Genomic DNA, 72089 nt, shown 5'->3' with positions numbered 1-72089 from the left:
ATGTCAAAGAAAGAAAAAGATGGACGTCTTCCACGACCCTTTTTATGATTTTTACCATGCTTCTCTGCTCCATGATACCTACATAACCCATAAGCACATTTAGACACATCAATGCAAATGTCTTCTATTTCTCTATTTATCTACAGTATATGTTTTTAAATACGCAGTAAGCAATTTTAGCTGTTTTGCTAAATTCAGCCATTTTGCCAACTTCAACCACACACCCTTCCAAAGACATGTCAGCTGACCCCATGTCAGCTGACCGCAAAAGAGCGCAACAGTGCCCGCCCACTTTTCAGCCATATTTGGGCCGCAAGCATTTTCCCCATTCATTTTTCCATAGGGATTTCATTAAATTCCTTCATAAATGAATTCTAAGCCATGAATCAAACCAACCAGCTGCGAGGTGCATCAGAACATTACACATTTTGATTTGAAGTATTTGAAAATTTGACAAAAAGACATAGGTACAAGACTACTTACCGAATGAAATACATTCCCATAAAGCATTGTGAATGATACAATCTAATAAAAAAGATTGATTTAAAGTTGTTGACAAAATTTAGAAGCAATATATATTACAAAATATTCAGATACATACAAATATATACTGTAAGTAGTTTTAGAGTGTAGGAAGAGCGACTCGATTACATCATTTGCAGCGCATCATGGGGCTGGATGGTTGCTGTATAGCTCTTTTGTCTTTGTGCTTTGCTTGGTGCAAATCTCTGATTGGTGGATATTTCTCTGCAGGATCATGGATAGTGTAGTTATTAACCACAAATTCAACTATTAAACACAAATGTTTTCAAAATAGTGTTGAAATAAGGCAGACTTATGGTTTTAAAAGAAGTATACCATCGATTAACAACTTCGGAGCTCATGGTAGGTCTGTCTGTAAAGTTTTATAAAAATACATTTCCCAATGAAAAAAACATTTATGGGATTTTAACTGCCGAGACCAGACTCATTTCTAATTGGCTTGTTTTCTGATTGGCTAGAAAAGCGTGGGCCACTCCCCTCCAGAGTGATTTTTCAGGACACCTGTTTCAGCTATATCTTTCAGGTAGTAGTAACATTTTATGCAAGGTATTCTAAAAAATGCTTACAGCACCTGTAATTATCCATCTCTATAAGAATTTGTGCCTTCAGACCTTTCCTCATAGTCCAAGCCAAAGTCGTCCCAGAACAGTGAGTGGCTATCTCTGGATCCTCGGCCCTTGTTTTTCTTTCTCTGTCTGGTTCTTCCTCTGCTTGAGCTAGTTGCTGGAGAAGGTGAGGACACGGGGCTTACGTACAGTCTTCCCAGCATTGCAGCATCCACAGGAGGTTTGATCCCAATCCAGTCTTTGGAGATGAAGCGTGGCCCTTTGTGATGTCCTTGAACTTGGTGAGGAGGTAACGATGACAGTTAAACAGTTATACAATAGCAGGTTTAGCAAGATTGGTATGACTGCTGCAAAATGAACATTTATAGAAGTCATTGCACAGACTTACAGCCTTGAAAGAGTAAGGTTAACATGTTATCTAAGTCACAGTACAGATCTGTATAATGTGTGAAGGCAACAGAGGGTGAAGACTTGGTCATGCGGTCACATTCTTCATGAGAAGGCTGGTGTTTGAACTCATATTGGTAGTACTGGTCACCTGTGGGAACAAACAGAGTTTTCTTTGTTTGTTTGTTTGTTTTTTTTGCATCTAATAGAGCTGTTCAGTTTGTTGTCCTAAAACCCCAAAGAGAATTAGCATGTTAACCACAGACCTTATTTTATATGCAAATCAAAAACTGCTATTCTAAAAACCCATTGGAAATTCCCACAGGAAAAGTCCTTGAGTCCTGAAAAAAGCGATGTGCTGAAATGTCTGCTCTTGTTAGTCTGGGTTTCAGTTCACTTGCACTTTGCACTTTTCTCCATGCAAATTAAATTCAAAACTAAATAAATAATATATATTTCTATGTATTGTGTCTGTTATGGTGCATAACCATATTTCTGAACTTCTGAGTCTTCAGTTTACTTTCACACACTTTTAAAGAAATACACTTTTTCCTTCCCATGATGGCCTGGAGCAGGAATTGCAAATGCAGCATCAATATAATCTGGAATCTTCTCAAATCCCACGGAAATGTCTCTTGGGTAATCTTCATCCAAGACATCACCATCAAAACGCCAGTACTTGTTGCCCTGAGATTAAGCACATAAAGAGGGAAATAAAGAGAAAAACCTTCTACTCTAAATATTTTTGCCAAGAAAAAAGGCACAATATGGCTTGGCATTATTGCCATACAGAGACAAAACACAGTGACTACTGGAACGCTGAAACTGAAAAAAAAAAAAAAAAAAAAAAAAAGAAGTGTAGATTTAGTTACTGTAATTTTTATACTCCATTTTCTCTGAATCTGAGTATAGTTGAGCAGTTGAGCTAAACCCATCAGTCAATAGACAGATCATAACCTAAGAGGACCAATTAAAGCCATAACTCAATAAAAAAAAAAAATTTGATACTGTGTTTTTTTGCTTCGCACAGCAGAGGAAAATGCTTAGAGTTGCCTGGACCCCTAGTCCTGAATGTGGTATTAATGACATGTCCAACATGATTACATGGGAAATCGACATGTTCATGTATCCTGAAATCTACCTCATTCTGCAAAACTACTGACAAGTGCCACCCCCCATTTCCCGAATTACTCCATTAATAAATCCCCCAACAGACATTTTCGTATTAATTCAAATGTGATAGTTTTTCCTTGTAAGCACTTTGAGAGAGCAATCTCCCATTGAAACCAGGAAGAAAGAGCATTCACATAAACAATGGTAAGTGCGATTTAGTGATTGCATTTTTGCTCTAAAATTGCATTTTTACTCTACTGACAGTTAGATTTATGGTTTGGGTTTGGGGGAAGAGTTAATAAATTACTAATTCCTGTAGACTGTATTACATAATTTACAGTTGAAAATAGAACTCGCTTTTGGTGCCCCTCTTTGGACATGTAACCTCAACAACACTTCCAACTTAGGCCACTGGGGGCCACGGTTTCAAATTTCAGTATGCACAGACCAATTTCAGTAGCAAAATTTGACCTACTGTCACCAAATTCACAGTGTGATCTGTCTGATTTGTCAGTCTGACTACAGTTTTACACCTAAAGTCGTGGTCACATTTACCTTTGCATGACAAAATTCCAAGGGCGAAATACTGAGAACAAAATACAGTCATCTCAATGGGAATCTGCCCAATTGTTAATTTTGCATGATGGACTTCCGGTGGCAATGAATTTTTCCTGTCGGATTGGTCTTGAGTTCAAGTTTAGTGAACTTTGACAGCTGAATTCGACGCAATAACCAATAAGAAGTTACTTGGTTTGGCAGTGACCTCCATGTCGGCGGTGCTTTGTACACAGCTACACTAAATATTTACAGTGGACAAGGATATCATTTTAGCGGCAAGTTTCTTTTAAACTTGACTCTCCCAGAGTATAAATGTCAGCATTAAAAATAGGCTGCTTGACAATTAGTTTTTTGCTGGTTTCACACACACTCAACATCCGCCCACATCTTCTTCGCCGGTGGAATTTCCAAGTGTAAAGGTACAGTGAGAACATTTTCTTTCTCAAAACTTTACAAAGGTTTATGGCAACTTAGTTTATTCTTATCCATGCATTAACAAACCTTGAATATGTAAGTCTTTCCCTGGCAGTTGATGCGAGTGAATGCAGCATCAATGGGACCAGAGATACCCCACACATCCTTAATGAGTTTGGGATAACCAGGCATGACAGATTGGTCATCCAACTCAAAGAAATAATCCCCTGGAACACAAGTTGCAAGTGGGGGCTGTGAAGTCAGGCTGTTTGAGTGAAATTCTGCTTATAGTAACCAAGAGAAAGGCAAAATGGTTGCGTTCAATTTTATACTCACCTCTGAAAGCATAGATTGAACCGTTCTTTAATTGCATGAAGGCATCAAAGGTGCGGCCACTACAAGTGACAGCTTTTGGATCGGGAGGAAGTGTAGGTGTGGAAACTGCTGTGGTTTGGGGCAGAACGGTGGTGGTTGCCACCACTGATTCTTCTGTCGTTGTTAAGGTCAGATCCTTCTCAGGCTCTTCAAATGTGTCACCACGGGCAACTGTGGATGAAGTTAAAGGAATATTGCGGGTTTAATAAAAGTTGAGCTCAGTTGACAGCATTTATGGCATAATGTTGATTACTACAAAAAATTATTCAAGTTTTCCCTCTTCTTAAAAAAAAAAACAGGCTAAAATCTTGGTTACATTGTGGCACTTGGAAGTGATTGGGTCCAATTCGTGAACATTAAAATTCTCACTGTTCAAAAGTATAGCCACAAGACGTAAACAATATGTGTGTTAACATGATTTTAATGTGATAAAATCACTTGCTAACCTTTTCTGTGTAAAGTTATAGCTTCGATTTTACAACTTTGTTGCCATGATGACGTGACGCTGTGAACTCTTAAACGACCATAAAAACAACAATTTAAACAACTTTACAGCTAAAATAATGCATGAGTTTTAACAGAAGAATTAATGCAAGTGCTTTTATAAAATAATAAGCTTGACATTTCTGCCTTTAAATCTTCCAAAGATGGGCCCCATTCACATCCATTGTAAGTGCCTCACTGTAACCTCGATTTTGCTTATTTAAATAAAATGGCAGGACGAGTCGAAAGATTGTTTTGTGATAATCAACATTACAGTATGCTGCAAATGCTGTTGATTAAGCTTAACTTGTATTGAACCCACAATATTCCTTTAATACATGAAAACAGTACAGTAGCATTTCCACAACACTTGGTAACCGGTGATAATAACTTTTACTTGTAAGTTATTAAAGTGTTCGTGTGCCTTCAAAAGACTTGAAATATGACACACAAATTGCATGGACTACTTTCATGACACTTTTGGGTGCTTTTTAATCTTTAAAGGGAGCCACTAGTCAACTGCTATAGTATGGAAATATTATAGCATTGCATACACAACATTCTGTAAAATACATCCCTTGTGTTTCACATAAAAGTCATTGGGGTTTGGAAATGGGACTAAAAACAGTTCAACGAACGAAAACTGAAAACGTAAAAAAACAAATTCAGAATTTAACCGGAACAAAGTGTTTTTCAATTGTTCCAGAGTGAAAACATTATTTTTAAATGCTGGTAACCGGTTATAACCGGCAAATTTTGTTCCGATAATTCTTTCATGAAACCAAAGGCCAAAGGGGTTATCTCTGTAAAGTTTTGGAATGACACCAATTCATGTTGCCCGAAAAAATGAAACATATGCTTTGATCCAGAAGGAAACTGCTGCATCACACATTTCTTTGCGTAATTGCACGTTGTGGATGTCGCATTCTGTGAATGAAGGCATTTTTAACAACTAGGTATAATTACTACATATACATGCATGGCTAATCCAGCTACAAGGAAAACATCATTAAAGGTAAAAAGTGCATTTCTCAGATGTTTCCAAGTCTTCACTGAATTACTGTAAGATATGATGCTTTATAAAGATTTGATGCTGCTGGGTTTTGACTGAGAAGCAGATCTGTAAATACAATTATACTTAACTGTTAATTAACTGTATGCTTGTTATGATTTCTATGCTAATATATCCACCACACAGGAATTTTTTTGTGTGCTTATTTTCACTTATTTTTGTGAGGCAAGTGGCTTATTTTGGGCTTGTTTTTCCAGACCAGGTCTCTTGTTTCTCTTGTGAGATCTTGAGAGAATACTGCAACTGGTATTTCACCCATCCCTAGCACAGAGTACTGTCATTTTAAAAAGAATGCTATTAACCGTTCTTTTATTTTGTTCTAACTGGTTACCATTTGGATAGGAGGCTGCGGATCTTCTGAACCAGAATGAAAAAATACAGTTTTTGCTCAGAACGAACAGAAATGAAAAATATTGTGTTTTTAGTCCCTGGTTTGGAACACAAGAGGGTGAGTAAATAATGACAAATATTATATAATTCAAAACACATCAGGAGTTTATGTAAATTCAAATATGAATATATCGGGGAGTCCAAAAGTCTGAGACCACATTGCAAATCTGGGATTTTTTTCCCCCCTAGGAAACATGGAAACTAACAAAATGTTAAGTTATTATGCAAAGTGAAAAAGAAATATTGTAAGATTATGCACTATTAATAGGTCAGTAATCAAATAAGCACATGACTAACTACAGTACATACTTTATACCAAAGGTCTGTTTTTCTTGCTTCAATTAAAGCGCACATGGTGTTCTTTGGAGCATTTTCAAATCATGCTTGAATAACATGGATCATCAGGTTTTGCCATGCCAGCTCAAATGTATTATGTCATTAAAGCAGAAGTGGGTCATTAAGGATGCTAAGAAATTTTGAAATTGATCAGTTTAATTCAACTTTTCACTCAAATTGTTATGCTGATAATATAATATGAAATGACATTTTGTGATAAATGACGATGTGGAATTTGTATTAGCAAAATAGAATAATTTTCACTTGATGTCTAACGTTTGGACCCCACTGTATACGAAAATTCATGAATCAAAGTTTAATGGCACATCTGAATGTACATTAACTGATATTTGTTTTTAATTTCTCAATTAAACATAAAGACTCAGGAGTCACCAAAAACATTGGAAAAGTTGATCTGTTCCTACTTTTCTTTCGACAAGTGGTGTCAAAATCCTCACAGCAGCTTCCATAGTACTTGCACATGGTATCACACTGGCATTTCTTTGTAGGATCAAAGCCACTTTGACATCGTCCCAAACATGTTTCTGCATGAAATACAACCAAAATGTGCATATAAAAACAAACAAAAAAACCCCAATGAAAATATATCAGCAAAATATTACCAACAAAGTGGTTCATGGTGTACTTACCCTCTGCAGCGAAAGACGTTGCTATTACAAGAAATGATAAAATCACATTTCTCATTTTTAATGGCACAACTGTCGGCAACGAGTGCCTAAACTAAATGTCTCTCCAACAACAGTGTGATGCAGTTATGGAGGACAGCTCTGGGGATCGATGGTTCCAAAAGTCACCCTTGCTTGTTTGTTTTGCTCTGAAATAATCAATGATCACCAAAAAGTTGTTCTGTTACTTGTCTCTACTGTGATAAAAGCATCCGAGTTGATTCTAATGTAAGAGGGCTTAACACAGATTTAACCAAATAGGTCTGAAATTAATTAGGTTTAATGAGGGCGACTATATCAGTGACCTGAATAAAGTATTGAACTGTGAGCTAAAGCACATAACAGCTGGCTACCAATGACCTTACTGTCTGAGTAACTCGATCCTTGCACTTAGTTTATATTAAAATAGTTGATGGTCAATCTTTAAATAACTGACTTAAATGGGTCATCCACAACAAATGAGCAAACAGAGAGCAAAAAGTGAGATTAGTAATTATTGCTACACTAAACTTTCACTACACCATTTTAGTATCTGTGAGAGGTATTTGCATCAAAAGGAGTTGACTGATGCCTATTCAGATTCCAATGACAAGTGTGCTGGCCAAGGTGCTGAAATAATTGAAGTCATTAGCAATATAACACACAGCCATAGATTTGCCAACAAATACCATTATCCATTAAAGTGAAATGGTCAGAAAACAAAACTTTTTAAAAATTATTTCTCACAGAATTGCAAAATTCCGGTAGCATGGTAAAATTAAATAAAAACAGTAAATCGTTGAGAATTGTTAATATGTTCTATTTGTATAATTTAACAGATGCATAACTTTTTTCTTTTCTTTTTTCTTTCTTTTAATACCCCTGAATATTGATTTTTTTAAATGTGTATTCTGTTTGTATTGAGCCTTGTATGTTAAATATGCCTGTTGTGAATAAAAAAAGATAGAAATGTCTTCTTTCTTTCTTTCTTCATTTATTTTGTAGCCAAGTGGAGAAATTTCATATAATTTAACTCTGGTCATGAATTGGATGTGGCCCCTTTGGGAGCCGGAGGCATGGGAACATGTGTTATGCGGGAGAGCTCCCGGTTTTGTTCATCGGTTGATAATTCTTTGGGTGGATGCCAAATTTTGTACAAAATGCTTATGGGTTGCATTGAATGTGTGTTCAGAAAAGTTGTATGCTGGAGTTGATAGTTTGTTGAGGATCATTTTTGGGGGATGCGTGTGGATTGCATGTGTGAGTTTGACCACGTTTTTGCACATGCAGGACTGGATATGTAAATTTGGTATTGGTCATGTCTCATTTGATGATTTATAGCCCAGAATGTTTTCCTAATGAGTATAATACATGTTATATGTGAAAATAGGGGAGTTCTATTGTTTGAACTGTTGTGCATGTCCTTAAGGCCTGGTTAGAAGTGTATAAAGTGCTTTGGGTGATTTGGGCATGTGTTGAATGCGTGAAGTACTGTGAGTGTTTGGGCATGTGTTGAATGCATAGGATGCTTTGGGTGATTTGAGGAAGTGCATTAATCTATGGAGAACTGTGAATGGTGTGAGCGGGGGCGGATTAAGGCATGGGCGGCATGAGGCACCCTGAAGTCCACCAGCCATCTCATGGGGGCTGAAGGGAGTTTCGCCCAGGGCGCCATACAAGCTAGAACCACTACTGGATTTGAGCATGTACTGGGGTGATGTGCGCTGAAGCATGGGTGGGCTAGTGAACTGTTTGTGTTTTCGTTTGGCATTGGCCTCTACCGTATTTCATTGTACCATATTTTTTTTCTACTGAGTTTCATTGTGCTGAAATTAACTGAATCATTTTTGCTCTCATTTGGGACATTGTTATTTTTGAGTCACATTTAGTCAGAAAAATCCTGGATTGTAATCAAATTTTTCATGATTTCATAAGCACAATGATACAGTTTTTGTATTTTCTTTCTTCTTCTTTTTTTAAATACAATACGGCCCCATCGATCACTGTCCTTTTTCTGAGACAGCAGTCAGAATAAAAACCCCAAAATATATTTTTGTTTCCTGTGGTGATTATTTTCAACCCACCGGCTACACTGTCTTTCTTTCTTTCTTTTCTAAAACGGAACTATTTGAACAAAAATAATGACTAAGAGAAACAGAAATGGCTGAGAGAAACAGATGTCAAGCATCACTTGACTAAAGTTGTTTTCTTATTAATAATATCAACTTTAATTTTGTGAAATTTGGAATAGGTTACTAATTATTTTTGTTAGAAAGTGATATGTAAAAGGAAACGTTTTCACAGTGACCTGTGTATTTAGATAACTCTCAAATCATTTTTGTGCCATGATATTTCCTTTAAGCCAGAAACTTGATGTCCTGCCAGATGCTATTATTCAGAAATTGCATGAATTGCTATATGTAAATCAGATGATCATATGCAGAATTAATGGACTTTGTCTTTTATTGAGGTCAAAAGCCAAATCATTGAGAAAAAGATTAAAGTCCTAATTCAAGAACAAGGAAGGTCTGACTGTGGCAGAATTACAACCCAGAAATATTATCTTTCTTGAAAGAAAGGCACAACAGCCCTAACTAGAGTAAAACTTTTGGCTTTCACCTATAGAGTATTTCAGTAAGTAATAAATATCACAAGTTTCACATAATTTATTTTTTTATTTTCAGGAAGTCATGGTTGTTTAAAGGGAGCAGCACGGTGGCTTAGCGGGTAGCATTGCCGCTTTACATTAAGAAGGTCATGGTTCAAGTACTGGCTCAACCTGGACTTTTCTGTGTAGAGTTTGCATGTTCTCCCAGTGTGTGCACAGGTATCCTCCAGGTGCTCTGTTGTCCCCTACAGTCCAAAAACATTCAGGTCAAGTGAACTGGAGACACTAGGTGTGAGTAAGAGTGTAAAATTGTTTGCCTGTGATGGCCTGGCCACTTGTCCAGACTGTTTTCACTGCTTCAGCCCAAGACAGCCAGGATAGGCATCAGCACTCCTTGCAACCCTACAAAGATAAGTGGCTATAGAAACTGATGGATGGATGGTTGAAAAGTATATTTTACCCAAAAAGGACATTTATGTCATCATTTCTTTACCCTCATGTTGTTCCAAACCTGTATGAATTTTATTTTATGGAGAAAAACAAATGTAATAAAAGTGAATGTACCACGGAGGAAAGTCATATGGGTTTGGAACAACATGAGGGTGAGTAAATGTTTACAGAATTTTAATTTGTGGCAAACTATCCCATTAAGTGTTCAGAAACAATAGCGTGTGACCTTGGGATTATTTCCCAATCGATTGTGTTGGGACAACAGCCAAACATTGTGCAGTACATATAGTGTAAAATTAGGTTGTCTTGTGCCTGTTAGACAGCCATAAAGATGATTAATCCAATAGTCCAGTGCCGCAACAAAGGTCTATCAGCAATGCTCAGTATATTACCTAATAAAACAGCATCTATAATAATGCTTACAGCTCACACTGTCTATGAGTGAATAGCTCCATAAAGCTACTGCCATTATGATCTTGTAAAGTGCAATATGGATTTCTTCCCCAAGGCAAGGAAATAATTTTGCCGGCAATAGAACTTGACAGAGTAACACAAATGGGAATTACATTATTCCCCCAGATTAGCACAAGATCTTTGTGAAGGAGGTACTGTGAAAGTTTAAGCCAAAGTTACAGTAAGTGTTTTAATGAAACCTGTCCTTTCTGTACATACCGCAACACTCCAAAGGTTGTTTGGTGGGATTATGCAATGTGCAATAACAGAATCTATGGAGTGGTTAAGGAAGAACAAAGCTTTGGAGAAATGATATATATGTTGGACCTTTTACACATATTAGGGCAGTTACGGCCATAGTTGAAAGAGAAGCATTATGACTGTAGGAAAATGTTGGAGATGGAAATTTTCATTGCAATGGACAAGGGGCTTAAAAAATGACACAATGCTCCTTCTTAATGTGCCGAACTCAAATAGTGCAAAAAAGAGACTCAAGTGCAGTCACATGCTGCCTGTCAACACTATAATAATAGACATAACCTATTTCTGTCGTCCCTGACTGATGGTACTTTGACTTAGCTCCCATGATTAACTAAAAATAGAGGTTTACATTGGTTTAAACAAGGAAGATAATTTTTGTTTTCCAAATTAAATCTGTTTTAATGGTTACAAATGAAGAGTTCAATGTCTCTGGAGATTAGTAAGTAATGCTGATACAATTGAAAGTATAACGGAAGATTATCAGGTGTATCAAATATTGTTGATCTGTTCATCACTACTCTGAATTTTATTACAGTATTCAAGCTTAGCACATCATTGTTATACATGAATTGGGTATTATAAAAAAGTCAGAATTTTATGATTTTATTAGACATTCATTATCCCCTATCTTAGTTTTGTGAAATGTAAAATAATAACCACATTCCTCATACACAAGTTTACATAAAACTATGATTTTTTTAAAGAGAAGTAATGGAACTGTATAAGTTTAACTGCAAAGGCACCAAGCATTTTCTTGGCTGAAAGAAAGAAAGAAAAATAAATAGTTTTATAAATATAAATAGTCTTGAGAACTTCATTTGCCTCTTGTGGAAACCAACTTGTTAATTCACATCTGGTTTGTGACTAACCATACAGACTGATCTCACATAAAATTCGGCATGTGTGTGCCGATTTGTCTTTAGCTGAAATCTATTGCAGCAGCATAATCAGTTCACTATAATGAACAGGTGAAAAGTTATAAAATTATTCATTCAGTGTGTCTGATTTTCTATTATAATCACCTGGCAGTCTGTTCTAATAAACTCACTCATATTTCATTAAACACTTTTCATTTCTTAACAGCTCTCTTTTTTCATTTGGTGGTTGTGCAACAGAAGATAACAGTGTTTGTCCACTTCTTCAAACTGAATAGGGACTATACTTCTGAATGCAAAGAGTTTTTTCTCAAGAACTGGAATAAGGTGTCTTGAAATGTATTTTGCCATTTGTCTTCACTGATCTCTTTCCTGCTTTTAACTGTCACTGTTACATATTTCTTACATAGTATTTACCCAGTAGAGAACAGCTATAGGAAACATTCCATAGATAACAACACCAGTGGAAAATAAAGACACTTATCAGTGACACTTGCTCTTCCATGATGACATCAATGGTGTGAAAAGTCCACATATGCTTTTAATAATTCCATTAGTAACAACACAGAATGAGTTTGTGGCCTTTTTGTTTGCCGTCTTTTTTTTGCCCTCCCCTTTCATGCCCCTGTTTACCCTCCCCAAGTTCACACAGTTAATTTTTAATTTCTCTTATGTGACGAAGTCTATAAACACATTGATCATGCTCAGCCTCCTTTGCTCTACTCACATCATCAGCACTTTGATTTGTTTTCCATCCACATCACACCTGACATCTGAAGCTTAGGGCCAGAAGACATGGCAGGAGTTCTTCGATGGCTGTGGATTCACAGAAACTACCTGATCATCTTCATCACCCCCTTTCTGATACTGCCCCTACCTCTGGTTATCCCAACTCCGGTGAGTAAAAGTGTGTTTTATTTGTGTTGAAGTATTTTGAGAAAATGATCCACAGAGCACTTAAAGGAACACCCAAAAATGAGTTACGCACCTCATGTTGTTCCAGATCTTTTGTCTTTCTTTTTTCAATGGAACACAAAAGATGTCCGGCAGATTGAAAGCCTCAGTCACCATTCACTTTCATTACATCTGTTTTTAAAACAATAAAAGTAAATGGTGACTGGGGCTGTCATTCTGCTAATCTGTTAGGAACAACATGAGGTTTAGTTGAAATTATGACAGAATTTTCATTTTTGGGTGAACTGTCCCTTTAATTGCATGTTTACCAAAATGTTAACCAGAACCAAAAACTCTTTTTTGTTGCCAATGATTACAAAAGTGTCAAAGAGAGAATGTGAACATAGTGGTATAGTTCCGATTTCTGATTAATATAATATTCCCATAACGCAGGTAAACTTGATTTAAAAAAAAAAATAAGCCTCATGAACAGCTGAATATGCAGCAATAATAGCGAAAAACAAACTGTACTTATAAGTGGAACCCCGGGGACCATATTGACACAGCTTGCAGAGGTCTGCCAGAAACAGTTGAAGTTCAAAACAAAGAAAGTAAAGCAATGTGGCCTCTAGTTACTCCTGAGAACCCCAATTCAGCTGAAAAAAGAGGAGTAATTAGAAGTTTAAGATCCTTTAGATGTGTGAGTTTACAAGAAGCATATTATTATATACGTAAATTCAATTATTACTATAATCATCATTGTTTTCTTCACTTTTTTATTTTTTATTCCCTTACAAAAGTGAAAACATACATATGTTGAAATATTTGCTAATTAAAATGGTAATTACAAACAACAATACTTTGGAAAGTTTAAAAAGACTGTGATGGCTTTCCTCTAGTCATAAAACAAAATAGTGCCTCCATGCATTAAAAAAATGTAGTTTATGGTCATTTATGGTCAAGGTTGCTTTTATCAGTGTTCTGAGAGCGATAGATGTGTCTCAATAGTCTTGATGAGATTAGAGAACATAAGATATTATCCCCAGGTATCTTCACTGTGCAGAGAGACATAATAGAAAGACACGAATAAATAACCACATTGAATCCTGCCCTTTCCTCACCTTTGACAACATGAGATGAGAGAATCCCCACAGACATGAGATCACATTATCTTACAATATTCTCTGTGATATCTTATTCATGTCCAGCAATTCTCTCCATTAGAAATGCTTCTATTACTCAAACACCTGTTTGAAATGTGACAATTACTATTTTGCTTTTCAGGAAGCAAAATGTGGCTTTGCCATCATTCTGATGGCACTGTATTGGTGCACAGAGTGCATGCCACTGGCCATCACTGCCCTGCTGCCTGTTGTCCTCTTCCCTATGATGGGCATCATGCAGTCTGGACAGGTATTGTTAAAATTCTGCACCCCTACAGTTGGCTTTATGATACTGTAGTTTGAGTCATGTGAGAGGGTCTATGGTCATGAAACTATTTAAAAGTGACGACTGATGAAGGACTTCATCACATGCCCACAGAGCCCACCTATATCAGCATAAGTCCTCTAAAATCTAATTGGATGAGCAGCGTCTGATGCCATTGTGCTGATAAACATACTATGACCTAAACACAGACTGTATATTATGGTGATTCATGAAGTTTCTACATTGTAAATGTAAATATTAAATAAATGTAACTATTTATTTAACAGTAGTGTTTTTTTTTTTATTGTTTACGGTTTATAGTATGTATTATAACTATATACAATTTATGAAAGCAAGTGATGTAACTATACTGTTTTTTGGTTGTTTTTCTTTGTAAACATGCACTAGCCAGACGTTCTTGACTGTTGCGTCACGTGTTGCTGTTTTTGCGTGGCTAGCTTTTTTAGCACAAGAACATTTTCGGTCTAAAGTTGAAGAAAACATCCCTTTCCTGTGGTAAAATCTCTTTAATGCACAGACACGAGTAACTTATTGCTATAAAAGACACTCATTTTAATGGGTCTGTGCAGTTGATAACCCCAGTGGTTGTAAACTTGTGAACTGAAGAATGTCATCAATATGGAAGAAAAATGTCTGAAATTGTCCGCCTGTTGATTGGCTGGGAGAGGATGGGTTGAGCTTTTTATTTGTCAGTGGTATGTCAGTAACAGTGCCCACAGTTAAACATGGGATTGAATGTGTTTATTTGTATCTCAGGTATGTGTGCAGTATTTAAAGGACACCAATATGCTGTTCATTGGGGGGTTGCTGGTGGCTATAGCTGTTGAACACTGGAATCTCCATAAGCGCATCGCCCTACGGGTTCTCCTAATAGTGGGAGTTCGACCTGCTTTGTAAGACCACAATCACACTTCTCTTTCTCATCTCTTCAACTGACATAGTATTTAAAGGGATAGTTGAACAATTCTGTCCTCATTTACTCACCCTTGTGTCATTACAAACCTGTATGACCTTCTTTCTTCAATGGAACACAAAAGGAGATTTTAGGCAGAATGTTATGGACTGATAGCCTCAGTCACCATTCACTTTCATTGTGTAGAAAAAGATGCAGTGAAAGTGAATGGTGACTGATACTAACATTCTGCTTAACTTCTTTTGTGTTCCATGGAAGAAAGAAGGTCATATGGGTTTGGAACATCATATGGGTGAGTAAATTATGAAATAATTATCATTTTTGGTGAATTATCCCTTTAAATTATGCATTTTCTGCAGGCTGATGCTGGGCTTCATGATTGTGACAGCCTTCCTCTCCATGTGGATCAGCAATACAGCCACCACAGCCATGATGCTGCCCATTTCTCAGGCTGTTCTCGAGCAGCTCAGTGTCACAGAGGCTGAGGCTGATGAGAAAGAGCTCAGGGAAGGGCAGGATAACCAAGCTTTTGAGCTGGCCGAGGTCTCTGACACCAAACCTCCTTTGGATGACTATGTCACTGGAGACAAACTAAGTAGTATGTCTAACATCTAAACATTGTTGTTTACACTGCAAAAAAATGTCATTTTGTTTAATCAGTATTTTTGTCTTGTTTTCTGATTTAAAATATATCTAAACATCTTTAAAATATGTTTATAAAATGGATAGTTCTGACACTGAAGTCTGATTGGATAAGCCGTGTTTGAAGCCGTTTTAAAATGTTTATAACATTCCCTAATAATGCGGCAGGTGTTGCCTAGCAACCACAATATTATTATAAACTTATTATAAAATTATTATTGCTAAAAATAAAATACATTGAACTGCTTATTAAAAATGGATGTCTTTCATCATATTGCTGTTGCCGTCATTTTATAAATGCAATAAGCCACTTGAATCCGTGTGTTACAGTGATTTTAGCATGGGTAAGGGAGTTCTAGGCACTTCACATAAAATCACTGTAAAGCATGGCCTCTCATGGTTTATTACTTTAATTTAGTTGGAAACCAAATTAAACCCCCACTTAAAACAAGAAAAAAAAAATTGCCAATGTGTTTAAGAAAAATACATTTACTTCAAGATATTCTTTGAAAACATAAAATATTAAAATCCCAAATAAATGGATCTACTTTTAAGGATATATATATATATATATATATATATAAATTATATACAGTTGAAGTCAGAAGTTTACATACACTTAGGCTGAAATCATTAAAACTAATTTTTTAACCACTACACAGATTTCATATTAGCAAACTATAGATTTGGCAAGTAATTTAGGACATCTACTTTGTGCATGACACGAGTAATTGTTCCAACAATTGTTTACACACAGATTGTTTCACTTTTAACTGACTATATCACAATTCCAGTGGATCAGAAGTTTACATACACTAACTGTGCTTTTAAGCAGCTTGGAAAATTCCAGAAAATGATGACAAGCCTTTAGACAATTAGCCAATTAGCTTCTGATAGGCTACTTGGCTAATTGGAGTCAATTGGAGGTGTACCTTGTGGATGTATTTTTAAGGGTTACCTTCAAACTCAGTGCTTCTTCGTGTGACATCATGGGAAAATCAAAAGAAATCAGCCAAGACCTCAGAAACAAAAATTGTGGACCTCCACAAGTCTGGTTCATCCTTGGGAGCAATTTCCAAATGCCTGAAGGTACCAAGTTAATCTATACAAACAATAGTACGCAAGTATAAACACCTTGGGACCATGCAGCCATCATACCGCTCAGGAAGGAGATGTATTCTGTCTCCTAGAGATGAACGTAGTTTGGTGTGAAAGTGCAAATCAATCCCAGAACAACAGCAAAGGTCCTTGTGAAGATGCTGAAGGAAACAGGTAGACAAGTATCTATATCCACAGTAAAATGAGTCCTATATCGACATAACCTGAAAAGATGCTCAGCAAGGAAGAAGCCACTGCTCCAAAACCATCATAAAAAAGCCAGACTACAGTTTGCACATGCATATGGGGACAAAGAGCTAACTTTTTAGAGAAATGTCCTCTGGTCTGATGAAACAAAAATTGAACTTTTTGGCCATAATGACCATCGTTATGTTTGGAGGAAAAAGGGTGAGGCTTGCAAGCCGAAGAACACCATCCCAACCGTGAAGCATGGGGGTGGCAGCATCATGTTGTGGGGGTGCTTTGCTGCAGGAGGGACTGGTGCACTTCACAAAATAGATGGCATCATGAGGAAAGAAAATTATATGGATATATTGAATCAACATCTCAAGACATCAGCCAGGAAGTTAAAGCTCAGTAGCAAATGGGTCCTCCAAATGGACAATGACCCCAAGCATACCTCCAAAGTTGTGGCAAAATGGCTTAAGGACAACAAAGTCAAGGTATTGGAGTGGCCATCACAAAGCCCTGACCTCAGTCCAATAGAAAATTTGTGGGCAAAACTGAAAAAGCATGTGCGAGCAAGGAGGCCTACAAACCTGACTTAGTTTTACCAGTTCTTTCAGGATGAATGGGCCAAAATTCCAGCTACTTTCTGTGAGAAGCTTGTGGAAGGCTACCCAAAACATTTGACCCAAGTTAAACAATTTAAAGGCAATGCTACCAAATACTAACAAAGTGTATGTAAACTTCGGACCCACTGGGAATGTGATGAAAGAAATAAAATCTGAAATAAATCATTCTCTCTACTATTATTCTGATATTTTACGTTCTTAAAATAAAGTAGTGATCCTAACTGACCTAAGACAGGGAAAGTTTTCTACGATTAAATGTCAGGACTTGTGAAAAAACGAAAATAAATGTATTTGGCCAAGGTGTATGTAAACTTCTGACTTCAACTGTGTGTGTGTATATATATATATATATACTGGAAAATAAGACTTAAATACTGATTAAGAAATTTGTAGACAGTACAGGTCAGTATGTGTGTACAAGGTCTAATAAAGAAAAAAAGTTCTACATGCTGTTCAATAAACATCCTTCTTGTCTTATAGCTTATTACATTTATATCTTCACAGTCAGCTCAGATCCAGAGGCAGGAATCAATCCACTGTCTGAACGTAGGAGGAAGGAGCGTGAGGCGAAGTATCTTCGTCTTTCTAAAGGGATGAGTCTTTCTGTGTGTTACTCCGCCAGCATTGGAGGCACTGCCACCCTAACGGGCACAACACCAAATCTCATTCTCAAGGGCCAGATGGATGAGTAAGTTTGTCATATATCCTGTTATGTCTCTCACCACACCTTTTGAAATGTAAAAAAATTAATTAAAACTTAAAGAATTTAAGCAAGACATAATGTATTGTGTAATATTCATGATCTATTGGGTAACACCACAGACATTTACTCTTCTGACATATTGTAAGAAATATGTAAAAATATAAAAATATTTAATTTGGGTATTTAATATTATATATATATATATATATATATATATATATATATATATATATATATATATATATTATAATTTAATAGATAATTATTATTGAATTATATATTTATATATTATAAGAATTACTTTCAGTGTTTTTCTGCATTAAATTATTATTTTAATTTTTTTTATCTAAAATTACAATTTATGTGGTTAAATTGTCAAATGACTTAAAAAAAAAAAAGAAGAAGAAGAAAAGCTTTAGTATATTGAAAAACTATTATTTTTATTATTATTATTTCTAATGTCTGCTCTTAAAGGGAGTATTGAAATAATTTTTATTCATGTATAATCTTTTTTTACATATGGAATGTGGAATTGCTTGGACGTGGTTTGCAACACTTGCAACCTAAAATAACCCAAATATATTTGTCTCTTTAAACTGAAATTTATTTTTATTGTGTTGTGTTAAGGCAAAAGGTGACCAAATATTTTGCATAGGCCTACAGCATAAAAATGTGCATAACAGAATTGGGGCCAAATTATAAAATGCTGATCTGGTCTTCATCTCATGTTGCACTTTTTTATTTATTTATTTATTTTATTTTTTTACAGGATTTTTCCAGATAACGCTGACGTGATCAACTTTGCCAGCTGGTTTGGTTTTGCCTTCCCTAACATGGTGCTGATGCTGGTGCTCTCTTGGCTCTGGTTGCAGTGCATGTATTTGGGTTTTAAGTAAGTGGCTTTCCCTCTTTACACTAAATACAGTGTGACTAAAGGCAGCAAGAGTTATTAGATAGTTAGATTTGATGGCTGGTCCTGAAATTTTATCTCAAGGGAGGCCATTTGAAGTTACATTAAGATATTTGGATTACTTGGTTATTAATGTAAACAGAAATTATTTTAACATACACTTCATCTGTGGTATTATCTTTTTGAACAGCTTTAAAAAATCTTTTGGCTGTGGTACGAATAACGAGGGAGACAAAAACGCTTACAGAGTGATGAAGAATGAATATAAGAAGTTGGGCCGGATATCTTTTGCTGAGGGCGCCGTGCTGGCCATCTTTGTCTTGCTGGTGATTCTGTGGTTCACACGAGAACCGGGTTTCATGCCAGGCTGGGCCAGCGAGCTTTTCAACAAAAATGGACAGTGAGTCTGCTTCACCAGAAATCACTTCATGATTCCTTTTATCCACTTTTAAAATCAATGAGTGTCAACAAGTCACTCGACAAACTTTGTATGTGAATTATTTCCTCTTATTTGCTCTTTGTCTCTTCAAAGGTATGTCACAGATGGCACCGTGGCCATTTTAATGTCAACCCTGTTTTTCATTATTCCATCTCGTGTAGAGTGTTGCTCTTCATCCAAAGAGAACATTTATGAAGGTGAAGGAGTAGAGCAGGAAGGTAAGAGCATTTTACATTCATATTTGTGTTGGAGAGAATACTCCGCAATCAGTTAAAAACTGGATTGCAAACCAGAGGTCATGTTTTGTAAAACAGGAGAAACACAAGATAAAGAAGACAAACAGGAGAAGAAAGAATGCAAGAAGAAGCTCGAGGCTCCTCCAACTCTTCTAAACTGGAAGGTGGTGCATGAACGCATGCCCTGGAACATAGTTCTGCTGCTGGGGGGAGGATTTGCCTTGGCAAGTGGCAGTGAGGTAGGATGACTCAAAAACACATAACAGTCATAGTGAATGTACATGATGCACATTCATTAGTCTTGAACTTCAGGATTGAAATGGAATTATTTTTGATACTAGTTTTTACATTTTGTGAAAAAATTGTGAGTGGTGCTTGCCCTTGCAAAACACTGCACCTAGATGGTGTGGATGGTTTTAAACGTGTTGCTATGTGGCTGCTATGATGTTCTGGGTTGTTGCTAGGGCATTACAAGGCCCTCTTCAAAAATCCTATTAAATTTACAGTAAATACCAGGCAGCTGTTGTTGCCAGCAATTCACCATTAAAAATGCAGTGACCATGTTTTAGGCAATACAGTATGACATTTTGTTACCTGTATATTTTACAGTTAACTACCGTTTATGATAAAATATTAATATACCAACCCACTGGAACTTCAAAAATCTGCTTAAATTTTTTTACTGTTAACCACCATAGTAACACAGGTGGTAAAAGAAAAGGCCACATAATGACTTAAATTTCATTAAAAGTGGCCCTTCCAGGAGCATATAAATATGTAAAGACACTGTACAGTGTCACAATGTCACACGTTCCATTAAAATAATGCCATAAACATGAACTAAACAATATAAAATTTAAACAATATAACTTAAACATCCCAATGTATATAACTGATATTAAAAAAAGATGAAAAATCATAATAAAATGTGATGATACAAGGACATCTGGGAATGCCCAATTATCCTTTTCCACCAACATTTTAACAATAGTTTACAATAAAAGTACTTGTATAGTCTTGTTATATATACATAATAGAAATTTTAAAGTAAATCATACTTCTTATTTCTAAAAAAACTATTTTTTATTTATTTTACTGTAAAATTACTTGTATTTTACGAAAAAAATTATAACTTTTCACTGTGCATTGTTAACCAAATAACAGATTTTTTTACTGTAGCATTTTTACATTCTTTTTCCATTAAAATTATGAACATTGTTTTACAAAGGGTTATTGCTAGGGCATTGCTAGGGTTTTGCTTACTGGCTCAAGTTTCTACAATATTCTGATATGGCTTGGTTCAATGTAAGTCTATGGGTTTTGTTGCCCCTTTTCATTGTTTGCCTGGTGAAAATAATAAAATCAATTGTGTGAGAGTTGCCACCCACAATGTAAATAAAGTTGTGCTCTTCATGTAAATTAAGAACCCTAAAAGATACTGTATGGCCTGTATGTTAATGAGGCTCAGGCACCCCATTGCCTGAGATGGTTCTTGGTGGCCCATTCTATAACTGATTACCATTTGGCCGGCATGGGATACTCCAGTGGTGTAACAGCACCAAGTTGTAAGCATTTCATTGTTTTCTTAATAATCGAGCCATTTAGGTGATGCAGTCATTCTAAGACCAGGCCAAGTGGAATTCATATTGTTTATGATTGCAATCAGTCATTATAGCTGCTTCTTAATCTTTGTGAAAAGGCATCAGGATTGTCCCTTTGGTTGGGTAAAAGTCTGGCCCCTCTGAAGAATATCCCACCCTTTGCCATCTCCCTGATCCTCTGTCTGTTGGTGGGAACTTTCACAGAATGCTCCAGCAACACAGCCACCACCACTCTATTCCTGCCTATTCTTGCCTCTATGGTAAGTACTTGGCAGCTAAACAACAAACAAAACTAGCGTTGCCTGAATTAACCTATGCAATTAGCTGCTAAACACAGTTTAAATATAACAAAATACTACACCATATAGAATGTCTCGACGGTATTGCACAACATGTCACATACTGTATGTGTTGTCTCCATCTTCAGGCAACAACTATCGAGCTCCATCCTCTCTATGTCATGCTGCCCTGCACAATCAGCGCATCGCTAGCATTCATGCTTCCTGTAGCCACTCCACCAAATGCCATTGCCTTCTCCTATGGAAACCTCAAAGTACTAGACATGGTATGGTTGATCCCAATTTAAATGGGTGCCTTTCTCTTACATTTCTAGAAATCTTTTATCTTTGGATGATGTTGAAATCAAATGCAATTCAGTGGAATTTTGCTGAAAATTCATCCATCGCTTAGTAGAAGCTAGTCAAATTTGTTAACTGCCTAATTCTAACTCTAAATCTTGGTCTTGAAGCAAAACTATTTGAGAACCACTGAGCCACTAGAAGATAATGTAAGTCATAACAATTTTCTTTGTGCTCTCTCTGAAGGCAAGGGCAGGATTCATGCTCAACATCATCGGCATTCTGTGCATCAACCTCGGCATCAACACGTGGGGATGGGCCATGTTCAAACTAGACACTTTTCCTACATGGACCAATGTCACACATGGAACACCATGAATAACTTTCCAACCAACCCTTTGGTTTAGTGAGTGTACTGAAGTCACAGAGAGGGGAAGACGATTCAAAAAAGTACAATGAAAAGCAAAAAAGGGTCACAGCAGTTGTAGCATGCAGCACTTCTCCCCTCATCAATGCCCTCTGGAGCAAATGCTCAGTTTTGTCTCATACATCTGCTTTTCACTGTATCTTCTCAAGAACGCTTGGTCATTGTCTGAAGAGGTCAGTAAGATTTGATGGCCTCTGAACTTTTGTTTAAATCTTTAAAACATCACTTTCAACAGCACAGGGCAAGTATGAGGAGTTTGTTAATGTGAGTGCATGCCGCCCTGAAGTGGTAGAAGCAGAACTATACGTTCATCAGAGAGGGACTGTACATAAAGAGCTTTTTTTTCTACATTGTGGCTTTAGTTTTTACAAGTAGCTTTTCTGGTCTTCCATTTGTGCTGGTTCATGAAAATGTATTTAATTTATAGGATCTTGTTCAGACGTTTTATATTAGATCACTTTTCAGATCATTCAGTCTGTATTTACTTTTTAAAACACCGTTTAATATCTGTCAATTAACATGATTAACATGACATTTAAAATTTAAGTTAACATTTTAATTTTAAATGTAAACTTTTCTCAATGAGTGCCTTTTCTGAAATAAACAAATTGCATTTAATTTTACAGAACCTGCAACAACAGATGTTGATAAACGGGAATTAATTTTTCTGAAATAAAAACATCTTGAAAATGCCAGTTGTTTTACTGAAGGAAAAGAAAAACAATGGAGAAACTTTGCATTAAGTTCTTAATGTGTAAGAATGGGAGTTTTACAGATACTCTTCAAGAGTCACTTTTTCAGAAAATCAGAACAACTGATTATGGTATTCATGGCTCGCGTCTACTTTTTAAAAAACAATTCGCTTGCTGTTCCATCTCGCGCATGCTCAGCCTTTCATAGTATTGACCACGAGCGCATACGGACGCGTTTGACGCATGCACACTATAGACGCGTATGCTGTTCCATTAAAATCGGATGTGGGATATGTAAGGAATAATTGACAGCAGCCCACTGAATAATTGAAAAATAATGCCTTCCACGGATATTCTGTATCATTGCAACCAAAGCGCTCCCAGCTAGGCATTTTCAGCTAGCAAAAAATGCTTTGGTGGACACGGATACAGGCAACAGCAGGCGCATTCGCAGACAACACGCACCGTGTATATTATAAAATATACTGTGCACAAGATGTACCGGTACACAGAAACTGGAAATATACTTGGGCCTTTAACAAAGCTGTTGAGATTACCGGAAATAACTTTTTAAAATTATTTTAAAGGTGCACTCAGTAATTTTTTCCTCATTAAAACTTACTCCTAAAGAAATTAATAGTAATTTTGAAACATGAAAAAAATCATGAGCACTCCAGTCATATGAGTAACCTTAAAAAATATTTTTTTTTTCCTACATGGAGAGGGTCCCCATAGGGGCAGCCATGTTATAACACATGACCAGCTGGGTACACACTTTATCTCAGTAACCACCCTGTTATTGGACACTTACACTCGTGCATTTAATAAATCATGGCTGACTGTGAATAGTGAACTTCTTCAATTGCATCAGTAACTGAAAACTATTGTGTTTGAATGATGCTGAATCCATGCCCCTAAGTGCAAGATGACAAACAAAATGTTACTGAGTGCACCTTTAAAAAAGACTAATGGAAAACCCTGTCTATCTTTGTTAAAGCCAAACACACAAAAGTGAGACAAAAAACAAAACTTTTACAAAAAGTAACCAGCTGGAGGGAGGGGTGGAGGAGGAAAGACAACTTCAATAATTTCCAAAAGTTCAACATACATTTATTTCTGTTTTATTCCAGACTGGAATTTGAATTGTCCAAAACATTTTTTTCTTTTCTTTTTTCCCTCAAAATAATTTACAATAAATTACAGTCATAAATAAAGCTGTTACATCTTTGACTAGAAACATTTTTCCAGTTCATCCACACTTTGAGTCGAGTCCTGAAAGTGTCTCTTTAACCAAAGACTGACAGCATTTTCTGTCATCATTATCCTAAATGCACTTTTTGCACTATGAATAAAAAAAAAAAAAAATCAGACACATCCTTGGATGAAACATTAAATCTAACCTCTACTATATGTACTAAACATCCATGAGGGGCCCAACTCATTGGAATGTGTGAGAAAGAGAACACTAGATGTACAGATGAGAGAAGCCATCCCTTGATCACTGATGTACTTCAGAAAGCTGAAAACATATTTCTTTCCTTGTGTGTGTGTGTGTGTGTGTGTGTGTATATATATATATATATATATACATATACACACACACACACACACACACACACACACACACACATATACAAGAGAAACCACACAGACTAGACCTTTGAAAGGTCAAGGCTTGTAACATGTGCTATATTCCCATTTCTGTACTGTTGGATGTTTTTCACAAACAATTGATCTACACAGAACATCTTTCACAGCATATTTCCACGTGTCAAGAACTTTATGCAGACCTTTGAAAGCAAAGGTTTTTATTACGTTACCAAGCGAATCCCGTTGACCAAACTGCACACCACTGTAGATCCATGTCAGTTGTGCACCTTTAACTGATCTTCAACTGTTTCAAATTTTTTATTTTTTTTGCTGTTTTTTTATTTTAATACACACAAATATCAACATCTCAAAATTAAGCAAGTTTCAACTTTGTTCACGTATCAAAATATATCTAATGCAACACAAATCTATCAATTATTGTGTTTTACCATAAAATAATGTTCTATTTAGGTTGAAAAGTTCACAAGTATGAAATATGATATAAAGGTATGTAGCTTATTCTGATGGGGAAATAATTATTTTACATCAGCAATACATAATGATTTTTATCAGTCTTAAATTGTGAGCACTGTCCACAAACAAGCACACAAAATTACTGAAATCAAAATCCACATACACTCAAGAACCATTCACATCACAGTGCTTTGCCCATACAAAACATGTAACCTTATTTTAATTTGCTCACTTGAGGGCGTAAAAACAGACATTTAAATAGCTTTATTTGCTGATGTACTGTGAACAATGGCAGTGTGGAAATCAGAATAGGATATGTATGTATCAGACAAGACCTTGTGATAGTATGACTCTAGATCTTATGAAAACAGGCAATGAGCACTGTAGGCGGTGGTTTATGACATCGTATCAAGGAGGGCATGACTGGTGGAGAAAGACGTTTGATTGGTTCATAGGTCTGTTAGTCAAACTCTGTTTCTGGCTCCATCCCCTGGTGTCTTAAGGGCCTCCGCTGTAAGAGTAATCTGCTTTGTTGTGCATGACCAGCTTGTTGTCCACAAAGTAGAAACTGTCAGACTGAGTCTCGTAAGGATGTAGGATCATCTCACGTACTGAAAATAATAGAAAAGGGTGAATGAATGATCACAAAAAGTTTTTGGGTGAACTATCCCTTTAATGTTTTTTTGTAACTGACCAAGAGATAAAGTTTTTTTGCTGTGTTATACAAAATAATGAAGACTAATTAAAGATTAAAGTCTTTTACAGGTCCCAGCATCAAATTTGTATGTTTTCCCAACAACCAAGTTCTAAATTTTACATGTCTTCTAAAAACTAATTTAATTATCAACATGATTCCAAACTAAACTATTAAACAAAATAAAACTATTTAAATTAGTTTTCTTCTCACAATGTTCTTTTTATTATGGGACCTTTTGGACCTTTTGTATTTGGATATAAGCGGTGTCAAAAACCGCTCCCTATCCACTATATAGTGCACTATTTTGGGTGTCAGCCATTTTGTATTGGTGTCCAAATTCATTCTTTACATCTGTCCATTCATTCTTACCCACAATGCACTCTGAATTAGAGTGTGCAGCCAATGTACACTCGCCGACACTATTTTGCCCACAATCCATAACGGGGAGGACTGACATGCAGGGAGAGAGAGCGCAAGGGGGTAGCGAGAGAGACAAGGAGTGCGAGAGATGCCAGTTTACAGCTTCCTCAGTGCCAGCAATGTTTTATTTCAAGCTGGCCATAGTGTTTTACTTTTTGACATAATACTTGATAAAAAAAAAAAAATAATATAAAATATAGCGATCTAAAATAATACAGATAAATTGAACAACTTATGATTTATATAGAATATATTTGAAACGGTTCTATTTTTTGTTTTGCCATTAATGCCAAGTGATTTATTTCTTCAATTATTCATTATGATGACTGCACATGGTGCAAATTATTTAGATTTTCAGTTATCACATGTACGTATTCGTCTAACAATCAATGGATGTTGTTAATAACTTTAATGTATTACAGTCACATGAAGGTGCTATGCGCACATGCCCTCTCTTATCGCTGCTCAGAATGCTGCTGAGTTTGGATGGGAGAGTGTCAAGATGCTAAAAAAAAAAAAAATACAAATATATATATATATATTACACAATAATGTACGCTTGTACAAATGTTTTTATTCTTGTTGGCAGTTTTTAGCAGTATTATTTTAATCATTATGAAAATGTATATTAAACCTGACAAACAGAATGAAGATTTATTGTATATACACACACACACACACACACCATAAGAATAACAAGTGCTATTATTGTTGTTAATATGATTATTATTATCTTACATGTAAGATAAAAAGTATATGTGATGAAGTTGTTTCTGCATCATCTCCAGCGCTGCCCGGCATCTGCCAGTGGCACCCAGCTACAACTCCGGAGGTTGCTCAAATTTTTGCTGCGCCACGGAGCACTACTCACATATTTTCCATTAAATTCGACCCAAATCCTCATTATCAAAGGACATAGGTTATTTACTCTAGCATTATTCATTCTTGAAGCAGGGAAAAACCTTGGTAACTTTTGTGTGTACTGTCTGCCACCCGATGCGGTGCAGGTGGCAGGTGCAGTGCAGATACACACAAAAGTTACAAATGTTTTTGAACTTCAAGAATGAACAAAGAGATGTTGATGAGTTAGTTTGCAGTTAGTGTATGAAACTGGTGTAACTGCGCAAACTGAACGATTAGAAATGGCAAAGTTATGGAATTTCTATATCTGTAGCATTGAATGGGTTTAATTTCATTCAAGCTGTCAAACCGCACAAAGACATACTTGTTACTGAAAATACATTACGTAGGCTATATGAAAGATACATACACAATATATCATCCAGTGAGTAAATAATCTTTGTCCTTTGATAATTTGCGTTTAATTTAATGGAAAACTATGAGAGTTGCGCTCCATGGTGCGGCAGAAATTTGAGCAGCCTCCGGAGTCGTAGCTCGGCGCCGCCGATAGATGCTGAGCGGCGGCAGAGGTGTGCGTACCTTTATTGAAAACAATTGTTTCGAATTTTAGAACGCACCATGTTGTCCGCCAGATGCGTCCTGTGTGCGACCGCCTTAAATAAAACAAAAAACAAACAAAACACAAAACCCAACAACAAAAAGCGCACAATTCAAAAAGCAAACAAACTAAAAAAATGCAACTAACAAATTAAAAACCAAACAACATCTCCCCCCACCCAAACAAAAAAAACAAACAAAACAAAACATACACAATGCCGAACAAATTAATAAAATAAAAACAAAAAATACTCAGCCTCACTAATACATGCGCATGGCTGTAGCTGCTGTACTTTAGAGGTGATGAAATTAATGACGCAACTTATCCGAGAGGGTTGTACCATATAGGGTTGCTCTGATACCAACATTCTGACTTCGGTACCAGCCCCGGTACCTCGGTATCGATACTAACTCGATACTATAAATCAACAAATAAAAAGCCTCAGATTTTTGATGAAATTACACAGAAAATTACTTGAATTGCAAGAATTGCATGAAGTATCACAGATACAAATTATGCATTTTCCATTTGAATTTTTCGGGGTTCCATGTTAAATGTTTTAATTAAATGTTATTATCAAATTGTTTGATCAAATTGATACATACAGCTTTAATAATAATAATAAAAAAAAGCTAGCTCTTTTGTGTAGCATTTTAATTTACATAAAATTGCAATTTTATTTTTGGTAAATTAAAATGCTACACAACAGAGCTTGCTTCACAGTATTAATGAAAACATTAATAAAAATAAAAAAAATCATAATAATAAAAAAAAAAAAAAATCTGATTACCTGTGGCACAAGGCTGCTATGGCTGAATCACAACATGCTGATAAATAACTTGCATTTGTGCAGTTTTGGGTAAGTTACTCTAAAAAGTAATTACTAACTACTAATTACATCTTCTACAGTGTAATTCGATTACTGTACTAATTACTCTGTCTGAAATGTAATTGCATTACTTATTACGAATTACTTTCTAAAACCCTGATCAACCTCCACCAGATGAAAAATACAAGGATAGACACAAAACTGTTCTTTTAATTCTTTCAAATATATCACATAAAATCAAATAAATTATTCATGAACTGGCCAAAGAATTTAAGGGGGCTGCATTAAATTAGAAAACATATATTTTAACATTAGATGTTAAATTTAGATTTTAAATTCACTATTGTTTTATATAGAATTGTTCTATAGACTATAAAATATTTAATGCAATTATATCAGAAGTAACTGTAATTAAATTACTGAAAAATTAGGAGTAATCCCTTTACTTATTTTATATTATTTAAAATAATTATTTTATATAATTACAGTAATGAATTACTTAGTAATGCATTACACCCAACACTGTATTTGTAATATTGTTTATAGATAACAATAATGATAATAATAATATTTAAACAACCATTTAATATGATAGAATTGTTATTTTGAGTATTATTGCTACTTTTTGAATATTCAATTTTTATACAGTAGTTATATTTTTCTGTCTTCAATTTCATGCATCCAGTTGAAGAGCTTTCTTTTAAGAGACTTTTATTTTGACAGACCTTTGAGTTCTTCCTATTTTTGACAGGTTAGTTACATCAAGCTTCCCATTAATGCTGGGATAACAGCCGTTTATACTCTAAACGCACTGCATGAAAATTAAGCACCAGTAGTATGTGTTGCGTTTGTGACTGTGTGCGCGCGCGACTGTTTGTGTGTGTGAAGCAGATGACAGAGCAGAGGGGCACCTCTTGTTCATTCTGTAGCGTGCAGCACATGTGACTGTACAATATTTAATTAAATTACATCCTTCTACTGTTTATTGATCACAGTTGGCCATATTCAGAATTATTTATTTATTTATTTTTTAAATTGTCATTGATTTCATCTCAAAACTGTCACATCTCATTTAATTTAGCTAATTACAGCATACTGTAATATGGTACCGAAATTAGAAACATGATGATATTGTACCGTTTACATTTTTTTTGGTATTGTGATGCTTTTTAAGTACCGGTAAATTGTGCAACCCTAGTACCATGCAAACTGTATAACAGCTAAGCACAGCACACTGTCAACATGTTAAAGCACCATTGATAAAATAACAGAACTATAAATAAATACAAATTAATAAATGAAAACAAACAAAACACAAAACACAACAACAAAGCACAATTCAAAAAGCAAACAAAACCCAAACAAAAACTAACAAAACCCAAACAACTAACAAATTAAAAACTAAACAACCCCTCTAACTTCAACCTCACTAATCAACCATTGTGACCCTTATCTACCTTTTGAGCATGATGGCTTTGATGTGCCAAGAGCTCATGCCCTGACTGCTGCACTACAGCTCCAAAATAAACCCTTAATTTTAACTACATATTTTAAGATGTGTGCAAAAAGTGTTTTCAAAGATGTCTAGATTTAATTTCCTCTACATATTATTCTCCTGGAAATAAATGGGAATAGCAAATGAGCTGACAAACAACATCTGCAATACTCTTCATAGAAACACGCTTTAGATGATTACAACCTCTCAAAAAGGGGCTACACCTGACACCGCTTACAATTTCAGGGTTTATTGTTGGAAATTCCCAGCCCAATAAAGCTAATGACACTTACTGAGATCCTCAGAGAGTGGAGGGAACTCGTAGATGTGCTCGCAGGTGTTCTTGCTGCTGGGAATGCAGAAGCCAAACTCAAAGTCAAAGCTCTTCAGCAGCTGTTCACGGAAGTAGTGCCTCTCAATCATCCGGAAGTTATTGATAGGAATGTCCCCCACTGTGAATTCAACGCTACAGACGGAAAAACAAGGAAGAGAAGATTGGAAGGCTCTTCCAAATTCAAATGTGTGTTTTCATGGAAGCATATACACACAGTATATTTTTTTCCATAGTCCTTTCTCTTGGGCAGTTTAGATAACTGTTTGGCAGCCATTTCTACCAAAGCTTAAACTAAAGGTGTAGTTTACACAAAAATGGAAACGCCATCACTATTTTCTTGCCAACATGTCATCTAAACCCATCCTTTTCTCTTCTGTGGAACATGAAAGGTGAATTTAAGAAAATCCTGGTTGCTCTTTACCATATAATTTAAGTGAATGGCATCATAAAATGATCATTAAAAGTCTAAAAGACTATTGCGCCATTAAGTCTTCTGTCTGTTCCTTACACAAAGGTTAGTCATTATTCACTAAAAAATTTTGCCTCAGCTGTATCTCTTAAATCAAATATGGTGGCATTGAGATCAAAGATGTTTGGTCACAAGATTCAGGGTCAATGCTAGGGCTGAGTGTTAGTACAGATTTCCAATTCGTTTAGATTCATATTCACAAGTGATTCAATATCGATTCATATGGGCATATTTCAGTCATAACGTCCCTTTTACATATGAAAGAAATTCTCTCCCAGCTAATGCTGTTAATTATACAAGGGACATTCTAACTACAGTGCATTCAGAAAGTATTCAGTATTCTGTTATGTGCAGCCTTATGCTAAAATAGTTTAAATATTTTTTTCCCACATCAATCTACACTCCATACCCCATAATGACAACGGAAAAAACTGATTTTTGATAACTTTGCAAATTTATTAAAAAGAAAATCTGAAATATCACATTGACAAAAGAATTCAGATCCTTAACTCAGTACTTAGTTGAAGCACTTTTGGCAGCGATTACGGCCTCAAGTCTATTTGGGTTTGATGCGACAAGCTTTGCACACCTGGATTTGGGGGATTTTCTGCCATTCTTCTCGGCAGATCCTCTCAAGCCCTGTCCGGTTGGATGGGGACCGTCAGTGGACAGACATTTTCAGGTCTCTCCAGAGATGTTTGATTGGGTTCAAGTCTGGGCTCTGGCTGGGCCAATAAAGGACATTCACAGAGCTACTCTTACATTGTCTTGGCTGTGTGCTTAGGGTCATTGTCCTGTTGGAAGGTGAACCTTAGGCCCAGTCTGAGGTCCTGAGTGCTCTGGACCAGGTTTTCATTAAGGATATCTCTGTATTTTGCTGCGTTCAGCTTTCCTTCAACCCTGACAAGTCCCCCAGTTCCTGCAGCTGAAAAACATCCCCACAGCATGATGTTACCACCACCATGCTTCACCGTTGGGATGGTATTGCGCAGGTGATGAGCGGTGCCTGGTTTCCTCCAGACATGATGCTTGGAATTTAGGCCAAAAAGTTCAATCTTCGTTTCATCAGACAAGAGAATCATGTTTCTCACAGTCTGAGAGTCCTTTAGGTGCTTTTTGCAAATTCCAAACGGACTTTCACATGTCTTGCAATGAGGGGAGGCTTCCGTCTGGCCACTCTGCCATAAAGCCCAGATCGGTGGAGTGTTGCAGTGATGGTTGTCCTTCTGTAAGTTTCTCCCATCTCCATACATGATCTCTTGAGCTCAACCAGAGTGACCATCAGGTTCTAGGTGACAGGGCGGCCAGCTCTAGGAAGAGTCCTGGACTTCTTCCATTTAAGAATTATGGAGGCCACTGTGCTCTTGGGAACTTTTAATGCAGCCAAAAAAAATAAAAAATAAAATAAAATAAAATATTGTAGCCTTTGCTCAGATCTGTACCTTGACACAATCCTGTCTCTGAGCTCTACAGGCAGTTCCTTTGACCTCATGGCTTGGTTTTTGTCTGATATGCATTTTCAGCTGTGAGATCTTACATAAACAGGTGTGTGCCTTTCCAAATCATGTCCAATCAATGGAATTTGCCACAGGTGGACTCCAAACAAACTGTAGATACATCTCAAAGATGATTCAGAGAAATGATCCAGAGCTAAATCTCAAGTGTTATAGCAAAGGGTCTGAATACTTGTCAATGTGATATTTAAGTTATCAACGTTAGCAAAAATCTGTTTTTTTGCCTGGTCATTATGGGGTATGGAGTGAAGATTGATGTGAAAAAAATAATAATTTAAAACATTTGAGCATAAAGCCGCAACATAAAATGTTTCTGAATACACTTTAGGTAAATTAAGAAAATATTAATTTTGCTAGTTATATTTTATTAGTTTATCAATTTGGTCACATTTTAGCTTTTTAACAAATCCATGTATTCAATCAATTAATATGCTACTATATCACGTGTATATATTTTTTACATGTGTTTAATTTTATTTTTTGTACTATTTGCAAGTATTTACATTGATTTGTTGAACACCTGCTAAAACCAGTACTGTCTCTTTAAGAAAACCGGCATTTCTGTAAAGAGCATCTGTAAATGAGCGCATATAAACGAGAGAGACACGAATGGAATTACATAATGCCAAAAATGCTTTGCGTGATTAGAATTAAATGTTTCTTTGTTGTTTTTGATCAACAACTGACTATAAAAGAACAGAAAATGTATTAAGAGACATTGTTCAATGACAAATGGGTTGTGTGGATCTTGTCTTTGGACACACATTACACAGAACAACGTTTACTCTCAACATGCAGTGAAAGGATCTCACTGCTGAATACTCCACCACTATACTGTACAATTACTGGTCAGTGAAATATGAACATTTACCCTCCAGTAGCCAAAAATATAAATTTTTAGTCGTGTAGCACGAGTGATTTTCTCTCATTGTAGTAGTGGGCTGCACAGAGTAAAATATTGAGTTTGGGATTTACGAATCAAGATCTAGAAAGTTCAAATGAAGATCACAATGCATCGGAAAAATAAAAATATTTTTACCTACCCCAGTCAATGCTGTTAAATGGCATCACACAAAGCTGTCATATGGCTTCAGAAGACTTTGAATATAGCACACAAGTTATATGTACAACTTTAATGGTGCCTTTTCTTTGTAATTTTGAGGCTTGGCAGACCCAGTTCCTATTTGCTGTCATAATATGGAAAAGAGCAGCTAGGATATTTTTCAAAAGATTCTCCTTTTGTGTTCCAGAACGCAAGTCATTTGGGTTTAAAACAACAGGAGGGTGAGCACACGATTTTTCATTTCTAAGTGAACTTTTTTTTTAGCATAACTATTTAGCATTTAATTCTGCCAAGTATCATGTGAACTGCAATCATGATGTATAATGAGAAGCTTATTGCATATATCTCTATATTCTGCCCTTTAGCATGATGATTAGATTCACTCAATAGCTTTAGTTTAAAAAAAATTATTTAGATTATTTTTTCTCGCCTCAATAAGCAAAAGACTATTCTACTGGAAAATAATACTGCTCAACTAATGAGTATCAGCTGTCTGTCCTTATATTCGCTACTATTTCTAATCTCTTTGCGATAAAGAACAACATGATATGACTTGACAACAGTGGTAACACTTTGTGCAATATTCATATTCCACAAGGACTCATTTTAGCAACTTCACTCTACTGTTAGAAATTTTAAACAATTTAAATTAAAGACAAATCAAAATGAAATGGCTGTATAGATGCATTAAAGGCAACACATTCCCTCACTGATTTAAGATTGTACTTACGTGGCTCCTACTTGACGTAGCCGTAAGAAAGCCGGCGTGAACTGATATCGTACAAATCGCCCAGCATTTGGATCAACATCTCTTTTATCCCCACCTTTATCTAAAAAAGGTAAACATCACAAGAATTATACTGATTACATCATTGAGGTGTATGTGCCTGATCAGAATTAATATCACATTTAAAGAGGACATTTTCATGCGTTTCATCATGTAAAAACAAATAAATTATAGGGAAGAACAAATGCTTACAAATTATGACCACTGTATCTAAAAGGGAAGTTAGCCTGAAACATTTTTTTAAGTCAAATGCCAAAATCTTTTGCCAGAAACATGAGGGCGAGCACTGCCTATAATATAAACCTCAAGGCAACAGACGCCTTTGTACGGAAAAAAGACATTTGATATCATAGCATATCACATACCACTTCAATACCACATTACTAATTCATCATATTTGTGACCACACACTCAAACATGGATTGTTTTTCTTTGTAGGGTGAAGTTTGGACACGTTTCTAGTGGTACTAAGCTTATGAGTATGCTTTCTAAACTTTAAAATGTTTGATTGTGCACACATCGCAAATGACTGTAAGCAATAACCACAGCACTTGTTGGAAGTGGAGGAGGAAGAGCTGTGTAACAGGGTCATAATAACCAGTGTTCACACTCACCTGTGGCTGGAGGTTTGGTGATCTCAAACAGCACTGTCCCTGTCTCCATGTCCCTGATCTTGAACCTCGTGAAGTCAATATTGTACACATTGTCTTCTGGACCGCATAGGTAGTCTGTGGAAAAAAAAAAAAGAAACAAATTTAGCTACATTAAGAAATGTAGTTTTTTTTTTTTTACCATAACTTACGTGATGATTAATCATCTGTGGTTTGCTTATCCAGATGATTCTCACAAAACCTTTCAAGAAAATGTCCTGGTCCTATTTTACACCAAAATTAAAAGAATGATTTCATGAAAAGTCTATGGAAGAAATTAATGAAAAATTACTTCCGGAACCCAGGTGGTTTAAAAAGTGGGCCAGCACGGTTGCGCTGTATAAGAACTGAGGGGTAAAATGTGCTTAACTGTACTGTAAATAATGTCACAATGCAGAAAATCTTAATGGTTTTAAATGTAGCAAAAAAACATTTTATGCAAAATACAATTTCATCTTTTTTTATTATTATTAATTTGGGGTTAATAACATAGACCTTTTCAGCATCTTTGATTTTTGACAGGAATAAAAACAAAGGCTATGAGGGATAGATTTACAGTCTCTTCAATGAAATGCACTGTAAAAAGCTGCTTTAAGCTGCTAAATCACATCTAATTTTCCACAACTCGTGTTGTCTGGAGTTTTTTTTTTGTCCACTGAAATTTCTTGGAAAGAAATTTCAATATTTTAATCAACAGAATGGTCCAAAAACACTTTAAACAACTGGACAACCCAGTGAAGGGGCTCACATCTCTCTCTCACAGCCTCATTGTAATTCTCCTCAAAAATCAAAGATGGCGCTGCTGTACATAAGGTCTATGACCAGGACATTTCCTTGACAGGTTTCATGAGAATCACCCATCCGTTTAGTATAATGTAAACAGCACGCATGCAAGCAAGCAGGACTTCACAAATAGGTCCAAAATTATATTATAGTTGTTTTCACATGCATTATAGACCTCACTGGATACAATAAACATTTAAGATTTAATTTTGCTGCTGCTTGGACATCAGTGCTAAAAGCACAAAAGGGTAAAAAGTAAAATTGTAACAGCATTTCACATTTTCAATAAGGCATGCAAAATACTACAAACTAGCACGATACCACCATTAGAAGGACTATTTTTGTGCACACTTGGCTCAAAATAAAGGCCAAAGTATATATGACAAAGTATAAGTGGCAATAAAGAGTCAAATTCCATTACGTCTCGCACGTAGTGCATGTGACGCTAATTTAGTCCATCAGCACAGTATGTAGACTCTAAACTTACTGAATTAAATTTAGTTTAAATGTAGTAAAAATGTAGAAAATGTGCAAGGACATATTGCGATTTCAATTCAATCATGATTAAATGTGCAGGCTTAACGTAAAGTCAGAGAAAATTCTAGCAGATTACACAAGACTTAGCCAGGTGATTACATATGTCCTTACATATTAACTTTCACCTTAGTTCTTACCATTAAGACCCAAACAGAATTTCATAACAGATCAAAGCTGTTTTTGTTTTCCATAAAATCCTTCCATTTAGCCTCTGGGTAAACATACTACTTGTGAAACCTCTCATTCAATGCTCGTTTACAATGGTGATGACTTTATTTTAGTGATTGTTACCAACCTTGCCTTAGACGTGACAGTACATGATTCTAAATAAGCATTCACAGCACTGTTACCAAACACCAAAGCAATCCTTTCCTTTTAGCAGCAGCTGAATCTACAACCAAATATTTGATTTAATAAAAGTCCATTACTACTTCCATCAACCAGTGACCCTCCTTAAGATACTAAAAATTAAGATCTTAACATTACATTAAGAAAAACATGTGCTTGCCTGTGCACAGCTTGCCAGGTGGTTGCCAGAGCATTGCTATGTGGTTGCTAAGGTGTTCCGAGATGTTTATAGACGATTTCAAAGGTTATTCATAAGTTTAAGGAAGTGAAGTCTTTGTCCCTTGAACAATTATAAGTAGTTGTCAAATTCATTCAAAACAACAGCAGGAGGCAATTCATTCATAGTGACTTTAACGTTACCAACGTTAATACAAAAGTAATGGAATGTCATTCAAATTTGGACCATATTGTTCAGTGGCTGGATGCTCCCTGGATGCCTGGAACTATCGGACATTTAAGTGTTTAGCTCTGTGAAAAAACAAATGGATGCATGAACCGCTGCAATGAAGTGAGACGGCTGGATACGTACTAAGTATTTCTTTTTCAGAGAGTATTTTCAGAGTATTTCTTTAAGGGCTCTAAAAGTGACTATAGATCACCCCTATAAAATAGAATGAAGCTGCATAAGTCATTTACCAGACTTATTATGCTTTTCTTTATTATTTGGTCCAAGTCATTAATTTTTATTTATTAAATCTTAGTTTTATAATGAAATAAATTAATATGGTGGCACAATTATATTTTTGTCTACAAAACTAATTTCAAACATTTAAGCATACGCCTTCAGATCAAAAGATTTTTAAGATCATGAGAAACATTTCATTCAAGTGTTTCAAAACATTTGACAGGTAGAGAGTGTGTGTGTGTGTGTGTATGTGTATATATACACACACACACACACACACACACACACACACACACACACACACACACACACACAAACTTGAAGTCAGAAGTTTACATACACCTTAGCCAAATACATTTAAACACAGTTTATCACAATTCCTGACATTTAATCGTAGAAAACATTCCCTGTCTTAGGTCAGTTAGGATCACTACATTATTTTAAGAATGTAAAATGTCAGAATAATAGTAGAGAGAATGATTTATTTCAGATTTTATTTCTTTCATCACATTCCCAGTGGGTCAGAAGTTTACATACACTTTGTTAGTATTTGGTAGCATTGCCTTTAAATTGTTTAACTTGGGTCAAATGTTTTGGGTAGCCTTCCACAAGCTTCTCACAATAAGTTGCTGGAATTTTGGCCCATTCCTCCAGACAGAACTGGTATAACTGAGTCAGGTTTGTAGGCCTCCTTGCATTTTCAGTTCTGCCCACAAATTTTCTATCGGATTGAGGTCAGGGCTTTGTGAGGGCCACTCCAATACCTTGACTGTGTTGTCTTTAAGCCATTTTGCCACAACTTTGGAGGTATGCTGGGGGTCATTGTCCATTTGCAATGGAGCTTTAACTTCCTTGGTGATGTCTTGAGATGTTGCTTCAATATATCCACATAATTTTCCTTCCTCATGATGCCATCTATTTTGTGAAGTGCACCAGTCCCTCCTGCAGCAAAGCACCCACACAACATCATGCTGCCACCCCCATGCTTCACGGTTGGGATGGTGTTCTTCGGCTTGCAAGCCTGACCCTTTTTCCTCCAAACATAATGATGGTCATTATGGCCAAACAGTTCAAGATTTGTTTCATCAGACCAGAGGACATTTCTCCAGAAAGTAAGATCTTTGTCCCCATGTGTGGACAAACTGTAGTCTGGGATTTTATGGCAGTTTGAGCAGTGGCTTCTTCCTAGCTGAGCAGCCTTTCCGGTTATGTCGATAAAGGACTTGTTTTACTGTGGATATAGATACTTGTCTACCCCTTTCCAGCAGCATCTTCACAAGGTCCTTTGCTGTTGTTCTGGGATTTATTTGCACCTTTCGCACCAAACTACGTTCATCTCTAGGAGACAAAAATTAGTCTCCTTCCTGAGCGGTGTGATGGCTGCGTGGACTGAACCTGCAGAGTTGCATTCACAGTGCATGTTAACCACGAACTGGTCCGTGGAGATAAAGCGAACTAAACTCACAGCACCTCCTGAGATGATCAGAGATTATTTGCAGAATTTTCATAGATGACCTTATTCTTGCAAACAGTTTAAAAAAAAAAAAAGTGTGTGAAAACTGTTTACATGCACTTGTTCCACGAGACAGATTCATGCTGTACGCCTCTGAACAAACAACAAATCAGACACAAGAATTGATGGCTTTTATTTTGTCGATTCTTAAAAATATAATAAAATGTGTTTCTTCAAGCACGTATGTATGCGTTACCCTATTGCGGGTAGATGAGAAAAATTACTCGTGCATGAAATACATTTGGACGAGGAGCTTGCAAACTGGATTCGGCCTCGTCACATTGGCCGGGTGGCAGGTGCTAGTTTCACACCCTGGACACTGTTTAATATATTTGCCGACTTCCCAGATCCATGGTTTTTCCATTTCCAGATATTGTTGATCATCATCTTTCAACTGAGTGTCGCAATCGGCATAGGGATCTTTGTAAGATTTTGTCGATATCCGATAACATTGTCCTATCGCCCAGCCCTAACATTCAGTATCAACAACTTGATAAATCACTTCAGGTAAACATTTGATGTTCTTTGAGAAAATGTGTTGACTCAAAGTCTCATTTAAATGATCCAGTAATGTTTTCCCCAGTTTATTTTCAGTTTTTGCACATATCTTTTTTGTTCTGTTTTAGCTAGACTCTGAAAGTATGCAAGAGTCATTTTAATTTGACAGTTCAGGGTTATGATAATTCTGCTACCGGAAATGCTTCAGGACCAGACTTGCGCAGTAGTGTTCTAATTCCATTGTTATTGTTCCATTGTTGTAGGTGGTTACTTGGGTGTTCTGGGTGATTGCTAGATGTTGGCCAAAGTTAAAAGGGCCCACCCTAAAGTCTCTATGATATTTTGACATTTACATTGGAGGGACCCGAGCCATATATCAGTCTATGGTATTTTGAAATAAACTGTTTTATCGTACGTCAAGCGAAAACTGCAAGTCTGATCGCTTAGGAAAAACACAATAGCGCATCTCTCCTTAAGCAGCATTTGAGGTATAATTCTCATCCGCAGCATTAACATCTGCTAAAAATGTCATTCTAAGGTCAGGATGTGTCTCTTTCAGTAGGGACCTAAGCATACACTATAAACAAACATGGACTTACAGTGCACACTATTTTTGCTTCGGTAATCCTGCAACCAGAAGTGACAGTGCCAATTAGTGTTTGCTGCTCTCTAGGCAGTCACTGTGGGTATATTTTGTGAGATGTACCCATAAATTGTACAGATCGGAATTCTGACTCATTCTGAGGCAGTTCATTAGCAGTTCAGCGTGACTGTTTCTGTGGGTTGTTATTTGACAAATAAAATTACATCCTGCTTAAAGAATTCGATGCAAACAGATGCTATTAAACATTAGCCATTTAATTCCATGATTCCGTCATCACATCCCGCCTTTTGTTATACACAGAGCAACAGTAATCAATTAGTATTTTAGAGCAAGAACTGTGATTCATAGTTGGCAGTTCAAACAAACTTGAGTGTATTTAAAGCTGTATTCAGCTCCATCTTGAATACAGTAATCAACACCGTCTCCTGACAAATTCTATATTAATCCACCTCTAAATAAACACCAGCTGAACTGGTCTGGACCGATATAAAATAATGTCTGAGAGGGACCAAACATATTTAAACATACAGCATTTAGCTTAGCAGTAAAATACAAGGACAAACAATACCAGTGAATGAAAACATCACATGAAATTCATTTCAATTGCAAATGAGCTCTTTGAGATGCAGTCGTTGGCACTTAATATTCAGAGTTGTTTTATCATCTGATTTCCAGAGCACACACTGGGGAACGATCTGTGACATTAGGGTTGAACAATGTTATTTCAGATTCAAAATAAAGCCCGTTGATGTGCATGCCCCCCCTCCCAGAACTGATGTCACTTTGCTTAAATTAGTTCACATATACTATATAGTCTAGTCAAAAAAAAAAAAAAAAAAAAAGAATTTAATTATTTTGACACATTATAAAGATGTATAATTTGTCAACATTATGAACAATTTTGAACAGCACACTATATAGTAAATGTGAACTCATTTAAGCAAAGTAAAGTCAAACCTATGGGTGGGGTCAATGAGCATCAACAGGTTTTAAGCTACAATTCTAATTTTGTGTCTCACATTGCGATCACACATCATTGCACGAAAAACACCTTTCTGTATTAAATACAATTGATAGCCTAATAATTGTTTACTGAACCATCAATGATGTAGTTAATAAGGATGTTACATTAGGGGTGTGTGTGCGGGGATTGCTGGAGATGCAGTTCCAATTCAGACCAACATGATCACACTGGATGTCGACATGTTGATACCAAATTTTCCAGTACCCTGACATCTACCCCATTCTACAGAGTTACTGACAAGTGGCATCTCCCATCAGAAATTTCTGCATCAGTTCAAGTACATTTACCTTTTCCTGTGGTGCAACTTAATGTGTGCTGGTTCAGCAGCATCACATCATTGTACTACATCGACAACCTAAAACAACATGCTTTAAAACTCGCTTTTGTCACCCTTCTGTGGACATTTCACCCAGTATAACAATTCTTGATTTTTAAAGAACTAAACTGAGGTAGTTGTCCAAAACATCCTGCAGTTTTCTCTAACCTAATCTTTAAATGCCCACTTACTCCCCAGCTAGGGTCCCCCATTTCCACCAATGTGAAAACCACTACTATCTGGGAATACTGATACTGCACATACAACTGTAATGAATGAAAAACACTGTGGTATTACTGTTATTATGAAGCTTGAGTCTGGGGTAGGATACTGTGGCAGCAGTGCAACACCATTTTAGCATACAACTGTCTATTGAAACGTAACAGAAATTACACACTTCACCTTTAAAAGAATCATAGCTGAAGGAAACCAGTCTTGAACTCCAAAACAGCAAGATTATGATCAAATAACATTTCCAATCAACAATAAAATCAAATAATTGTAGTTAATTAGCTCAATTGAAATTTCTCCCATTCATGTGTATACGAGTAACCCATCTCATCCTTATGTCTCTGGAAATAGTCGGAGGGATGGACCATTCCCATAGTCACATGCCACAATTTAGCCCCTCGTTTTTGGACTCCCGGTACATGTGCTCCTCTTGGATCCCAGGCTCCAGATTAGATCCTAAGCGGTTTAAGGCATCTCAGCATTGCAGTGGTGGATTGGTAGGCGAGCAGTGGATTTAGAGTAAAGAAAGCTTCCGGGTACCTCTCTCTCTGTGATGTAACTGCAACTTTGACCAAGCACAGCCTGCAATTAGACCTTTCCCACCCATAGCTGGTTTTGTTACGGCATCACTCTCACACGGCACACGAAAGCAGGTTATGACTCTGAAAAACAATCTGGCTAATCCAGAATGCATAAGACGGCTCTCTAGCTAAATACAGTATGTTGGTTATTGGAGAGCTAGCACTCTATTCATAATATTATTTGAGAGCTATGCCTCATTTTAAATGAATAATGTCTTAATTGACCCTTCGCTAAGCTCCCCCCTTGGTTATGGTTGCACACTCCGACAAGCTCTGCAGAAATCGCCATAGGAATGAATGGGAAATTGCAGTGAACGGCACTGTTTTTGGCAAAATATTCTCATAAATAGAATGAATATTCTTTTTTGTACAAGAAATTGCTAAATTACACAGTAATTTGATTGCAAACTGTGAATCAGTATTGAGGCAAATGATCACAGTCACATAAAAAGAGAAAAGAGTCATTTGATGGCGATTACACACCTGTTAACATCAGCATTAGTGAACAGAACAGCTAATAACGTCTCATAACACAATATAATGCAGTGAACTCTATTTACTATCACCTTTACTATGACCTGAATCAAAACATAAATAAATTAACAAAGGGATAGTTCACCCAAAAATGAAAATTCTCATCATTTACTCACCCTTATTCCATCCCAGATGTGTATGACTTTTTCATCTGCCGAGCAAAAATGAAGACTTTTAGATGAATTTCTCAGCTCTTTTAGTCCAGACAATGCAAGTGAAAGGGTGCCAAAATGAAGCTCCAAACATCATATAAATCAGCATAAAAGTAATCCATCAATTTCCAGTGATCAATATCTTCAGAAGCGATATGATGATTGGTGTGGGTGAGAAACAGATCATTCACATTCTTCTTCTGTTTTTGGCGATTCACATTCTTAATGCATAACACCCCCTACTGGGCAGGGAGAAGAATTAAGCAAAAAATGACTTAAATATTGATCTTTCTCACCCACACCTATTATATCGCTTCAGAAGATAGGGATTAAAACACTGGAGTCATGGATTACTTTTATGATGCCTTTGTGCTTTTTGGAGCATCAACATTTTGGCACCCATTCACTTGCATTGTATGGATCTACAGAGCTGAATTATTCTTCCAAGTATCTTAATTTGTGTTCTGCTGAAGAAAGTCATTCACATCTGGTATGGTATGAAAGTGAGAAAATTATGATAGAGTTTTCATTTTTGGGTGAACTATAACTTTAATTTACCTTGGAGCAAATGTAGCTGTCCTCGATGTTATACATGCTCACTTGGGTATGAGAAATGACACCGTTCAATCCATAGCATGCTCTTCTCAAGATTTATTTAAAAAAAAACAAAAACACTGCGTATCCTCTCTAGGTACCTCGTGTCACTATTACAAGTGACCCAGCAACAACGCATTTCAAATTTCTGATCATTTTGAAAAATTCTGCTTAAAACTACTCGCACAAATTACTCCCATAGGCTCTTATTGGAAAATAGCAACTGTTGCCGGCTGCCATTTCACTGACATGCGTTTGCTAAGACAGTTAGATGGTTTTAAGGCGTGGCTTAGTGAAGGGTCAATTCTGTCTGTTCTTCACACAAAGACATCATATGGCTTCAGAAGACTTGTAATATAGTGGATATATGGACTACTTTTATTTAGCTGTTATGGTACGTTTCTTGTCCATTTTGGAGCTTGACAGCCTTTGGTCACTCATGGATTGTTACAACCGTACACAGCCTTTTGCAAGCAGGTCAAAGGTCAAACATGACATTGGACAAAAGTCAGAGGCTATTATGGCAAGATTGTTAGAAAATCTCTCAATAGTAATAATACCAAGTCTGTATTTTCCCACTTTTCAAAAGAATGGCAAATAGACATAGCAAACATACAGGCACATAGTGAACACACAGACAAACAAACACTTGGGGTTTTATATTCATTCACTGGGAGAGGTTTACAATAACTGACTCACCTTAAACCCATTAAATAATCTGTGCTGTGAATGACAGCGATACTAATAAGGATTATTGCTGCAATGTAATTCCTCAGTATCAGCTACAAAAGAACTGACACCTTTAGAGGAGCACGATGAATTAATTTGTGAACATCAACCGCTGTTCACTCACCACAAATAAAGCATCATACAAATCATTTCTCCACCCCGTCACTCCATCTGGCTATTCAACTACGCCAACTTTTTGTGCAAGAGAGACAGAGTGATGAAAAGTGTCTGTGTGAGTGTGTAGCAGTAGGGCCAGGCGATATGATGCCATATATCATGGCGGCCATATAAAGTGTCAATCAACAGAGATTTATTGTGTACATCGTGATGTAAATATCCATGTGCACAACGCAAGTGTATCTATCAGTGGGCACTCTTCACGCGAGACTGAAACCAGGCTTGAACGGAGAATGAGTTGCGGCCGGAAAAATGCGCTGGTTTAACGGCAGATTGACTAAAAGGAATTATGAAGATCAGGCAATGGCGCAGACAAGCCCACAAACTCGTTACTGATTCTTTGCAATTCTGAATTTGCGGGCAGAATCGGAGCGCTCTATAGCGGAGGATGCAGCAGTCCAACGTGTTTTGACACACTCTGCCAGGACAGTGTCACTATGATCCAGACAGCTGGATCATCTCTTTAACATGCCGAGATGCACTTGACTACACTGCACATCTGTACTCTTCCATCATGATGAATTTTTGCTGATACGATCAATAGAAGTCAAGAAAATTAAGGGGAGATTGTTGTTAAAACAGGTGTGACATCTGTGGTGTAGGTTCACACAAACTGACACAGATTAGAAAAAATGTATCTGCAAACAGCGCCACACGACGATAATCACTTGTGGTAAAACAATCTGTTTTACCACCTCAAAATGAAGCACGTTAAAGAACGTTATGAGAGCAAAAAGATACGGTCCGCATTAACTGTCATTTGTTTTGCAAGAAGTGTTTAAATATATTTAGACATTTATTTTCTGCAAGACGTGTTGTTTTTGCTGTGTATTTTATTTTTACTAAAATTATGTAATCTTTGGTTTGAAAAGATGTTGAGTTTCTTGAGGAAAGATTATAATAATATTGTTCAACAACATACACCGAAATGTGGCATAATGTGAAATTGAGTAATATGGTAAGGTTGATATAAAACCAGTGTTTATTTTAATTTCAACTTTGACTGTTTGTCAAGTTCTAAATGAGGAGAAAATTGTATAAGTGGAAGTAGTTTTTATTTAAAAAGTATTTATTTCACTGACTAGATCTTCCAAAAATAGGCATGAAAATATGGTTGTGTAAACCGATTTTTATTGGTTTTCCAGAAAGAAAAAAAAATTACTATCACAATATATATCGTTATTGTGATATAAAATTCCTCACATTGTGAAATAAGATTTTGGTCATATCGCCCACCCCTAAGAAGCAGTATATTAATAAGGGGTGGAGTGTAATCCGCTCTTGGGCAGATGGCCCAGAACAGTGAGGTAATGCACAGAGTAGCAGGTGTGTGTCTATGAGTTGGGAATGAGCCAGTGTCACACTAGCATGTCACACGGTGCATGGCAGAGACAGAATGTTCCGGAAGAGTTCTACTCAACAGCTCCTGTAAGCTACACTTCAAATGTCTTCTTTTCTACAAATGTAGCCAACATTTTGTCAGGGTCATGGCCTTGGGGTTAGTGCATGTTGTCTGGCACATTGTTGCTCATGCAAGCAATGCAAGTTTGAATCTCACAATTCCTTCTGGTCCCCCCGATCACAATCACTCTCTCCTATCTTTACTGTACTGTTTATAAGTGACTGAACAAAAGGGCTATAAATATGTAAATAAAACCAACAATTTATTATTGCCATAACACAGATCCTATGAAAAATGTATGCCTTATGCTAATGAACCAACCAAGCAACCAACCAAATAAATAATAATTTAACCAACTAAATAACCAGCCAAATAAACAAGCGACACATAATCAAGCAAACTAATCAGCTAACTACAGCTGAAGTCAGAAGTTTACATACACTTGGGTTGAAGTCATTAAAACTCATTTTTTAACCACTCCACAAATTTCATATTAGCAAACTATAGTTTTGTCAAGTCGTTTGGGACATCTACTTTGTGCATGATGAGTAATTTTTCCAAATTACAAACAATTGTTTACAGACAGATAGTTTCAATTTAATTGACTATCACAAATTCCAGTGGGTCAGAAGTTTACATACACTAAGATAACTGTGCCTTTAAGCAGCTTGGAAAATTCCAGAAAATGATGTCAAGCCTTTAGACAATTAGATTCTGATAGGTGGTGTACTGAATTGGAGGTGTACCTGTGGATGTATTTTAAGGCCAACCTTCAAACTCAGTGCCTCTTTGCTTGACATCATGGGAAAATCAAAAGCCCTCAGGAAAAAAAATAAATTGTGGACCTCCACAAGTCTGGTTCGTCCTTGGGAGCAATTTCCAAACGCATGAAGCTACCACGTTCATCTGTATAAACAATAGTACGCAAGTATAAACACCATGGGACCACGTAGCCATCATACCGCTCAGGAAGGAGACACATTCTGTCTCCTAGAGATGAACGTAGTTTGGTGCAAAAAGTGCAAATCAATCCCAGAACAACAGCAAAGGACCCTGTGAAGATGCTGGAGGAAACAGGTAGACAAGTATCTATATTCACAGTAGAAACAAGTCCTATATCGACATGACCTGAAAGGCTGCTCAGCAAGGAAGAAGCCACTACTCCAAAACTGCCATAAAAAAAAGCCAGACTACAGTTTGCCAGAGCACATGGGACAAAGATGTAACTTTTTGGAGAAATTTCATCTGGTCTGATGAATTATTTTATTTTTTTTGGCCATAATAACCATCATTATGTTTGGAGGATAAAAGGTGAGGCTTGCAAGCCGAAGATCACCATCCCAACCGTGAAGCATTGGGGTGGCAGCATCATGTTGTGGGGGTGCTTTGCTGCAGGAGGGACTGTTGCACTTCACAAAATAGATGGCATCATGGAGGAAGGAATATTGTGGATATATTGAAGCAACATCTCAAGACATCAGCCAGGAAGTTAAAGCTTGGTCGCAGATGGGTCTTCCATATGGACAATGACCCCAAGCATACCTCCAAAGTTGTGGAAAAATGGCTTAAGGACAACAAAGTCAAGTTACTGGAGTGGCCATCACAAAGCCCTGACCTCAATCTGATAGAAAATGTGTGGGCAGAACTGAAAAAGTGTGTATGAGCAAGGAGGTCTACAAACCTGTATCAGTTACACCAGTTCTGTCTGGAGGAATGGGCCAAAATTCCAGCAACTTGTGAAAAGCTTGTGGAAGGCTACCCAAAACATTTGACCCAAGTTAAACAATTTAAAGGCAATGCTGCCAAATACTAACAAAGTGTGTGTAAACATCTGACACACTGGGAATGTGAAGAAATAAAATCTGAAATAAATCATTCTCTCTACTATTATTCTGATATTTTACGTTCTTAAAATAAAGTAGTGATCCTAACTGACCTAAGACAGGGAACGTTCTCGACGAATAAATGTCAGGAATTGTGAAAAAATTAGTTTGTATTTGGCTAAGGTGTTTGTAAACTTCTGACTTCAACCATAACTAACCAACTATTCATCCAAGTAACTAACCAACCAACTCAATTAGTTTTCCAGTTCTGGTAAATCAAGGGATTGTGAAAATTTAAAATGTTATTAAAATAGGCACATAAAATAAATAGAGATGTAAGACTACAGATTTGTGCAAAACATTACTGATTTAAAAAAAAAAAAAAAAAAAAAAAAAGTACTTTTCTGACCTTTAGGCACAATGTAACATGCTGTTTAATGTGCGCTTTGGGTATATTAATTACCATACTCGCACAACCACATAAACAACCACAACATGTTTGCTACATCAAAACATTTGCACTCTCATAAGTACTGAAAAACAGCTAGCTAATCAATCAAACACCAACCACGAGACCTGATAAGCCTAAAATAAATGAACAACCATTCAGCCTAAAACCATTATCATTAATGCAGACATGTAATCCCAAACCAGAGTGTGATTTTCTTACAAAGAAATGTAGTTATGCTGCAACCAGATGCACTAAAACCAAACCTGTGCAAACTAGATGCTGTGTAAAAACAATCCCTTACTAGCAATCACTTCCCTTCATTTAAAATAATCACACATATCATCTAGGTAACACTTAGAAACACAGAATGTTGTGATTATTAAAGCATAAAATGTAATTTTGAACGCATAAGAGGATTTGATCTCTTCTACAATGTTTTACAACACTTATTGCACAATATCATTAACAGGACGTTGATACCAGAGGAAAAAACCTCAAGGTACTCGATGTTCTTATCTCACACAAACACGATTGCACATTAGAAAGAGAAAGAGAACCTGAGAGGTCACAAAATCACAAGCACGTTTGGTGGATTTAGTGGCAGCATAGTAAATGCCCAGCTAAGAAATGCATTTCGCAGCCAGTACAGTCATGAGCGTCGTGCCTTTAGCCGTTTTCACATGACCCTGGATCGCTCTGCATCAGTACCAAATGCTGGGGTGAGAAGCTAGGCCACTGTGAACACACCATGGAGACAAACCCAACAGCCTATTAATGAATTAAAAGAAAATAGTAGAAGATTTATAGAAAACATAAGTGTAAGTGGTTCATGTTCATGTCATGGAAAGTACAGGAAGTCTTTTTGAATGCATGTCAACCAGTGGACATACTAAGGGATGTTCACACCGAATGAGTGCTTGCATCCATCTGGTCTGTTTTTTTTTTTTTTTTTTTTTTTTTAAACGTGCTAGATGGATGCCTTTGATTGTTGTGCAAAAAAACAAACACTTTCCCAAGCAAAATGTAACATTTTAGCAGCAAGGACATTTGTCAAAATAAAATAAAGATTTTTAATTTGTAATACATCATTTGAGAACAGATTTTCAAAAGCTATGACCAGTTGTGCAGTCCAACAAATTAGCTATGTTTCCATCCAAGTTGCAAATTTAAAAAAAAAAAACAAACAAAAAAAAAACCTTTAAATCGCAAAAACAATGTGCGAATAAAGCCGCGTTACCATCCAAGGTTGTTCAAAAGTATGAAATAGTCACTTCCGGAGAAATTGTAGCCACTGTGATTTTTTTTAATTTTTTATAAAATACTGGTGGTTTAGAGCACGCAGACAAAACACTCTAAATTAATTTTGTCTCATGTTTGGGAGTGACAGCGCATTACACACTTCTGGGAAAGCCATGTGTGCGTTCATCCATCCTTATGACTATACCGTGCGGATCTATAAGATAACTATCAATAAACCTTCTTTTTTATACAGTTCAATTTTGTTTTCGACTTATTTGCTCTGCAAACTCCTTGTGGCTTTAGATTTTCTAGACACAGTTATTTCAGGATGACCAGAGCAACATTTCGGATGCGATGATTGGCCCGCTGGTTAGTCCAGTAATTAATGTTTTTCAGTCACATGACCTTTTTGATGCGCATCTTTTATTCCTAACAAATTCAATAGGAGTTTATATTCGGTAAATGAGTTTCCATCATAGTTTGTGCACATTTCTTCTGATCGAATAAAATTTTTTTTACCCACCTCAAGCGAGCCTATACATTTTTTATGCGCATTTTGGTGTTTCCATCCAGCAGTTTTTATGCGCTATCCCAAAATGCGCATATAAAATCGTTGTTGGAAACATAGCGTTAAAGCAACAAGCAGTAGGAATGCTCACTAGCAACCTAAAATACATGACCTGACAACCTCCAGCGATAAAATCGCAGCAAGGGTAAACAGAGCATAAGTGTGTGTTGTATGTACTCACTCTCACTCTCTCTCTCTGTGTCTTTTCACTGCTCCAAACTGAACATATCTGTCTGATTAAATAAATGTTCTGTGATCCCAGACTTTGGCTGTGTACAAATAGGTAAATATATTGTATGTAAATGACTCGTGTGCAAAGTCTCATTAGTTTCTCCAGTTTGTTTCAGTCCATCTGTTTTTCTGTGAACTACTCTACAAAAGACCTGGTCAAATTAGCATTAATACTGTCAGTCTCCAAACTCTCATTAGTATGTGTACCTTTTGTCTGTAAGCAGTCCAGGACAAACACTGATCTTGAAAACCTGGCCTCTACTGGTATAAAATGTTTGGAGGCCTTAAAACTGAGGCTGTAAAGAACAGCCTCATCAATAAAACAAGAGGCCCTTTAAATATGTCATTAAAATCTGTAAAAATGTCAAACAACTTTGATTGTTTGGAGGTGTAAGCTCAAATCAGGCATCCCATATATAGGACTGGGAATCAAGCTTCAATTTCTTTCTTTTTTCCTGACATTCAGTATCTTTAACGGTTCTTGAACGTCTGCATTCTTTTGCAAAAATTAAAAACAAAATTCACATTGACATTTTATTCAGCTCAGTGTGAGTTCTGCTTCTGAACACTGGCTGGAAGAGGGCAGAACCTTTGTGCTGTGTCCAGGGACATTACACCGACTCAAAAACCCCACAAACACACAACAGCAATTCTGTGATGGAGAAAGGACTTCTTACAAAAACACAGATGAGACTTGTGACAAAAATCAAGTACTTAGCAGCCTTTGTAAGGTGGTCTCACATCAAGTCTTAACTATCATCTAAAAGGGACCCCCTGTGGTAGGCTAGCTTCTTGCATTTCTCCTGGACAACTTGGCAGTGTCAGCACTAAAAGCAGAACAAGATACTGGCCATGTTTGGAATGGCATACTACTCTTACTATTTCTGCTGTACACAAATGTGTCAGAAGCAGTAAGAGTAGTATGGGTATCATGCCACTGGAAACAAAGCTGCTGTCAGTAACACTTTTCATTTGGAGTTCAAAGCAGCACTTGATGCCCTAACACAAATTATGTGCACTCCACTTCAAAAGTGGATAGCCATAGCCCGTCAGGAGATTAATATTGTGGAGGATGAGGGATTAAGAGATTCAATGCACTTTGCAATGAATACGCAAACCTATGGGGACTAGTTCTTTCAATTATAAAACCTCTCATTAAGACTTTGGAAAAAGTTTAATGTAACTTGAATTGGTGCTATTTTAGTGCATTTCTATCTTTATACTGTGGAAGGCTTTGTTTGGAAAATTATGTTAATAAAGCAACACAATAGTAACAAGTTACATATTGCTGTTTTCTATCCTTAAAAGAAAATAAATGCATTTTGACAGGAAAAGTATATATACAGTCACATTTCAGCACTTTCAAAATCTGCGATTAATCATGATTAACTAACACTAATACTAGCTTTTAGAAGTGCACTACACACATTTGAAGGTAATTTTATTGTCTCCCCCCCCCACCCCATTCCTATTGAGGTTTCAATTCTATTAAAATGTGTTACCACCACAGTAATGCATAAAAGCATGTTGAGTATACAACAGGACAGCACAACTGCAATGTGTTTGAAAACCTGCCATGCCAGCGTTTGCATACTTTCTTAAAGTGTATTTCCAGGCTAATTCTAATAACATGGAGTCAAATCACTTGATAACCATACTGTCTATACTGATCCATAGTGGTGTTCACATCTTAGATTTTGATGCTTTACAGAAGGTGCCGAGCCATGCTAAGGACACTATGTTGCAAAGGAGTGGTATCCATTTTTAGCACATTAAGCTTTGCAGATTAGCCATCTGGAGTTTAGAGGTGCAGATATAGACACTGGAATAAGACACAGGAAATGACAGTCAGAGTAGTCACCGGAGAGCACAGAGTTACAGAAGGTGAGAAAGACGCTGCTGAATCTCATCCGTTTATTTAAATCAAAGTTTTTAAAAAATGGGAAACTTTGACACAAGGGTCATAAAACATAGATGGTCACAATAAGCTTAACTTCGATTTGTAGTGTTTTTTCAACCTAATCTCATAGAATGAACGTTACTGTAACTAAATTTTAGCAAAATTACTTTTACATGCCGCGTTCTACGCTTCGCTGAAGTTTCCTAGAGAAATTAACAAGAGGCGCTGCAACAACTGTGCGTTTTATTTATTTTCACACAAATCACGACTACAATGGCTGATTATGACTTTATAAACATGTATTTTTTTGCAATTATTCACCTTAAAACCTTGTCCATTTCACTTGATTTAGGCGCCCCCTGCTGGACATTTCACTGGGAAACTGCAGCCAGATGTGTAATGTAGCACATAATTTCGTCTTTGCAAAATGTTGCCATGGTCACGAAACATTCATGAGACCAGGCTGTTTTTTTTTTGTTTTTTTTAAAAGTCTAGATATTCTTGTCAACACTATAAATTGACACTGCACACATTTCAGTATCTGAAAGGCAGATTGCTTCCGTAATTAAAAAAGGAACACTGCTTGACCTGCAAACAATTATCATTCATTATACAGTAACAACTTTCCTATGACCCTACTTTGTCAACAATATATGTTCCCCTTTTTTTCTTGAGCCAAACAAAAGCTCAGCTTGTAAAGTGCACCTTTCTGTAACAGTGAGTAAAACTGTGAGGTGAGATGGATTCTCGAGTAGATCAAATATTTGTATTTTTAGGAGTATTTATTTTTGCTGGAGAAGACGAGGTAACAGAGTCTCTCACTTTTGAATCACTGCCAATTCGATCTCATTAAATCAACACCGAAGCTGGGTCATGCTTTAAATTAAGCACAGAATTGCTACTGCACTATTACATAAAAAACTAATGTATACATAAGCATGCATGTCTAACCCTGAGTCAAGTGAGGTATAAACAATGCTAAATTATGGAAAGGATTTGATGATAGACATCTAATGTAAAAAGAGCTGCCTTGCAGAAAACATCTGATGTATGATTTTACGCATTGTGCATGCTGAATGCAGTCATAAAGAACAAAACAATATAGTTGATGAATATAGATAGTAGTAATTCGCTTTTTCCTGATTTGCTTGTATGTTGTAGAACAGCTTTGTATAAATTGCTTTGTGATTGTTGTGTGTATAGTCTTGGAACAGGATATTAGATTTAAATAAGAAATGTATAATGGAGAGGAAATGTATTTTTCCAATACAATATAAGAGTTTGGGTTCCTCTATTCAAAGTAACATTCACATTGATTTGAATTTATTTTTCATTAGATGTGGATGGTAAATCCATTTACATCTATTTTGAGTCCTTGGTCGATGAAAGAGCCAACAAAAAGCTACATCTTGATAGTTAACATCTAAAACATGGCTTTACTGACTGATAAGTCAGTATTCAATATGTGGATGATTCCTGCTCAGAATGTGTACAAATTATTTTCAAGGCTCAAATTTTAAATGAAACTGTCTGCATTTTATTATTTAATTTACCCTGCAAACAAATAGGAGGGTATTTTCTTGATTTTAGTTGTATGAAGGCCTTCTCAAATATTGCCTAATTTAGTCAAAAAATATATTATTTAAGCTTCCCTATTTGTAATAAAGCCTTTTTAGATCTCCATTTCCACCTTTGAATTCATTAGGATCACTGGATTAATTTAGTACAAAACTCTGAGTATTACAAGAACTGTGCTTCAACGGACTGAAATATGAGCCATGTTAACAATGCAAAATTGTAAGTGAATTAGAAACCCTTTTTTTAATGGCTAAAATTTGGTGGTTAGGGGTTGCCTTTCAGCTATGGTGGCTAAGGTTACAACTAGGGTCAAATACTTAATGAAAACAAACATATTACAGACAAGAATGAAGCAAACCTGACTGTTCAAGAAGACTAAGAGCCAGGGTGAATCAGGTAAATCACTTTTTTGAAGGTGACTTAAAACATTTGACCCAGTTTACCTGAATGCACCATACTCCCTCCATTTTTCCAGAAGGCCAAGTTCAATATTCAGAAAGTAAAGAAATAGGGAAAGCCCTTGAACATCCTAATCAGTCACCAAAGCAAGAAACCCAAACCATATGTAAATAATGAGAGAGAACAAAAAAATTGTCCCATTTAACATTTTTGTAAACTGACATTCTCACAGAGAGCTGCTAGTCATCTCACTGAACATCCTCTGACCTTCTTATACTTCCTTTTCCTGGTACTGACTGTGCATAATTTTCATGTGTCAAGCCCTTTGCATTGACAGGAAATGTCACTTGATACACTGATACTTGGAGATGATGTCATTTCAACATTAGACAAAGTCATAATAAGAGCAATTTTTGATAGAAAGCCATGTAGTGGAATGATCCAAAGTTTGAACCAGGGAAGTTTAGAACTTTCAGGAAATATGTATTACTTTGTTTATTTTTCTAATATTTAGGACATCTGATTGATTAGATCCAATTAAATCAAGCCTATTATTAAAAAGAAAACTTAACAGCTGTGGTCACAATGAACTGCCCTTATATGGAAAAGAGCTTCATCGAGATTCTGTTTCTGTTGTGTTTTTTGAAAAACACCACACAGGCTTGTAATGACATGAAGGCTAAAATTTAAAAACGTATTTAAAATTTTGGCTGAACTATTTCTTTAGCATAGAGATTCTGAAGTAGTATTCTACACTCAAAAAATATTTTAGCCTATTTGTGATCTTTTTTTTTCTTTTCTTTTTTGTAAGCATTTCAATTTAATAAAATTTTCAAATCAAAATCCCCTTTTTCTCCCCATTTGGAATGCCCAATTCCCACTACATAGTAGGTCCTCGTAGTGGCGCAGTTACTCACCTCAATCTGGATGGCAGAGGACAAGTCTCAGTTGCCTCCACTTCTGAGACAGTCAATCCACGCATCTAATCACATGGCTCGTTGTGCATGACACTGCGGAGACTCACAGCACGGGAGGCTCATGCTACTCTCCGTGATCCACACACAATTTACCACGCACCCCACTGATAGTGAGAACCCCTAATCGTGACCATGAGGAGGTTACCCCATGTGACCCTACCCTACCTAGCAACCGGGCTAATTTGATCGCATAGGAGACCCAGCTGGAGTCACTCAGCACGCCCTGGATTCGAACTCACGACTCCAGGGGTAGTAGTCAGTGTCAATACTTGCTGAGCTACCCAGGCCACCCCCCCACCCCCCCCAATCAAATCAAATTGTTTAATTTGTAGGAAAATAAATTCATTAAACTTTATTTTATATATATATATATATATTATACACACACACATTTTCTTAAAGCTTACTCAATTCTATGTAATTTTGTTATGAAATTGAAATCTGCAAATCTTAATTTTTTTTGAGTGCATTAAATTACCACTTTAAATTTAACACATTAAAAACAATAATGGAAGGGTAAAGGTCTACTGGGAAGAGCATTCTCTAAAGCTTCGGGTCTCCTGGACACTAATAAGGTGGTGACGAGGGGTCCTACCTCCAACATGCAGAAACAGTTTCCATGGTAAAATCTCAACATAAGCCCTTGGCAATTATGGGCAAGCAATGCATTAGCTCAGAGTGCTAATATTGGTCCCTTTGAGGATAATCAGGTGCCAACAGCTATTTTTTGCACCCTTTTTCAAATGCTCTACAGAAAATGTTATAATGGCTCTGCTCAAATAAAAGTAAAGGATTAAAATATGAGGTTAAGTCAGATTAACTGGGCGAGGTTACATACAAGAGTGAGGTAAGCAATTGCTGTTTTATATGATCAAATGTGAAAAGCTCACCATTTAGCCATTCTAAATACAAAGAAAGAGCAAAGTCTCGTTTTGTCTTCAAAGCAAGATGAATGACAGTGAAGAGAACAGCAAAAGTATTACAAATATTGACAGAACAAGAAGAAAAGAACTGAGATGTAAACTGACAAAATTATACAGTATTCATCAGAGCTGAGGTTAGAGTCTCTTGATGACTCAAAGCAACCCAACGAAATGCACAGGTTTGTTAATCTGTGTGGGCAGGATTTTTCAGATGTTCACAGACACCTGACAGGAAGGCTTTTGAAGTAAAACATAGCAAACAGGTAAAATTATATAACTGCTTATGAACATGCTGGTTGAGTGGGCTAGAAACAAGATGAACTGCACATTACTGCATTTGTTAGGGCACATTAGAAATTTTCCACTCAGCAAGAAACAAGGCCCTCTTCCCTCTCACCCATTGCATATCAGGATTTATTTTTTATTTGTATTTTTCTCCCCTTTCTTCCTCAATTTAGAATGCCCAATTCCCAATGCACTTTAAGTCCTCGTGGTGGCGTAGTGACTCGCCTCAATCTGGGTGGCGGAGGACAAATCTCAGTTGCCTCCGCGTCTGAGACCGTCAATCCGCGCATTTTATCATGTGACTTGTTGAGCGGGTTACCGCGGAGACGTAGCGCATGTGGAGTCTTCACGCTATTCTCCGTGGCATCCACGCACAACTCGCCACGCGCCCCACTGAGAGAGAGAACCACATTATAGCGACAACGCTATAATAACCCAACGTGACTCTACCCACCCTAGCAACCGGGCCAATTGGTTGCTTAGGAAGCCTGACTGGAGTCACTCTGCACACCCTGAATTCTAACTTGCGACTCCAGGGGCCAACTGCACCAGCTATACGCAAATTAAAATTAGCTTAGTTGTGGCGTAAATGGGCACTAAGTCACAATTTACGCACTACTAAATATTTGAGCGTTGCACCATTAAAATTAGGTAGGACGTAACCCTATATATAAACTAAATATTTACCGAAGACTCCGACCAGGAGTATTATTTATCACCCCTTATGTATTTTAGATAAATTTCCTATATAATACTGACAGGGCAAATATACTATTTATTAAATCTACTTTTATTACGTATCATATTTTAATGGGGATATAATTTATTACAGCTGACAGTTATGTGAGCAAACAAGGTTTGAACATCAAGCATTACAACATCAAATTGAAATTCTTTTTAACACTTCTGTGTATAAATTAGAAGGCTGTTTATTGGATAAATACAGGTGAACGTCATATTATGCGACTACGCATTACTTTACAGAGAGCTTACGACCTACTAGTTAATTCTTGCCTTAAGAACAGGTGGTGCAACCAAATTAAGCACTGACTTAGTTACAAACTAACTAGTAGTTACTAAGCCCTTAGTGTGAACTTTACGCCCCAATTTACGTGAGACCTTACGCACAGTTGGTGCAACCCTACCCAGGTGTGGTAATCAGCGTCTTTACTTGTTGAGCTACCCAGGCCCCCGTGCATGTCAGGATTGATAATGTGTGGCAATTATTTATATAATACTCTAATGAATAAAGATTTATCAAGCTGAATGATAAACGAGCTGAATTCATCTTCAATAAACAACAGCACAGACATGTTGTTAGACACAGAGATGTTTGAACATGAAAAAGATGAAGTGTGCATGAAAACATGTGGTCATGGATGGTTAAAAGTTAAAAAAGTGACTAGATTAGACCATGCTGAAATGTCAAAATTTTGAGAAGACTTGACTCAGTGCATTTTTAATGCAAGACATTTTATATATTTATAATGGTAAGTATTCATAATTATTATTATATTTTTTAAATGCATGAAGAATGTCTTGGAATTTTGATAATTAATAAAGATTTGCAAGCTATGCCAGTGTGCAGGACTTGTCTATTCTTTTAATTATTTTGAATATGAATGGCCTTTTAAAATTAACATCTAGGCATTTTCAGTTAATTTTCTTTATCTTTGTTTTGATTTAGCTGAAAGTGTAAATACTCATGAAGAGTTCAAAATAAAAAAGATAAATTTCCTAACAATTATTAAAGCCTACACAACTGTTGCATAGCCATTAAGGATTGAAGTTTTGGGGGCCTGGGTAGCTCAGCAAGTAAAGACGATGACTACCACACCTGGAGTCACAAGTTCAAATCTAGGGCATGCTAAGTGACTCCAGTCAGGATTCCTAAAGCAGCCAATTGGCCCGGTTGCTAGGGTGGGTAGAGTCACGTTGGGTTAACCTCCTCGTGGTCACTATAATGTGGTTCTCACTCTCGGTGGGGCACGTGGTGAGTTATGCGTGGATGCCGCAGAGAATAGTGTGAGCCTCCACATGCGCTATGTCTCCGCGGTAACACGAAAGATGCGTGGATTGACTGTCTCGGACGTGGAGGCAACTGAGATTTGTCCTCCGCCACCCGGATTGAGGCGAGTCACTACGCCACCACAAGGACCTAGAGCGCATTTGGGAATTGGGCATTCCAAATTGGGGAGAAAAGGGGAGAAAAAAATATATATATATATTATTGAAGTTTTGGGGCATTTTGTGTGTTTGCTTTGAGGTCATCCATATGCTAGTACTCTCTTAAACAAAATTCACTTCAGATTTACACATTTTTATTTTTTATTTTTTTTTTTACAGTTTTTCCAGGGAAATAGACTAAAACTAATGATGACTCTGCCTGCACTACACAGATTTTTGTCCAATCAAACACTCTCTAGAATGAGCATGTCCCTCCCCCTAATACCCCTTGCAACAGACAAGCAAGTAGCAAATCATGGTTCATAGCCAGTCTTATTTTTTTCCAAAGGGGACAAGCCCCTCGATATGTCGCACCCAAACTACTGTTAGGTAATATGTCAACACAGGAAAGAAAAAGTTGCTCATCAAGTGAATTCACAGGGTCTTTAAAGCAGGTATAGAGAGCAACAGTCTGGTTCCAGAAGTAAAAATCCCATTAATTTTTTCCAAAGACTAACTGATTTTCAACGATAACTTATATATAAACTTTTAAAAGCAGAACTACCATGCGCTCGGAGGTTGTTTTATCGATGGTATATGCTTCCGTTGAAGCCATCAGTCCACGTTATTTCAAATTAATTGTTTAAATACAGTGTTTGATAGCGGAATTCCTGGTGAACAACTACACTACCCATGATCCAATAGAGAAGCCTTCACCAATTAGAAAACCACAGCCAAAATAGCCCACGGCGTGACACTAGCCCAGGAGCGACCGCCCACTCCCATGACATACTGTGAATGATGCAAACGAGTTGGTCTCGCTTCACCCTTAAACTACTTTTATTTTTGTACATATTGGAATATTTCACAATAAACGTAAATATTGTTTCTATACTTAATCAACATTCTCATAGTTTATTACTTCATTTGCAATGCTTTATTGGATTGTAGTTCATGCCCTTGTGAAAGACGGTAAGTACACAATCTTGTACCTTTGTTTTTTTGTCTGATTTTCAAATACTTTTTTGCTTCAAAACAAAGTTTTTAATGTTGTGATTCACCTCGGCTTACAACACTTTTGTGGAGAATTTCATGAAAAGCCAATGCAAAAAAATGTATGGGGAAAATACTTCCGGAACCCAGACGGCTGAAAAAGTTGGCCGGCACTGTTGCGATCTATTGAACCGTCCAGACAAGTTGTGGTTAACAAGGATCTTCATAGGTACGGAGTCATGCCAAGATGCTGCAGATCATTTTAAGGTCCTTTGTACATGGGAAAGAGAGATGACACTCTTGCATACCAACTATAAACCAAGCAAGATGGCTGCCAAGAGAAGGATAAGTGCCTAGGAAGTGCAAATGTATGGGTGGTTCTCATTTCTTAAATTGTGCATCCTTGTTTCCTTGCTCCTCCGTCCTCGAGCCCATGACCCGGAAACCGATTTAATTCTTCCATCATTAAGGATGCATCAATTCTCTAAATGCTAGAGGCTGCAAGTTCAGACTGATCAATTTCCCATTAACCAGAATTGGCTGGGAATGTGAATAGGGATATTGTCAAGAAATCTGCCAAGAAAATGTCTTGTCATATATAACCTCAAATCAATAAAATAAATAAATAAAAAGATGGCAACATTTAGGACCATTTTGGATTTTTTTTTTTTTTTTTTGCAGTGCGACATTTTCAGGACACTTAAGCACATTTTACCGCCCGGTAAAATTAACATATTATTACCGTAACACATCAGGATGTTTTAATTGTACTATTCTGTTTTCTAATGATTCTCTTTACCAAAACATAATTTTATTACTGTATTACAGTAAAATAAGAAAAAAAAAAAGATGGTGCTGTGCAACAACTTTAGGGAGTGCTACTGTGATGTATAAAAAAATTCAAAAGTGAAATAACAATTTTTTACACGTAGTGGTAATGAGAATATCGTTGACCACCTTTTTTCACATTGCTGTAATGAGAACTGTCACGAAAATAATTTCACTATGTATACAATTTTAAAAATTGCCCTAAAAATAGGTTTCATTTCCTCTAGTCAAAATATTACATTTTGTTTCTTTTTATTTGGAAGAAAAATAGGACCAGGACTTTGGCTTGAGTGGCTTTGTGAGAACCACTCAACGAAGCTCAAGTTCAATCTCGCAATAATTGAGCATGAATCAAAAGTTTTAAATGATCCAAAAATGAACAATTCGGTGGCAGGGTTTATATGTAGCCTCTTCAAAAGGATCCATGAGATGTGGATGTTGTATAAGCCATTACACAGGCCTTTACAAACAGTAATGGAAGGGCTTATTTGCCACCTGTTACCCAACCATACTTAAGACTGCAAGGCTGAACAATCTGAGGTGGTTAATTTTAGTTGATCCTTGGGAACTGGCACGGTGTCTGCCATATATTTATTTCAATTACCAACTACCTCTGATAACTTCAATTTCATCACTATGATCATTAAGGATTTATAATCCTAATAAGGTTACACCGAGCAAAATGAGTGCATTGAGATAACAGCAAGATTGAGATGTTGATGGTAGGCAAAGCCTGATGCTTGAGAAACACACTGGCTGAATCTGTTTCTTGAGCATTTTCTACATTATTTATTTGTTTGACAACGAATCTCTCTTTATCTTCCTTATTAAGATATACTATATGGCTCGTTTTACCAAAAGTGGTCAATTGTTCATAAACAAGATGATCTGTGACGTTGATACAAACGCAATCAATTCAATAGCTATCAATAATCGCCGCGGGCTCGCTCATTACACGACATTTTCCGAAACCTTCCGAGTGTGTTCCGATCCACTCGGCCACTTACTTTCAGTGATCTTCTGCAATCCCAGCACATCCTCGGGGCTGATCGTTTTGTTCGCGAGCAATTCCTCCTCTGTGGTGACGGGGACCCCGACATCTGTCGTGTTGCAACCCTTCTTGACTTTCATGGCCTCGGTTAAATCGGGCTTCGAGTTCGCTTGGCTGCCGCGGATGCTGTAACTGTTGTTGCCGTTACCGGTGTCTCCGCCGCTGCAACTACTGGGATTAACGCCGCCGGATTTCTTAGCGCTCGTTGGGTCCTGGCTGTTGCCTGTGCTGGTACAAGAATAGCTCATTATCCGTTCCTCCTCCTCCTCCCCCCTGCTCCCCCGGTCTAGCAGACACAAAATAGTCACCCTCCCACACCCGAAAGGCTGAGCAGGTCGCCCGCTTTAGAGGAGTTTTTTTTTTTTTTTTTAATCCTCCTGTTCTCCGCTCAGCGTCGGTGTGTACACTCGATTCTGAATCGCTCTCGCGCGCTCCAGTTGAGGGATGAACCACTGTACGTCAGAGGGGAGGTTGCCTGCCGTTCACTGGTGCGCTGCGAAAACAGGCACCACTTGATGACACCCTTCTTTCTGATATACAATGGCAGCTGTCCTCGGAGGAAATTGATTAAGATTAATTACGTCGTCGAGCTTGGATTGAATTGGCCATTCTAGCGAACAGTGTGTGCCAGGGTTATTTTGTATATCTGTTTTGTATTCTCCCCTGCTTGAACTGTGGTACGGCCCATTGTGATTCGTCAATTGTGCAAACGTGCACATATAAAAACAAATCAAATGGATGAACTCCAGCAGAAGTTTGTGCAAGCGTTTTAAACATTACCAGCATTTTTTATTTAAATAATGAGAAAAATAATAGACTACTCTAAGAATAAATATTTTTTTTCTTCTGTTGTTGTTTTCGCAAGACCTAATAATTAAATGTCATTAAGTGCTGCATTGACATTTACAACCAATATCACAAGTACAGAGAAAAAAAATATGCGTTAAAGTTATGACAGTCCACGAGATGACGCCACACGACAGGTTGAAAAGAAAAAGTGTTGACCGCAGTGAAAAGGTTGGCTTTAGTTGTGCCATATGATAGATGAGGAGTCTTCTGGCCTTTATAGTCCCCATGGTACTTTATAAACAGCATTTCATTCATACTAGGGAATGAGCCATTGGAATATGTTTATAAAGATATCTGATCAACTTGATCATCATACAACTATGAGTGCATGTCCATTTGTTTTGGTTCACATTGCCTGCTTGGATCAGTCAATTTTTTATGAAGACACTTGCATGCAAACTGTGTGATCAGAAATAGTCCATATAGCGAAGGTTTTCTTTATTACATTATGTGCTAATATTTTCTAATTCATTTGTGTGCCTACTATCTCTGAATATCCAACATCCTCAGAGACAGGAAGACAAATTTTAATGTACTTTCAAGGACGGATTTAGAACTGAGAGGCCCATGGCCGGTACACCAGTTAGGCTCAGTTAGGCATGCACTTTATTCCCTGCTAATATGAGTTTGTGTTTGACGCATCCATGGCATTAAACGTTCTTTATTTCCGAGTTCCGACTCCTGACAAATAACAGAATATCCGTTCTTGAACTCTCGCGGTAAACCAAATATTACAAAAGTTTACCGTGCACAAGGGTATTAAGGCACCATTCTCTTTATCATTAAACATTAAATGCATGCAGGACTTAAACATTTTAAAGTCCTATTTGCTGTTGCATGAATTATACCACTTATATGAATTTAAACCATCAGCTTTGTACACAGCCAGTGTAAACTGCTCCTTATCTCTGTATTTGGAAGCGTTTTGTAAAGCAGACGCTGTTCTCTGTAGTCCTTCAAATAAACGAGCTGCACATGTGAGATGCAGATTCCTTGAGCGCACACTGGAGTGCCTGTGCTCGCGCTGCTGTTGTCCTGCACGCATTAGGCCGAACAAATGGGATTTCACATAAGGCTGACATTTACGTGGATTTATAATAGGTATCTCAAAATAAATGATTGTTTTTGAGCTCGGGGCTCTTTGGGTTTAGAGGCCGCTGGGCAATGGCCCAATCGGCCTGGTGGTTAATCCATCCCTGTGTACATTAATAAATGGGCCGATGACCAGGGGCGTGTCCAGGATATTGGCATGAGCAGAATAAGGGGTGGCAAAACACCACTTAAGCATATGTAGGGTTGGGGAGTAACGGAATACATGTAACGGGATTACGTATTTAAAATACAAACTATAAGTAACTGTATTCCACTACAGTTACAATTTAAATCATTGGTAATTAGAATACAGTTACATTCAAAAAGTAATTTGATTACTGAAGAGATTACTTTGCATTTTATTGTCATTTGTTTCATTTAATATTTAGTCCTTTCAGATGGAAAACATTAATACATATAAATGATGCGATCCAAAGTGCATTTGAACAGCGGTGAAACACTTTCTTATGAAGTGTTACATTCATACAAGCAGACAGAGAAGTAAGTTTGAAGTAAGTTTGGAGCAGAAGAAATAGAAATAAACCTTGTGTAAATTGTCAGCTTTACGCTAAGCTAAAATGCTATTTCTAGCCATTTTACATGCACATGTTACCAGGCACCATCATATTTTTTTATCAAGAAAATTCACGTTGGATCATAATTTCTTTTTTTCTTGTAAGACATTTGATATTAGGGCAAAAATCATATTCTTGATAATAATTTTTGTATTGTTTTCCTGTAAAAATAAATAAAAATCCTAAAAACAAGATCAATTAGATTTATCTTGTTTTATAAACAACACTGCATAAGATATTTAGGTTTTTCAGAGAATGTATTTTTAACGTGTATTTTGTCTATTTTAACAGAGTTTTTATAGTCAAAACAAGTGAAAAGAAGTAACCCAGTGATTTGAAATGTATTCCACTACAGATTACAGAATACATGCTGTGAAATGTAATTTGTAACGTATTTTGTTAGATTACTCAAGGTCAGTAACGTATTCTAAATACTTTGGATTACTTCTTTAGCACTGGTAGATTTTTTCACTTGTTTTGATTATAAAAACTCTGTTACAATAGACAAAATACACGTTAAAAATACATTCTCTGAAAAACCTAAATATCTTATGCAGTGTTGTTTCTAAAACAAGATAAATCAAATTGATCTTGTTTTAAGGATTTTTAGATATTTTTACAGGAAACCAATACAAAAAAATATAATCAAGAATATGATTTTTGCCCTAATATCAAAGGTCTTACAAGAACAAAAGAAATTATGATCCAACGTGAATTTTCTTGATAAAAAATATGATCGTGCCTGGTAACGTGCATGTAAAATGGCTAGAAATACACTATATTGCTAAAAGTATTCGCTCACCCATTCAAATAATTGAATTCAGGTGTTCCAATCACTTCCATGGCCACAGGTGTATAAAATGAAGCACCTAGGCATGCAGACTGCTTCTACAAACATTTGTGAAAGAATGGGCCGCTCTCAGGAGCTCAGTGAATTCCAGCGTGGTACTGTGATAGGGTGCCACCTGTGCAACAAGTACAGTCGTGAAATTTCCTCGCTACTAAATATTCCACAGTCAACTGTCAGTGGTATTATAACAAAGTGGAAGCGATTGGGAATGACAGCAACTCAGCCACGAAGTGGTAGGCCACGTAAAATGACAGAGCGGGGTCAGCGGATGCTGAGGCGCACAGTGCGCAGAGGTCGCCAACTTTCTGCAGAGTCAATCGCTACAGACCTCCAAAGTTCATGTGGCCTTCAGATTAGCTCAAGAACAGTGCGTAGAGAGCTTCATGGAATGGGTTTCCATGGCCGAGCAGCTGCATCCAAGCCATACATCACCAAGTGCAATGCAAAGCGTCGGATGCAGTGGTGTAAAGCACGCCGCCACTGGACTCTAGAGCAGTGGAGACGCATTCTCTGGAGTGACGAATCACGCTTCTCCATCTGGCAATCTGATGGACGAGTCTGGGTTTGGCGGTTGCCAGGAGAACGGTACTTGTCTGACTGCATTGTGCCAATTGTGAAGTTTGGTGGAGGGGGATTATGGTGTGGGGTTGTTTTTCAGGAGCTGGGCTTGGCCCCTTAGTTCCAGTGAAAGGAACTCTGAATGCTTCAGCATACCAAGAGATTTTGGACAATTCCATGCTCCCAACTTTGTGGGAACAGTTTGGGGATGGCCCCTTCCTGTTCCAACATGACTGCGCACCAGTGCACAAAGCAAGGTCCATAAAGACATGGATGAGCGAGTTTGGTGTGGAAGAACTTGACTGGCCTGCACAGAGTCCTGACCTCAACCCGATAGAGCACCTTTGGGATGAATTAGAGCGAAGACTGCGAGCCAGGCCTTCTCGTCCAACATCAGTGTCTGACCTCACAAATGCGCTTCTGGAAGAATGGTCAAAAATTCCCATAAACACACTCCTAAACCTTGTGGAAAGCCTTCCCAGAAGAGTTGAAGCTGTTATAGCTGCAAAGGGTGGGCCAACGTCATATTAAACCCTATGGATTAAGAATGGGATGTCACTTAAGTTCATATGCGTCTAAAGGCAGGTGAGCGAATACTTTTGGCAATATAGTGTAGCATTTTAGCTTAGCGTAAAGCTGAAAATTTACACAAGGTTTATTTCTATTTCTTCTGCTCCAAACTTACTTCAAACTTACTTCTCTGTCTGCTCGTATGAATGTAACACATCATAAGAAAGTGTTTCACCGCTGTTCAAATGCACTTTGGATCGCATAATTTATATGTATACATTTTTCCATCAGAAAGTACTGAATATTAAATGAAACAAATGACAATAAAATGCAAAGTAATCTCTTCAGTAATCAAATTACTTTTTGAATGTAACTGTATTCTAATTACCAATGATTTAAATTGTAACTGTAGTGGAATACAGTTACTTATATTTTGTATTTTAAATACATAATCCCGTTACATGTATTCCGTTACTCCCCAACCCTGCATATGCTTAAGTGGTGTGTTGCCAACCCTTATTCTGCTCATGCCAATATCCTGGACACGCCCCTGGTCATCGGCCCATTTACATGTATTCCATTACTCTCCACCCCTGGCCATGACAATGGTTGTAATGCCATGACAAACTCTGCCAGCATGAGTTGAAATTGTGGTGGTAAATCTTCCATTTAGGCCTTGTGGCCTCGCCCCTGTTGATGACAGCATTCCCACAGCCTTGGAAAACCTTGAAATATCTGCGAAATTAGAGGGAAATTTTAAATTAATAAAGTGATTAAAAAACTGGAATGGGAATTCAATAAAATTATTGAAATTTCTATTAGAAATACTAGATTTTTTTAGCTATGCTTGGCTCAAAAATATTTAATTAGGTAGAAGTTATATTGGGTTTTGTGAGTGCAATCTCTATAAAATTATTACTTTAATTCTTATCCAGTAATTACAAGCAACATTTGTCCAAAGGTTATTTGTTGATGACAAACAGGAAGAGGATTTTGAAAATGGCTTCCTGCAGGCTACACAACACATGTCGATTTCCTCAAGTGTTGAGGAAATTGATTTGGTAGATTAGATATTTGTAGTATTTTTCAGATACTTTTCAAAAGTATAAATTCAAATTGTTTTTTTAAATAATAAGAATATTTGTTTTTTTAAATTCAACCTTTTCAGTGTGACTTTTTTTGTTGTAATCTCAGGAAAGTTTCGCAACCATTTTTTACTTAATACTCCACACACACAAGCTACTGTATGATTTTTTTTCTTCGAAGAGTTTATTTTATTTTTTTTTTTGTGTGTAATGTCAGTATAAAATTGCAGCATTGAAATTTATAACCACTGTCCACAGAGACCAAAAATCTAAATATATTTTAGTACTTAATTTTTTAGTCAGAAATTGACAACATCGTCATCATACTGTAGAAGAGGTGCATTCATGAAGTCACATCTTGATTTATTGCATTTTTTCTTTTTTTTATATATATATATATATATATAAAAATTGATTTATTTATTTTTTTTCTCATAAATGAATAGGTTGAGTCACAAAAATTAGTATTAGGTCCTTGACGCTGTACAAACATGCAGCAGTCATTAGCAATTAAGTTAGCAATGTTTATATGGAGGTGAGTTGATTAAAAAATAAGACAGAGAGTGTATGTGTGTTCAGAAGAAGGCATGCTCATCTCAGGCCTGCTGAGCTGGCTCATCTCTTTGTCATCATGGTGTGGCTGCTCTCATCAGCAGAAATCCACACACATACACACACACACACACACACGTGCGCGCATGCAGACATTTTTACACACAACCAGAGCTAGATTTAACAAACACACACAGAGCTTAAGAGATACACGTTACACACATTTTACACAAACACACTCCACTCGAAATTTTGTTGGCTAAACAATGTGCTGACTACAGTCTGTGTACAGCCATTGTTTTGAGAAGATTACTGGGTTGAGGTTGTGAGTTGAGTTTCAGAAATCATTTTACTAAATGTTTCTTTTCAAATACTAATGTTACTAAAAGAATTAATGTCACATAGGCCTAAATGTTGTTTAGGTCTATATATATATATATATATATATATATATATATATATATATATATATATATCTTCCAATGTAAAAAAAAAAAATGTAAAAAATGTATTCTTTTTAAAACTCCATTACTTTTATGCTCATTCGTTCTTTTCACTTATGTTGCAACACAATTCAGTACATTTAAGACATTTAAAGTACTGTAAAAATTAATTTGGATTTAAATCCAGCAGTATAAGCTTCATCTCTTTTGGAATAAACACTAATTAAAAATAGTATTATTTGATATTTTATATGAGTTATGCTGTGAGGAATATCCTTTTTTCCCCCTTTATAGATTACATGAAATTCCAAACACTTCTATATTGTGAATATAAAATACATTTTAGTTTTAATACTACCTTTTGTTTAACTCACATAAGTATGACCTAAGAAGTTTACCAGATCCTAGCATGCATTGCTACCTCTATAATTTAAAAGTGGACTGATCATCAGGTAGTGTGACATGAAACATGGCTGTGCAGTTGCCACACACCTCCCTGGCTACTCATTGGTGGCGATCACGTCATTGTGAAGAGTGCACCGAGGAAAGAAAGGACTACAGCTCAGGTCAGAAACAAAAGGCGCCCAAAGCAAAGTGCTGACAGCAGCCTGGGTCTGCGAGTTAGGGAGCCCCATTGATGTGGCGTCTGTATAAATAGCCCCACATATGCCTAAACGGGAGACCGCGTAGTGGATTCCCCTCAACGCACACAGCTCATTCTGTTGGGTAAGTCTGGTGAACCCTGTGCCTTTTGCCAAATTTAACACTTATAATGATTAAACAAGCAAGGAAACACCATAGTGAATTACATTACAAATGACAAAACAAACACAGATCCACTGATACAATCAGACATGCTAATTATTATATGATGACAAGCTCATTAATGGAAGACATTTGTTTCAACAATGGGATTCCAACAAGATGGTTTTAAATAGCAGAACTAATATGCATTAGGCAGGATTCTGCAACAGTCACTCTAATTGTTCAGCAATAGTGCTTTACATGTTATTATCTTTGCCAAGCAGTTCTACTGTTTTTTCTCAAAGTAGGAACAGACTGGAAGAGTAGAAATTCTTGAACCCATTTTTAAAAGGCTTGATTATAATCATATTCTTGTGGGTAAAGTTTTCAACAGATACTCAACAGATGTTATTGGTCTGTAGACATGGCAGAATATATGTTAACTGTGTGTATGAACTCTTCTGACATGATGTCTGATTTTTTTCATGCAGGTCAGTCAGCGCTGAGATATCTGAAACAATGGCTCTGACAAACCCTATGTCCATGCCCATGGGACCATGGAAGGTACAGTTGATTATAACTATATTCATCTAATTTTATTTTAGGTTTAGGCATACCCAAAAGCACCGATTTTATATAGTTTTCTGTGCATCAAAGAGCAATTGACAGCTTAGGTGCAGTAGAAATTCTTCTAGACTACCCTGCTGGGAAAAAACATCCTAAACCAGCCTAAGATGGTTTGCTGGTCTTAACTGGTTTAGCTGGTCTAATAGCCTGGCCAAGCTGGTTTTCCATACTGATCTCACAGTGAATTCAGCAACAGTAGTTCGAAGGTTTTGCTGCTGAAATTGGTCTCTGCTTACCGAAATTCGAACGCACAAAGCTGGTAGTGCGGAGATCCAGTTTTCGGGTGAAATGTCCACAGGTTGGCGGCAAAAGTGAGTTAAAAGATGTAATACAGTCCACAGGAATGCCTATTTTATTAAATATTTGCCCTAACCCCAACCCTAAATCTAACTATCAGTGGAGTAAAAATGTAACCATGTCTTAGGGGTTGCTCACGTAATGCGCTATCAGAAGTGCTGGACAAAAATATTTTATATTTGAATTAATGTAAAAATGTCTGATGGGGATGGCGCTTGCCAGTAATTCAACTAAATGGGGTTGATTTCGGGTTATATAAACTTTTGGAAGCAACATGTCGATTTCATACTAGGTGTTTAGCTGGTCGGTCATCTGCTCAAAACCCCTCTAAAACCATCAAACAAGACCAGCCTGGTGGCCAGCTAAGACCAACAAATTACCTTGGGTTGGTTTAAGCTGTTTTTATTTTCAGCAGGTTAAATTATCACATTCTGACTTTTAATTAAATCATCAAACAACATATTGGAATAAAGATACTTGTGTATATTTTAGATGCCCATTGACCGACCTATAGTATCTTTGGTGCTACAATTCTGAAGCAGCAACATCCACTTTAAACAGCCCGTGTTATAAAATCTGTAAACCAAGTCATGTGACACAGTTACATATGTAACATTTTGTTTTCCAGATTACCGTTTATGATCAGGAGCATTTCCAGGGCAGGCGTTGCGAATTCACTGCTTGCTGCCAGAACATCATGGAGTTCGGAATGGAGACTGTCCGCTCCCTGAAGGTGGAGTGTGGCGCGTAAGTAAAACAAGCATCTTTTAATTACCTGAGTAGATCTCTCTTTCCATCCCCTAATCACTTCTTCTAACTCTAGCTGGGTGGGTTTTGAGCACACTACCTTCAATGGCCAGCAGTTCATCCTGGAGAAGGGAGATTATCCTTGCTGGGAGGCCTGGAGTGGTAGCAATTCTTATCGCATCGAGAGGCTGATGTCCTTCCGCCCCATCTGTTCTGCTGTGAGTAATACCATCTGCCAGGAGACATAAAATACACCCACCAGTGAGCAATCTGAATAACATTTCTGTACTTTTCTAAACACTTTTACATTTGTTTGTCACAGTTAAAGGGATAGTTCACTCAAAAATGAAAATTCTGTTTATTGTTTACTCAAGTTGTTTCTACTGTGGAACACAAAAGGAGATGTGAGGCAGAACGATAGCCTCTCTGAGACTAACATACTTCCTAATATATCATTTTGTGTTTGGAACAACAAGAAGATGAGTAAATTATGTCAGAATTTTCATTTTCGGGTGAACTATCCCTGTTAGTTCTTAGTTCTGGATACTGATTGTAACCATCCATTTGGCAAGGCAATGCTTTAAGTTGTAAACCTGTTTTTCTTCATTCTGAAACAGATGCACAAGGATTCCCGCATGATTCTTTTTGAGTGTGAGAACATGTCTGGAAGACAGTGGGAGGTGTGTGGTGACTACCCCTCTCTGCAGGCTATGGGATGGTGCAACAACGAGATCGGCTCCATCCAAGTTATGAGTGGCGCGTAAGTATGAGTTTTGAAATGCCTCAAATGTGACCATCTGACTCATCCTTCGAATTCAAAATGTAAAAAAAGCTTTCGTAGTTGTTAGGGTGAATTGGCTTTCTATGTGTTCGACACCATTTGGGGTTCCTCAGATGCTACACTGGAGGAACCGTCTGAAGAACCTCTTGACACTCATGGTTCCTGGAAGAATTCTAAAGACTGTCAATGGTTCCTTCAGGAACACTATCAAAAAGGAAAGGTTTCAAGGCTCTTTAAATATACCCTGAAGTTCCTGGAGTCCTTAAAAAAGATATTTAAGGCTTTTTTAAAGAGTGTCTAGTGGTTCTTCATACAGTTCCACCAGTGTGGCATCGGAGGAACCCCAAATGGAGCCTCGACAATCTTTAAAATGTTAAGAAATTAATTTTAAAAATGGGCCAACATCATAGTATTCATAAATATTTGAAATATCAAAAACTCCATTTAGCCTCCATGGTAACACCCTACCTCTGCCTTCCTATTTCACTAGTTTTGTATGCTACCAGTATCCTGGTTACCGTGGTTACCAGTATATTATGGAGTGTGACTGCCACGGAGGCGAGTACAGGCACTACAGGGAGTATGGTTGCCACGCTCAGACCCCCCAGATCCAGTCAATCCGCAGGATCCAGCATTGAGAGGAACCAGCCGTGTCCTTCCTCCTTTCCTTCCCCTCCTTCTGACCCCTTATTTCCTCCACTTCCTCTATCCCTCTGTTCCCAGCCATGCAAGATGGTTTGTTGACCAGGATGGCTGGCTGGTTTACTGATGCTACACCAATGTAACAAGTCCACAGCACTTTTTTACCCACAACATGAGGAAAGAGAGACAAACTATTGACAGCAGGTACGATGCGAGAGAAAAAAGAAGAAAAAGTCCTGTATAATTACAGCCGAATGGACGTGGTGCAGTGAGAAACCACAAAGTTGCTCTTCTTCCGTCATGACTATCATCATGATCGTAGCCATTACAGTTTTCATGGTCAACTTCTGTACGATATTTGATGATTAAAGAAATAAAGAAAATGAGCATAAAACCAAAGAAACAAAAAAACAGAATAATTGATATTAACTGATTGTGGTGTGTGGATTTTTCCAGCAATGAACGTTTGAACAAACACAAACTCTCCAAAAGAAAAGGGAAGTTCACAGAAGTCATAGTCAAAGATTTTTCAGAAAGATTGGCAAAAAGTTAAAAGGTGTCAAAGTTTACATTAACACTAATGTAATGTAATGGGGAGAACACCCAGTATGAATCAGCAGCATTCAGTACCAACTGTATCAATACATGGATGAGCCTGTGAGTGTAATTGTGTCAATTAGACAATATGTCAAGGTATTTTTATTAAAAAAACAAGGATGTAAATTGTAACTAATTTAACTATCTTTCAGACACCTCATGAGTTCCAAAGCTGCTTTATTAACATAAGTGACTGTAAGTGAAGAGTACCAGCGAAAAATAGAAAATTACTATAATAGCAAACAAAAAGAACTCAAACTTATATATAGTGGAAACAATTTTAAAAGAGTTTTCATTAAAAAAAAAAACTTTTTTGCTGCTTTGAAGAAAATTGTTTAAACTATTTTTACTTT

At 36.9% G+C, this 72089-nt stretch overlaps 4 protein-coding genes across 5 annotated transcripts in view; 2 read left to right on the top strand and 2 right to left on the bottom strand.

Annotated features, from left to right (window-relative positions):
- The window catches only part of LOC127431190 (vitronectin-like), a 10067-nt gene extending 3065 nt beyond the window's left edge, over positions 1 to 7002 (bottom strand). Inside the window, exons 1-10 of one of the 2 annotated variants that reach the window (XM_051681502.1) lie at positions 6888 to 7002; positions 6663 to 6782; positions 3918 to 4127; positions 3669 to 3808; positions 2027 to 2183; positions 1498 to 1647; positions 1155 to 1386; positions 652 to 747; positions 484 to 525; positions 1 to 78 (exon numbers count right to left, since the gene is read on the bottom strand). The exon at positions 1 to 78 is cut by the window's left edge and continues 86 nt beyond it. In XM_051681502.1, the coding sequence (XP_051537462.1) occupies positions 1 to 78; positions 484 to 525; positions 652 to 747; positions 1155 to 1386; positions 1498 to 1647; positions 2027 to 2183; positions 3669 to 3808; positions 3918 to 4127; positions 6663 to 6782; positions 6888 to 6942 (1280 nt within the window). In that variant the 5' untranslated portion in view covers positions 6943 to 7002. The remainder of the gene's footprint in view (positions 79 to 483; positions 526 to 651; positions 748 to 1154; positions 1387 to 1497; positions 1648 to 2026; positions 2184 to 3668; positions 3809 to 3917; positions 4128 to 6662; positions 6783 to 6887) is intronic. The other variant, XM_051681504.1, reaches the window with a different exon arrangement.
- Positions 7003 to 12288: 5286 nt separating this feature from the next.
- Positions 12289 to 23105, top strand: LOC127430749 (solute carrier family 13 member 2-like). The gene is made up of 12 exons (XM_051680773.1): positions 12289 to 12446; positions 13728 to 13856; positions 14649 to 14785; positions 15165 to 15403; positions 17865 to 18048; positions 18833 to 18955; positions 19164 to 19373; positions 19506 to 19630; positions 19727 to 19887; positions 21348 to 21509; positions 21677 to 21814; positions 22074 to 23105. The coding sequence occupies exons 1-12, from the start codon at positions 12345 to 12347 to the stop codon at positions 22203 to 22205; spliced, it is 1842 nt and encodes a 613-aa protein (XP_051536733.1). The 5' UTR covers positions 12289 to 12344; the 3' UTR covers positions 22206 to 23105.
- A 929-nt stretch (positions 23106 to 24034) lies between these two features.
- LOC127431249 (protein unc-119 homolog A-like) lies at positions 24035 to 61258 on the bottom strand. Its single transcript, XM_051681600.1, has 5 exons — positions 60744 to 61258; positions 34692 to 34805; positions 34021 to 34120; positions 30204 to 30376; positions 24035 to 25621 (listed from the first exon to the last, which is right to left on the bottom strand). Exons 1-5 carry the CDS (start codon positions 61033 to 61035, stop codon positions 25509 to 25511), a joined length of 792 nt encoding a protein of 263 aa, XP_051537560.1. The 5' UTR covers positions 61036 to 61258; the 3' UTR covers positions 24035 to 25508.
- Positions 61259 to 67944: 6686 nt separating this feature from the next.
- Positions 67945 to 71568, top strand: LOC127431281 (beta-crystallin A1-like). Its single transcript, XM_051681658.1, has 6 exons — positions 67945 to 68027; positions 68537 to 68609; positions 69598 to 69716; positions 69793 to 69934; positions 70334 to 70476; positions 70988 to 71568. The coding sequence occupies exons 2-6, from the start codon at positions 68565 to 68567 to the stop codon at positions 71133 to 71135; spliced, it is 597 nt and encodes a 198-aa protein (XP_051537618.1). The 5' UTR covers positions 67945 to 68027; positions 68537 to 68564; the 3' UTR covers positions 71136 to 71568.
- Positions 71569 to 72089: the final 521 nt, after the last annotated feature.

The sequence above is a fragment of the Myxocyprinus asiaticus genome, chromosome 40 (assembly GCF_019703515.2).
Source record: "Myxocyprinus asiaticus isolate MX2 ecotype Aquarium Trade chromosome 40, UBuf_Myxa_2, whole genome shotgun sequence".
NCBI lineage: Eukaryota > Metazoa > Chordata > Actinopteri > Cypriniformes > Catostomidae > Myxocyprinus > Myxocyprinus asiaticus.
This window is presented reverse-complemented; position numbering and strand designations above follow the sequence as displayed.

What these genes read in the sequence shown, in the direction of transcription:
- LOC127430749 (XM_051680773.1), top strand. Translation starts at nt 12,345, where the DNA reads ATGGCAGGAGTTCTTCGATGGCTGTGGATTCACAGAAACTACCTGATC. An exon ending in CTTTTCAACAAAAATGGACA is followed by an intron (nt 19,374 to 19,505) that starts GTGAGTCTGCTT and finishes GTCTCTTCAAAG; the next exon opens with GTATGTCACAGATGGCACCG. An exon ending in TGAAGGAGTAGAGCAGGAAG is followed by an intron (nt 19,631 to 19,726) that starts GTAAGAGCATTT and finishes TTTGTAAAACAG; the next exon opens with GAGAAACACAAGATAAAGAA.
- LOC127431249 (XM_051681600.1), bottom strand. Translation starts at nt 61,035, where the DNA reads ATGAGCTATTCTTGTACCAGCACAGGCAACAGCCAGGACCCAACGAGC. An exon ending in CTACGTCAAGTAGGAGCCAC is followed by an intron (nt 30,377 to 34,020) that starts GTAAGTACAATC and finishes TTCCGTCTGTAG; the next exon opens with CGTTGAATTCACAGTGGGGG. An exon ending in TCCACTCTCTGAGGATCTCA is followed by an intron (nt 25,622 to 30,203) that starts GTAAGTGTCATT and finishes TATTATTTTCAG; the next exon opens with TACGTGAGATGATCCTACAT.
- LOC127431281 (XM_051681658.1), top strand. Translation starts at nt 68,565, where the DNA reads ATGGCTCTGACAAACCCTATGTCCATGCCCATGGGACCATGGAAG. An exon ending in TGCCCATGGGACCATGGAAG is followed by an intron (nt 68,610 to 69,597) that starts GTACAGTTGATT and finishes TTTGTTTTCCAG; the next exon opens with ATTACCGTTTATGATCAGGA. An exon ending in TCCGCCCCATCTGTTCTGCT is followed by an intron (nt 69,935 to 70,333) that starts GTGAGTAATACC and finishes ATTCTGAAACAG; the next exon opens with ATGCACAAGGATTCCCGCAT.